This window comes from Pollicipes pollicipes, unplaced genomic scaffold (assembly GCF_011947565.3).
Source record: "Pollicipes pollicipes isolate AB1234 unplaced genomic scaffold, Ppol_2.1 Scaffold_4881;HRSCAF=5763_pilon_pilon_pilon, whole genome shotgun sequence".
Lineage (NCBI taxonomy): Eukaryota > Metazoa > Arthropoda > Thecostraca > Pollicipedomorpha > Pollicipedidae > Pollicipes > Pollicipes pollicipes.
In genome coordinates this window covers 28,946,413-28,999,242 of record NW_023596576.1, presented here as the reverse complement: position 1 = coordinate 28,999,242, position 52,830 = coordinate 28,946,413, and the positions used below count along the sequence as shown (strand labels likewise).

At 49.2% G+C, this 52,830-nt stretch overlaps 3 protein-coding genes across 11 annotated transcripts; 1 reads left to right on the top strand and 2 right to left on the bottom strand.

Moving 5' to 3' along the window:
• Positions 1-19,424: 19,424 nt before the first annotated feature.
• On the bottom strand, positions 19,425-30,833 carry LOC119101612 (hrp65 protein). Its single transcript, XM_037224993.1, has 9 exons — positions 30,732-30,833; positions 24,646-24,867; positions 24,202-24,372; positions 23,700-23,830; positions 23,195-23,303; positions 22,396-22,773; positions 21,404-21,539; positions 21,075-21,133; positions 19,425-20,225 (listed from the first exon to the last, which is right to left on the bottom strand). Exons 1-9 carry the CDS (start codon positions 30,753-30,755, stop codon positions 20,046-20,048), a joined length of 1,410 nt encoding a protein of 469 aa, XP_037080888.1. The 5' UTR covers positions 30,756-30,833; the 3' UTR covers positions 19,425-20,045.
• A 3,119-nt stretch (positions 30,834-33,952) lies between these two features.
• Positions 33,953-40,646, top strand: LOC119101610 (nucleoside diphosphate-linked moiety X motif 17). Of its 9 annotated transcripts, XM_037224986.1 has the most exons (9): positions 34,068-34,194; positions 34,804-34,951; positions 35,611-35,717; positions 35,983-36,174; positions 36,772-36,824; positions 37,208-37,403; positions 38,251-38,468; positions 38,706-38,838; positions 39,397-40,646. In XM_037224986.1, the coding sequence occupies exons 4-9, from the start codon at positions 36,003-36,005 to the stop codon at positions 39,564-39,566; spliced, it is 942 nt and encodes a 313-aa protein (XP_037080881.1). In that variant the 5' UTR covers positions 34,068-34,194; positions 34,804-34,951; positions 35,611-35,717; positions 35,983-36,002; the 3' UTR covers positions 39,567-40,646. The 9 variants fall into 9 exon arrangements, with proteins under 9 accessions (XP_037080878.1, XP_037080884.1, XP_037080881.1 ...); XM_037224988.1 differs by lacking the exon at positions 34,068-34,194 and having other exon boundaries at positions 34,206-34,951; positions 35,611-35,653; XM_037224984.1 differs by lacking the exon at positions 34,068-34,194 and having other exon boundaries at positions 34,206-34,951.
• Positions 40,647-46,069: 5,423 nt separating this feature from the next.
• On the bottom strand, positions 46,070-47,411 carry LOC119100224 (uncharacterized). Its single transcript, XM_037223333.1, has 2 exons — positions 47,286-47,411; positions 46,070-46,792 (listed from the first exon to the last, which is right to left on the bottom strand). Exons 1-2 carry the CDS (start codon positions 47,409-47,411, stop codon positions 46,166-46,168), a joined length of 753 nt encoding a protein of 250 aa, XP_037079228.1. The 3' UTR covers positions 46,070-46,165.
• Positions 47,412-52,830: the final 5,419 nt, after the last annotated feature.

Here is a 52,830-nt window from a genome sequence, read left to right as displayed (position 1 = left end):
CAGCTGTAGAAAATTAAACAGCTGATCTTTAGGTATAACAATCGAAATGCTGATCTTTTTGTAAAGTGCAACCTCTGCAGATCAGTGACCAAAAGCAGGCCAAAATCTGGTCATGAATGTCAGCGAAGTCATTTCATCGAGAATCGTTTAAGCTGAGGCGATGAGGGGGTGTTGGATGATGCCAATTAAAGGGGAAAAGTGCTTTAGACGCAGTTTTTTGCCGCTCATGTTGAACTCGGTGGCCACAAGGATGTTACCAAACTTTTTCCTTTGACTCCATGAAGAGCAGGGGAGATCAGTGACCTAAAATGACCTCGAGTATCCTTTTACTTTGCGGAACATGCCGTGTAGGGAATTCCTTGATGCTGGTTTCAGCTTCAAATAGCAAAATATTATGCAAGGTTTTCGGTCATTTTTTACATATAAAGATCAACTAAGGAAGCTGATCTGATATGCTCGAGTGACATTTTACTTACAAAAGGATATTGGAACACGAGGAGACCTTTACGGTGGGCACCCGCCATGAATTATCTTCACATCACCTTCTGTCCTGATCGACAGCAGCCCGCTAATGACATGGTAGTTAGTAACGCAGACGTCTTGAATAGCTGCATGCGATACTTGCTGAAAATGTAGCACTATATGAACACCGGCTGACGCAGGATCAGAAGGATCCGACGCGTTGTTGATCACATCCAAACTCACATTTTCGAAAAGGCTATTTTTCCTAAGCTTTTATAGGTTACAGAGGACTTTGCAGATAACGCAAAACGTTTAATGTTACATCATTCATGTCCCTGGGAAATTTATGCAAGGCAGTATATACGGATCCGGTAAAAAGTAGTCCCCTGAAGCGTCTGTTACGCCGTGCCCACAGCTCCCTGAAAACAGCGCGCGACATCGGGCCTCGCAAGTACCGTTCTCACGCCTCTTTACTTGTAATGGGTCGATACGTGTGAAGTCCCCTTTGACTTCGGGAGGCCCGAAATCTTGCTGAGGCATCATTAAAATGCATTTTCCGATACACCGATAAGCACGAGGCGTTTCACTTGCTGAGCCACGCGACCAAGTACCTGACTTAGACAACCTGCATTTTTCTCAGGACCGGACGTGCCAATACAAAACGACGAGAATAGGCGCGCCATCACTGGAGCCGGAGGAGCCCGACCTCCGGCGGCTTCGAGCAGAATGGACTGGTTTTGTGTTCTGACTTGGCCATATTGAAGGCACGTTTGCGTCCACGCTTATATCCTCGACGACTTACATCAACAACTCGCTCCGTATCTCAGCTTAGATCGCGCAGCTGCTGGTCACGCAGATGTCACTGTTTACATTCCGCCCGCTTCCCGCTGTAAACACGCAGCTCCAAATTTACCTGAACGGCCGGAAGCAGTTTGCGTCGCCGCTTGACGCCTCTCCCTAACGCCGAATCAGTAATCAACAAAAATGATGGCCAGTACCACGGTTCAAGTCATGCAATGTCTCACCATGGGTTTGAGACAGCAGAGATCCCCAATGCCCACTCACAGACGAACAGCAGCGCTGAAACGCACCTGCCACCGCCATCAAGGACGAACCGCGCCAACGACGCCCTGCTGTGGTCGCGCCCTCCGTCTCCTCAAGATGCCAGCTGTCACGCCAAACCCCCGAGTTTCACAACCGAACGCGTTCCTGCCGCGAGCCTGACGACGGTCGTAACGCCACGTGACGCACTCACACTAGATACGCATGGGCGCTGCCCCGCCCCGCCGCACCGCCCGCGCTACTGCGCTGGAAGCGCAAGCGGCCGTCATACCCGCAGTGGCGGCGAGGCAGAACTCAAGGTCACTCTCCCGGGCAGACCGGGGAGAGGGATGGGGGTCTCGTGGCGCAGGCATAGGGGCGGGATGCCACATCACGTGCACGGTCCGGGGCCGGATGCCGGCTGCCGGACGCTCCAGGAACACGCAGTGTTGCGTTGTCACACTGAAGCTCCAGTGGTTAATCTAGGATGCCTACAAGCGTGTAATGAATCCGACGACACTTGCGCAGATGTCCTGTGTTTTTTGCCATTCTCGTTATTGAAGGGGCCTGCGGACAGGGTCGCAAGAAGTGCGGGAAAACTCGGTCACAAAAAACGGTGCAAAACAGCGATAGCATTTGCATTATGAGATGTGCTGTACTTGCGGTATACTGATCCCTCGCTTGGAACCACGGAGCGGTTTTCCTTGCAGTATACTAGCCCCATACTTGGGAACAAAGAGCGGGCTTGTCTGCTCAGCCTTCGCTGGAAGTGAGTTCGGAGAGAGGGACAAAAAACCGAAAATTACTGAAAGGAAGCACAGCTTCTAGAACGCAATTGTGTTTCTCTTCAGTGCGGAAGCTTTAATTTGACGCTGAATTCGTCTGAACCCGGGGCTTCCCGACGGAGCAGTGGGTGCACACAGAGTATAAGAAAAATTAATTTGGGTCCGTGTGTGGGCTGATTGAAAGTTTAAACGTGCTTGTTCACATTGCTCGTATACACCGGTCTCCATCTCCTTAGTCAGGGGGGGGGGGGGGGGCGCAACAGGTTTTTTGCAGCATGTGAAGATCGGCACAACGGTGAGCCTTCATTGTAAAGTGGCTTCCTCTGGAGAAGGATTCAAAACACATCGCAGAGTTGTCTATGCCTGCAGCTGTTTTGTAAAACAGTGTTTACTTCCGCCCGCATCGTGCCCTGGAAACATTGATAGTGGCCATAGTTATGGCATTAGTTTTTTATGATCATCAGGGACGCTTCAAATACCACGACTTCTGTGCAATGCATTACACACAGTTCCATGACGTCACCTACCGCATCTGGGTCACTGATTCCTGTATTACTGGGACCTCTCCTCGAACATGACAAGAATCTCTTATCAGCATCGACAGCGCCCCACTCCTTTTCCCGAAAGGGACCTATCCATAGTCCAAAGGACTCCTGCCTTACCGGGCAATGGACAAATCCGTCAAATCACGGGCTTCCTGATGTACCGCGGCCCTCAAGCATCCAGGGCGTCGACACAACAGGCAGGGTGCCTCCCCTCGATTGCGACGGGGAAATATTGTCCTATCTTGCCCCTCCGTCACACAGAATCCTCACATTGGCGACATCTCCGCTTGTTCGTGACATGAACTTCATTTGGGGATCAACAGGACTTCTGAATCGGGACAGACGCTTCGTGGCGTACCGCGCCTTGAGGCCATCCAGCGCATCTGTGTGACCATACCGTCTACTTATATGAGTTCCTCCTTCGGTCATGACGAGGGCTTCCTGATGTATCTGGGCTCTCAATCATTTAAGATCGTTGCATTATTGCGAACAGCACGTATCCGTGACAGGAGTTCCTGCAGCACGCTCACCCCCGATCTGCGCGATCCCTTCCCAGCCGGTGTCTCCTCTCAGCCACCAGGTCATCACACCATGCTGCGGGCGGTGCCAGTCAGTGTGGCGCCGCTCCTGGTCTGAGGAGCAAGCTCGTGTTCATTCGCCTTTATTATGATGCAAGCGTCAACGAACGTCAGCAACTCGGCGCATCACGCGTCGTGCGTTCAGAAGGTCACTCGAGATCGGTTCGCAGATTCCCCACGAAATCGAATCTGATGGGTTGAGAAGTTTTCAACAAATCGTTCCTGGCACTGTTCAGTTTGGCTGCCAAGCCGGTCCGATTACAGCCAACGCTAATTCAATCCTCTCTCTGACCTGTGCGGAAGGGCGACGCTCAATGTCAAGCACGTGGCTCAGGTGTAGGCCTGGATCAACACGCCAATAATCAATGTTTGCCCGCTTGCCGCTCTCCAGTTTTCTTCTGTTGTGTTCCTGCTCGCCACTGGACAGAAACGCATAGCGTATAGTGCGCAGCGCAGCAATGTGCGCCCGGGCCAGGCTGCACACCGGAGCGCCACGAAACAACAAGGACACTGGGCGAACGGCGCACTGGTCCAATGTCCTCGTGTGCAACTGGCGTAAGCACACAGTTCGTAGGGTCTACTGCTGGCATTGGCCTTCGAGTGTGATACTGACAGATCTTAAAAATTGTTGATAGCATGTTTCATACGGTGTTATCAACCGATGCATCATTTCAGGTGCGAGTCTATTTCCTATCGTCCTCCCCCCCCCCCCCCCACATCCTCCCACCTCCCCTATCTCCCTCCAATAGTCATGGGTTTAAGCCCTTCCGGGCGGGGAGCACCACAATTCTTGAATGGATACCTTATTTGTATGCACACGGCCAGATAGTAGCAATGGTGGGTGTAGGATGCTGTGAGATCACGTGCTGCTCTGCTAGTGTTGCACGCCGACGTTACCGCGTTAATTAATGTATCACGGTGTCATGAGGCTAATGAGGTATTACGCCGACACTAGCAGCTCACCATAAACGGCTCCTTGCACCTGGGGTCAGTAAGACGGGCAGTCTGCAGGAAAGTCATGTCCAACAGCGCTGTCGGCACGTTTTATCAATCTGGTACACACTGGACCTGCCGGTGCATACGGGCCCAGCGCTGGAAAGGGGCGCTGGGCACGATGTTTTTCTATTATGGATAATAAGCAGTATAACGTTGGAGCAATTCTTCGTAGGGTAAAGTTTGCCAGGCTGATGTTTTTGTCAGGGAAGGAGCTGAAGCCAATTAAATGTAGCACCAGTCATGACCATCACGAACAAAAGGCCGTTGGAGCTGTTTCACGCAGCGTAAAACAGCTCCAACGGCAAAGCAAGCGTGTAAAACACGCTCGGATTTGCCTGGACATCAGTCTTTTGCAAGCGCACCCTGCCGTGGGCCATCCCGTTCCCATAAGCAGGTCACGAAGGAGCTTAGCATGGCCATCTGCTCGCACAAATTGCACGGCAGCCACGAGGGAACGATTCTACACTACGGGTGTTTGGACGTGGACTTACCACCGGATTGGCGAGGTCAGATGTACGTGCCCGACGCACGAGACAGTCGGCACCATCCCGTGACGTTGCAAAGGCAGCAGGCCAAAAAGGTCGAGTTTGAATGCCGACCGAAACGTATTCATTTCAGCAGAGACACAGGCATGCGACGGCGGCGCACAGGCCCGTGCTTCGCCCTCAGTCCGCCAGGTACAGCAGGAAACTTGATTTCATGTCGTTGTCTAATCCGCCACGGCTTAAGATCAGCAGTACCCGTGAGCGGGCAAGAAAAGCATCATCTTGGTACTGAAGATGATTCAGTTGTGGAAACCCCCTGATCGACTTTGCCCGTACCTCCAAGAGGCCAGGCAAAGGTCCAAGCATCTGTACGTCCCAGGTCACATATAATCACACTATCGCGCACCGTGCAGCCGCGGACGTTTAGGTTTCATGACACTTCATCTTTAATCCCCCAGAGGCGTGCCGATAGGACGCAAAAATTCGTCTTTGGAAGACTGCCTCTGTTCGGCCGGAAAAGTGACGCGACTGCGCTACTCTCCTGCTCACGCCAAGAGAGGGATCAGCGTCCTGTTGCCACGACTGCGCTACTCTCCTGCTCACGCCAAGGGAGGGCTCAGCGTCCTGTTGCCACGACTGTGCTAATCTCCTGCTCACGCCAAGAGAGGGCTCAGCGTCCTGTTGCCACGACTGCGCTACTCTCCTGCTCACGCCAAGAGAGGGCTCAGCGTCCTGTTGCCACGCCCTCGGCGCGACCCAAGGACACGGGACGCGCGTGACTCATACGCACGTGCGTGCTGAGTCACAGCGCAATAACAGCACGGTGGTCCACATCGGGGACCTGTTATGCGCGCCGCCAGACGCTCGGCGTAGGTTATGCTCTGCAGGGGCGCAGCTAAGGGAGGCAGGATCCGCCCCGCCCCCCCCCCCCCCACCATTTAGAAAATTTTGGCTAAGTTGCTGATGTTTTGCACTCATTGGCAACCAGAACTTGATATTTGTGTGGCGGTAACTGTAGGTGGCGTATCCATCGTGCGGTAAAAGCGGATTCGCATTAGTGTTACAGCAGGGAGAAGGCACCTTAGTGTTACAGCAGGTAGAAGGCACATAAGTGTTGCAGCAGGTAGAAGGCACATTTTTTCAGCACCCACATCTGCATGATCCTACAAATCGTAAACACGTGTATGCGCATGCTGACCTACATCAAACGAGTACCACGTGAGGCCGATGCATTATTCACCAATAAAGCGTCCAACCCAAAATTATGCATGGAGGAACGAATCCCATCCAGCTTTTCTCTCCCCGTCCCTGGAACCAACAAGTATGAGTCAGCGCAGCTCAAAATGTAAAATTTCGGCAGTACAGTCGTTGCAACATCGCGTCATGTAACCAGTTCCTTCTGGGATACTGAAGGTCGCTAACTGGGCGTAAAAGCTTTAAACTCATATTCGCAATTGCCGTTAGCAACTTTTCCTCGACGAACTTTCCTTTTGTTACAAAATAGTCAGGCTGATGACTGATAATGCACGGACTACTGCAACGGTGAACGAGTGGACCAAGGATGAGAAACGGACTTATGCCTTTTCCAATTAAGTTAGAGTGCTGTTTCGTCGCTGCAACGTAATGTGACGATGCGGGTCAGTGAATGTTGCTGATTTTGTTACGACGTGCTCTCGGTATTCGGACGGGAGCCATCAAAACATTCTCATGTAGGATATGGGTCATTCGTGGGAGCGAGATGTTCTGTATCATTCAACCGCGCTGCCTCTCGTGTACGCGGCCTGTTATGTGCAGTATCACCTAGCCTTACGCTACTTCGCCATTTGTCGGACGTAAGTGGTGTATCTACTGCTTGGTAGCATAATCGCCAACATCGTCTAGCCGAGGGATTTCACCTCATGGTTTTGATATTTTTTGCCCCATTTCGTGCGGCGTTCTCAAGGTGCGCAACATTACCTGAAGGGCGTCAGAGAGGGGCCCACTAATCGCAAGACGATGCATTTTCTCATCGCGCATTTCAACAATCCGTTATCATTGTACTTTTGTTCCCACGTTAAGTGATGCTCGACCTACATAAGCAAGGTTTCGAATTAGCCTTTAAACGTAGTATGACATTGTCCGGGCTCAGATCGGGCTTCAAGGGACCTTAACACTGTTTGTTCAATTACAGAATAGGTTGCTGCGTATTTGCTTGCCTAAAAGTTCGTAGCTGGCGGCGCTCCTTTTGCCAGCAGCTTACTTACCACGCTATGATTGTTCTGCAAGGGCATGTAAATATGAGCCTTAAGGAACGCGAGTTCGCGATATGTTACATATATGGCAGTGTTTTGGCCTATAACGTAAGTACCGGACACAACGCGTAGATGGACGGCATTTCAGCTGTTCGGGATGTTGGGGTCGAAAAGCGTCTGTGAATGGCCTTTCTCCTTGTATCACAAAGAAAAGTCGAGAGCTGTTCAACGCGCGTAATGCCTTTAAGCATTTTTTTTTTCAAATCTGCAGGATTGGAAACTTTTGACGGCCCTTAGGGAGATGGCAAGTTGGAATCGTCTGTGGTCCTCGGGGGGAGGGGGACTTCGGTGACAACAGCGCATCTCGGGGGGAGGGGGACTTCGATGACGGCAGCACATCTCAGGAGTCTGTGGTCCTCGGGGGGGGGGGGAGGGGGACTTCAGTGACGACGGCACATCTCAGGAGTCTGTGGTCCTCGGGGGGAGGGGGACTTCGGTGACGACAGCACATCTCAGGAGTCTGTGGTCCTCGGGGGGAGGGGGACTTCGGTGACGACAGCACATCTCGGGGGGGGGACTTCGGTGACGACAGCACATCTCGGGGGGGGGGGACTTCGGTGACGACAGCACATCTCGGGGGGGGGGACTTCGGTGACGACAGCACATCTCGGGGGGGGGGACTTCGGTGACGACAGCACATCTCGGGGGGGGGACTTCGGTGACGACAGCACATCTCGGGGGGGGACTTCGGTGACGACAGCACATCTCGGGGGGAGGGGGACTTCGGTGACGACAGCGCATCTCGGGGGGGGGGGGCTTCGGTGACGACAGCACATCTCGGGGGGAGGGGAACTTCGGTGACGACAGCGCATCTCGGGAGTCTATGGTCCTCGGGGGGAGGGGGACTTCGGTGACGACAGCACATCTCGGGACGTATTGCAATATCTCCTCCGCTCGCTGACGATCAATGACCACGCTGGGATTTCAGTGTAGACGCTTAATTTCTCGGCACTCTTGTCATGCGTCATCTTTTATTGCGTTCTGTCCATATTCATCCCTCTGTGTTGGTGCCAGCATCTGTGCATGAACCATGCCCATTGCCTACAATATGAATTCTGTCAACAAAAATTAGTGCAAAGCTTAGAGTTCAGCCGATCGCATTTCCAAGTGCTGTGACGCTAGGATATCATGCTGGTGAATTCCGAAGTAATATGTATCACAGACAACCTGATTTCCTACAGTTCATCTGGTATGACAAGACCCCAGGCCCGAACCGTTGCATTGTATGCATCACCTGTGTGACGAATGGACCATCAACCCACAACAATCATCCTCAACCCCCTCAGACCTTGGTTCCCGTCGCACGCAGGGTGGATCCAGTCGTTCAGGTTTAATGGGGGGGGGGGGGGGCACAGAATTAGACCGGCTCCCAAAATGGGTCGCTCAAAGCAACAGTTAGTAGACCCAATCTAGCTAACAACAAACTTGAGCTCCATCATCGTGCACCACCCATCAACCAGTGGGCACCGTTGACGAGTGATCAGCAAAGTGGAGTTAGCGGCTTAAGATTAAAGCGTGGTCGGACATAAATTCAACAAATTTGATGCAAACAATTCGCTAGAGCCTGGGGACATTACTCTGTTCACATGCCATCTCAGGGAGAACAACGGCCCTTTCGCCCTCCCCCTCCCCCACCACACACATCCTGGGTCCGCCCTTGGTCGCACGTGCGCGCCGACACCGAAATGTCGCCTCTGGGAGACCGCGAGGATTGGACGCTGTCTATGCGTGGGACGAATAGCCCCAATAAAACCATTTACGAGCTGGGACATAAACGCTGCAACGGACGGCACTCGCCGGAGCTCCATCAAGCTCCGATCACTTCAAGAAAGCGCTCTGCCGAACAGCCTCGCTGGCAAAAGTAGCCATAACATGCGATCGATGCAAGGTAATTGCCGAAGCAAACCGACACGTGACCTGCTATGCCACAGTCAAGCATTCCGGCTACCATGCTGCACACTCGCGCTCAACACTGTCGATTCCATGATAAAGGCCGCGAGTATGTACATTCCGATCGGTGCCGCACGGCCACTTCTTATCACGTAAAGGTTTCCACGCAGTGCTCCATTGACGGCACATAAATGCAGCAAAGCTGTGCAGATCTGCGATGTGGGTGATGCCGTTCTTGTCAGGTATGTCACGAAGTGGGTCACAGTTTACTTCAGGATTCCAGCACTTTTCGGTAAAAATTAGCCGTTTTCATTGATGCAAGATTCTTTTGATGGATTTTGATTGTTTTGTCTCGAAAGACCACAGTGATGACCGGGTATTTCGTCCTAATAACTTGAGGAACAGACCGCTTGTTCCATTATGGGTCAAATAGCCTGCACGGTACCCTTGCATAGCTTTCCTGACCCGATCTTTGCCGGGTCAGCTCACGGCAAACTGCATTCGAGCCAAAATTGCATTGCAAACGACGGCATTGGTCACTTCCCGGTCGTTTACCGGCCTCGATATGGGTTGGGTACTGCTGAGCATCTGCAAGTGGTACATCCGCTTAAATCGCGTGGTTGGTTTTACGCCGTTGTTTTAGTGGCGACATCTGGCATCAGTTACTGACAACGGCACGAGTGATTAGCTGCACATCAACCTACACTTTTAGGACTATGACTGCCCTCACTCTCCCCGCCAGGCGGTGTGGTCCTCGCGTCCCTGTCAACGTGGTCCGAAATTTGGGACCGATTATGGGCCATGCCGTACAGCTTTTTCGTTAAAATATGAGTATGCGTTTCCCGCATAATTCAGACGGTGCACGCTGTGCTTTGATGGCATACCTTTGAAGAAATTGAGTTTAGTAACCATTGTCAACGTGGGTGCAAGCCCGCGGCAATGTTCGTGATTATATTAATTTTTTCTGGCAAGCGGGATCGTCGGGAGCGGTCGAGTCGTTCGAGATGCAACTTGTCGCGTAGTATAAATGTTTCTAGCTCTATTTCTATCGCACTCGGCCTGTAGCCCAGTTCCTGCTTAACGGGACGCCACGGTCGGTCTTGCTCTCACTTATGGTGCCGCTAGAAACTCAAACACGTCTTAGTTCTACCGACCTTTGTCGGCATCGCCTCTCAGTTGCGGTGCTGCATACGAACATCGCATGTCATCCAGCCAATATGAGCTGCGGAGCGCACGGCTGCTGAGAAACACATGGCGCACGGCGCTGGGTGGAGAGTGCGCGCTGCGTCTGTCACTGCACCCGTGCTGTCGGCGGCGGGCGGCCGTTCAGCTGTCGCTGAGGGAGGCGCTAGTCTGGTCGTGTACGAGTTTCCGAGGGCGCTGACCGCAGTTGTCAAACAGAAGGATACCGACGAGGAGACTTGTAAAATTGAAAAGGACTGTGTTGGCACAGTGAATTACATACATCCCGTGCAATGTACAGAACGGGGCACAAGGCGTTTCATGTTATACAGGGACGTAGCTCCACAAAATTAGCTGGGGGGTGTCGGGGGGGGGGGGGGGGGCGAGGTGGAGCTGGGCGGTGGAGAATTGCCCAACCTACCTTAGCTTCGCCAGCAAACGGACTGCTCTTCAGCTTTAACCAACCTTTTTTTTCTAAAAACGACACCCCTGATGCGTAAAGCCGCATGAGAAGCTCAGCCTTCGTTCTGCTCTGCCTGCTTCTGCTGCGGGTTACCAATGGCTGGCAATGGTTGATATTTTACTTAAGTTCATGAATGCGATCCACGAACTATGATGAATCATGCAATGTGTCACGGTCTGCAACCATATAATGGCAAACACAATGTGGAAATAAAAGCAATCCGGTACCGCCCCCTCCCCCGGTCATAACGCGCTTAAAGCGTAAACATGGTGCAATATATATATATATATATATATATATATATATATATATATATGTACATGCATATTTTTGTGTTAGTGTGTTCAAACTGTATTGCCTTCTATCACACCTCAGTGTGCGCGCATGCTCTATTCCTGGATTGATCGGCGTGATTCATAGCGTCTTGCAGAAACGGATGAGCAAAGCTGTATAAACGCAAAACTGAGCGATGCACTCCATTGGATGGAGAACAAACGGATTTGCTCCATCAGTTTTGGCCAAGATTTATGGAAACTTGGAGATACGTTTGTACTCATCTTAACAAGCCAGACCATTTCATATCTTGCGATAAACCCTGTCGATGCATGCATGACTTCCTGCACGTCCAACTCTACATGCAATTTACAGCAACAAGTGTCAGCCTAAAACCGCCTGAAACACAAAAGTTGAAATGGCATAGATTGCTGTATTTCGTCGATTTCTGTTATTCAATTACTCCTTGCTTGCGTTTTGATCGATGGGTTGGATAGCCATATGTAGCGGCTGCAACGATGACACCGGTGTTTCATTTTGAGCTACCTCGTAGAGACTAGGAACACCGGCGTATACCAGCAACTAGCGAGAGCTCTTTGAAGTAGCTTACCAATGTGTTGTTTGTATACCAATGTATGTTTCATGGTCCCCCTAAAAGCAGTTGCCGAACGCTACGCCTCCAAAAATCGTCCGGGAGCATGCCACTACGCCTTTCGAGTCTCCGCGTTTGCTGCAAGAGAGGACATTTGTCACATATGGCACGGTGCCAACTGTCATTTACTGAGATGAAAGACATCACCGCTGCACAAGCCCTCGAGTCAAGCGAAATATTTGGCTGGTCCGGTCCCGAAGGTCACGGTAACGCCCTAATCCATAGAGCTGACTGAGTGGGCTCACTTACACCGGGCTTCGGAAGCCATACATGATACACTTCGACTTGCCGAAAGCATGCCGATGCTTTTTGTCTTGCTGCGAATGCAGAACATTCAGCCCACGATAGTTCGAATGGAGAGCGAGTACGGTCTTAACAGTGAAGGTGCAGGGAAGATTTATCAAGTACCAGGAAGGGGAAACCATATTGCTCCCCTTCTCTCTCGCTCCCACGCTTCTGTCAGCAATGGTCGGCTTGATGTCAGCCCAGCGTTCTGTGAGTTACGATCTGGCATGTGACCCGCGGCGGAATCAATCGATCCCGTTTTGGCGACTTGTACACACGGCACGAATGGTTGAACCAACGGAAGCAGTGGCAAGCGGCCACACACAAAGCAGAGTGTCGAACTGACCTGCTCAACAGCGGAGCTCCTTCGCGCGCTCCCGCCGACGCTGGTGCCTGAACACGCTGCGGTGACCGAGCATGCGGCGTCCCTCTTAGACTGTACCGGTCGGCCCGAGCGGCCACCCTGCGCCGACGGACCGGCCGCCGTCCACGACCCCGCCGCCCACAACCGACGGACGGCGGCACTGCGCCCCCTCTTCGCTTCGCTGCTCGCGCACTCCGCTCGCTGCCCCCACACTCCCTCCGCGACCGAACTCTGCAATCGCTCTCTGACCGAACTCGTCGCTCCGCACGCGTCCGCGCTGCTCGTCGCCGGCGTCTGCGGACCAGCTGCCCCGGCTGGCGGCGGCCGCTCGGTGCCGCTGGCGCCGGTCGGACTGCTCCGTATGGCCGACAGCGGGTCAGCTGGCGCGCAGATCGATACGGGCGGCGGCAGCGAGGCGGGCCGTCGCCACACCCCCGACTGGCACCGGCCGAACCGGCCAGCGGCCGCAGGTCAGACGGCCGGTCAGGATCACGGCGCAACGGGGGGGGGGGGGGGGGGGCAGGGGGGCAAGACGGAGCTTGGTAGTGTACCTCAGTGTGGTTCACAGCATGCCTCCAACCGGTGACCAAGCTTCCGAGCTGGATAGTGCGACGTCGGATGGTGAAAATGGAGAGCGGAGAGGGCAAGGAAGAATTTGGCCGTTGGAGTTGTCGTAATTGTGTCGGGTTCGGTGTCCTGGGCGTGTCAACACATGGAGTGTTATGCAATCAATACATCGGCAGAGAGGAAAGGGAGTATAATGAAGGAGAGGACGATGCGAATCTTCTTGGTCAGAATGTACTGTTCCATTTGTCTTTGCTATGCCCATTGTTTAGCCAGAACCAGCCAACCAAGCTGCAGCTCATCTCCGCTGTTCTTATCAGAATCAGCTCAATGCGTCGGGGGTCGGACCTTAAGTTGGAAACACGCTGAGTACTTCCAATTTGGTTTGATATCCACGTTCGAGATAGCGGTTGTATGCTGCCGTGACAAAGCGAGGCATCCCATATTTCTTTTACGCTTTCTTCGCAAGCCTGTACAGTTCACATTGGACCATTTTGGTAAGGTGCACGAGCACGTTGTTGTAACGCTAGCTCAGCTCATCAGTTGATCACCGGATACATTAGTATACGAACATCACGTGCCCGACGTCATGCTCTCAGTGGCAGATGTGTGGGTGTCAGCCACAAGGTGATGCCGTGTGAGCCGAGCGTGACCCCCAATGTCCCGTGCGTGAGGGGAAGGTCTAAGCTGGGAAGCGCGCCGGGTCGTCCATCGGCGCTGCCACCGGCTGCTGCAGCGTGACCCACCACCGAGGCTCCGAGCGGCGGCTCGCCGCTCAGGTGTTGGGCTCGGTGCGGCCCAGCCTCTCTGCTGTGTTGCTGCTGCATTTTCCAATCTAGTTTCGCCCCAGAGTAGCGAAAGATACACATAAGCTCAGCACCACATAGTTAAAATGGAGTGATATAATCAGACAGAATTAGCTGGTCGAAGACGCAGACAACATGGTTGGTGAAGACCACTGGTACGTAAATTTTCATGCATTTTATGCATTGGAGTGAGATCGCCGCTGCCTACGCAGCCGTAGCCCGATGCCTTATTACATAGATGTATCATTAGCTATGGGTTTACTTGTCGGAAGGCCCATCTTGTCTTAGTTTGCAGAATATCACATATGTGTGTCAATATATGTGACGCATACAAAGACAGACAAATAAATCGCATAGGCTATGAGTTTGTTCATGGTGTGTGTTGTTTTCGCCTTGACCCAAAAAAATGAGCATAGGTAAACAAACAGCCGGGATCATGGAATTCAAGTTATTGAGCGTGAAGCAAGATTAGGAGGAAAGCAAGGATAGTATTTGCGCCTCTGGATGTGCGTTAGTTTCTTGTTTTTGCAAACCCTGGCAATTGCTTTCAGGCTCTGCCAATACTGCGGTGAGAAAACGTCCCGCGCTGGAGTCCCGTTGCAGCGTTGTCACCACACAAATGAGTCAATTGGGTCTGTTTACATCGGGCCGGCAGACACAGGCTTGCATTCAGCCCGGCACGCCAGGCTAGCCGGGTCATGACCCAGCTGGGCTGGCGTGTGAGAGCGCGGCTGTTTGGGACTCGGCTTCTGACTGGCACACTCGCTCGCGCGCACGCAACTGGCATGACTACCTCACACAGCACTCCATGTTGCGGTAGGCGTGAAAATGCCAGCGTTTCCGGCAGCGGCAGCGGAGAAAAACTTTGTACAAGCTCGTAAGAGGGCTTCATGATGGATTGAATAGTGGGATGAAGTTTGCGTTTGAATTTGTGTCCTTAAGTTCATCAGGATAAAGTACATGGTGCATCAAGTTCGTAACGTAGAAATCCCGGCCTAAAGTTCGCAAAGATAAACGTTCGTTGATAAAACACTGGTGACGAAGCTGTTCGTGAGCGCAAGTCACAAAAACTGTAATACATAATCATTTTTTGTTGATGTTTGAACGCAAATGATCATCAGGGATAAAGTTCGTTAGGCAAAAGTACCTATGTAATTGCTCGTATCCAGATGCTTAGGGTGAATTCGAATGCAGATCTCCATCTTTGGTGCCGGACGTCGGCTAAATTGACGCTATGGAGTCAATCGCATCCCGTCAACTGATTAAGACCTCTCGACAAATGGAAGCCTCGTAAGTGGTCGAAACACCGCCAGAATACGCAGCCAGAATGTTTGTTGACATGGGCGTTTCCCTGTAGCCTGTAAGGTCACAGGGTCGTTCGGCCCCGTGGCTGGGATATGTCCCACGTCAAGACAGGAGAGGACTTAACATTCGAGCGCATTTGTTTAGGACCTTGCTGAAGACTGGCCACACTCCTCTTTGCTGTTGTTTAAGCTTTTGTTCGCTACCCAGCGTGATGGAGCACATGCTGTTCCGTGGCACGAGATACCTGCCTCGTTTACGACCCAGCGAGCCCTTCCGTTGTATGTGTGGAGTACAGAAGCACTCATTGTATACTCACACGGGCTGCGGTTGTCATACAGCGAGAGGTACAAGAACGTGTGCTAAACGTTACATGCTACGATCGCTGTTTATTGATTTCGCCGTATTTTGATTTAATTGCTGTTTACCAAATTATGTATCGAAAGGTGAGTGGTGGACATGCGTCAGAAATCCTCAAAGTCAGGTACACAAATATTTGTTGCTGTCCTCGTTGCGAATGTGCTGACCAAATCAAATCAGCAATGAATATATCCACCCTGCAATACTCGGCCCGTTGCGAAATGCGGGTGTAATCGATGGTAGGTTTCGACATTATCTCACATGCCATCTATGGAGGGATGCTGCAGTAGCGGGTCATTTTCAGTCGAGACAATTTATCCATATAGTTGTGTAGGCGGCAGCATGGTCCTGAAATTTCATAGCCGAAACTAGCACAAGAACTTCCTGTAAGATACATTCAGAAAGGAAAGGTTGATAATTTCCTTCTGAACATTTTTTTCACCCTAGGCTCAATCACGTACCATGAACTGCACGAAGTTCGGCCATTATACGTCGTACAATGCCGCTGCTGATATCTGAAGAGAAGACAAACTTTAAGAGCGTTTTCAAGTGTAGGTGTTTCACGTGTCAACAGGAAAATTATTGTTTTACGGAAAAAGGCGTAATGAACATGGTGAAGGCAGCAGTGTAAAATGGAGATGGGGACGGGGCTGGGGACGGGGGCGCGCAAAGGGACGGCGAGGATATCGGGGCAAGGACAAAGACGGGAGCGGGACAAAGAAAGGAGGAAGTTTCCCTGTGAAGCGAACGAGTGTCATAGTTGGCTAGATTGGAAACATCGGATCTGACTGTTACAAGCCCCCAAACATCCCCAAAATCGCACCTGGAGAATGATAGCTCATGTGCCAGCACGTCTATTGCTTTGAAAGAAAGCTGAGCATTCCGCATGAACATACATCAAAGAATAGATGCAAATTCCCAAGCATAATGATGGACAAGCGGGAAAAAATAAGAGGGAAGACCTTGAGACCACAGCAGAGCTCGGAGGTGCTACGCATTGCTGCGGCGGGTGGTCGTGGAAGCCGGCCGAAGACGGATATTGGGAAGTGACAGGAGGCCGGTGAGAAGACATGGGTGGGGAAGTGTATGACACAGAACAGGGCGCGGAACGGGTGAACGGATGCGTGCGACGACAGAGATAAAGACTGAGGACTAAAACGGAAACGGATTTTATACCATATACTGTACCACTATACATTATACCATATGCATATATATATATATATATATATATATATATATATATATATATATATATATGCATTCATATGAAGATTGATCATATAAAAGAAGATCATATCATTAAGATTGACTCGGTGTGCTGCTTAAACGGCTCGCCCCCTGCCTCGCCCTCCAGCACGGAGCGTGCCAGGTGGCGTCCCCAATAGTCCGTGCACGCGCCTTATTGTGTCGTGTGGCCGGGCGGGGGCGTGCCCCACACCTGTGTGGGGTCGGGCCGCTCGCTCTCTGAGTGCTCGGGCCGCACTCAGCTGCTGCCGGGATGACAGCACGGACCGGGCCGTCATAACGCAGGGGGCAAGGGTCTAGATGCAGTGCTGGGGCACCGCATGTCTGACACGCGATGCACATGTTTTATGCGACGAGCACGTGCTTGTGCGCGCAGACATGTGTGTGCTACGAATTTCGGGGTCCGAAGTCACACAGTTTCCCCACTGTGTGATCCAGATGTCTGTGCATTCTGAAACCCTCGTCACCGCCATTAACCATGCGAAACGTAATAGTGGATGGTGTGCAAAACTTTGAAACCCCGGCACCTTCGTGCATTGGGGTATGCAGGGTATATCCGCATGAATTTGCACGTGCACACGCGTATGTTCGGCTGACGTCAATTGGTGGGCGAGCCAGGAGCTGCTTCAGCCGACGCGGCTCCCGTCGGTTCCGCGCCGCCGCCTGAGGGAAATACACAGCAGCAGTCGGAACACGACCTGGCGCCGACCACTGACGGAGGCACTCAGGCTCAGCCGTCGTCTGGGGCGTCACGGACCTCCTCCACGCGCCGCCCCACGAGGAGACAACCTTCGTGGCGAGGGTTGTTCTAAGAGGCGGGCAAGACACAGATCGAGAAGGTGGGATACGTCGTTGGAGGTCCAGTGAATCAGGGATGGTTTTTGTTTGTGACTTACAGATACTTCAGTCGTAACTGGCTCACAACGTTGGGGCTTTGTTACGGATAATCAGCAATTGTATTGTAATTATGAGCGATCCTATAACGAATAATCCTTATTTTGTGGTTGTCTTCTTATCAGATCTTGCTGATGAGATAAGGGTTATCTAATGCGCAACATCATCTTGCGTCTTAAGATCCCTATTCTATTGTCACCAACTGGGCGGGCTTCTTTGCCTTCGAAGCGTGTTGGCAGCGAAGCTTTTTGCGAAAGCTCAAGAGAGGAAACGCAACTTCCGGCGAGGACGCTGTGCAAGTCACCCGGCCTGATCAAACGCATCAGGGCAGCGAATCCGCCGCGAGAGCAGCGTCGACTTGCCTTAAAATTTTGAAGGTGAATTTGTTGATAGATAAGACAGCAGTATTGGCCTCATTCCGCCGAGAAAAATCAGAAGAATGGAGATATAGTTGGGTTATTTCGATAAAAGCATGTTTCCGAAATATCAACCCAGCTAGATCTTCATTCTCCTGGTTCTTCTCAGAGGGATAAGGCTAATGCTACTCTCATATCTATGTGAATAATGTTCCTCGCCAATGCACTGAACAACCCACGTAATTGTGAATTTGGTTATTGCTGAGGGACAATTATTATTAAAATGAGCCTGCGAAGTGAGAGCACGGAGAGTAGTAGACGCGAATAGCTCGGACCGCGCTCGTCACTAGATTAGCCCTGTTGCTTTGGCTATTTCTTGTGAGGTTTGCTAATGTGGGATTACAAATTGGGTTCAGTCATTTTGCGCATGCATTCGCCCAGCTTTTTAACATCTGGGAAATGCATGTGGCATATGGCGAGCTAAAGCTTCCAAATTATTTTTGCCCATTTAGTTCCACTTCAAATGAAGGTGAGGATTAAGGTTTAAAGAGAGTCTTCCACATGTGTTTGGCGTTTTGAGCTGAAATGGTCATCTTAAAGATCATTCGGCGCAGTGCACACCCTTGAGGGTTTATACCTTCTTAATGTATAAACCCTCAAGATGCTGAGCTGAACGCCCGCAAATCTGCGCAACTTTTTCGGGGACGTTATTTCAAGGTCACTAAGGCACCTATCACACCATAATAGCGCCATTCAAATCCTGTCATTCCATTGGTCATTCGGCGATCAAGGCCAATAAAAATATGATGATCGAGTCGTTCCCACCTGGCGCTCGTGGGAACCATCTACAGATACAACGGCCGTCAACAGGCTCTCAATCAATGTTGCACAGGGTACGAGGACGTAATCAATGACGTGCTGAGAAGCACATCTACTACACAGAGAATCTGTGTTGTATAGAGCAGCCTTTTCCGCTCAAAAGTATACCAATAGCCATAAGTGAGCTCATTTCAACATATTTGATGCCTGCTCCAATATCTTCAAATGCACACCGTCGCCACCTACGCCCGTACTGCCCTGCGCAAACATATTTAATGACTAATTTTCAAGCATAAGTTATGAATCCCTTTCGAACATTGGCGGATACTTCCCTGTATAGCAAAGCTACAACCACACCCCGTGCCAAATAAAAAACGGCGATTGCTTACCACCCATTGATTTTCCACCAAATGTGATTGATCATAAAAAAGTGCAACCCACCGTTCGTCAACGATATGACGCAAAGTGAAATCGCGATGCGTTGAGCCCTCTGCTCCTTGACGCTATTCATTGTCATTCCAACCCACACTCTAAAATGATTCGCATGCCGCTTTGCAATTAGGGAGCTCCTTTCGGCATAAATGCCCGCTAATGGAACGGATTCAGGGGCCGAGGGACCAGTTGTTAGCGAAATCATTACATCCGCGCCATAGAGCGCTAACGCCGGACCGTTTTCGTGAAAAGGAACAGGCATTGAAATCTCACGCGCCCGAAATTCGCACCTGCGTTCTGACCGCATGCCAGTGTTCGATATGCATGTATTAAGAAAGTGAACAGCGCTAGTGAGTTTCAAATGATATATTTTTGGAATGAGGCCGGAGAAAATGGACAAGCGGTAGCGACATTCGTCCTTCTGAAGAACTACGACAAACATTACATGAACAGTCACACAGTGAAACTGGAGCTCCTTTCAGCCATGTGGCACACGCTGACAAAATATTTCATATCAAATGTTTCGTATGAGTTTAATGTCCGAGTAGATGAACGAAAAACGATGAATGGCCTATGATTTCTACGCTTTTCTCAATGAATTGGATGAACGCGTGCGCAGGAAACCGATCTAAAACCCACCCACACGGACAGACAACACAGAATCACGCATACCGACACGCGCACGCACGCACACGATCTGGTGTTCAAAGAGGCTTGCGAATATGACGAAGATCGAACATGCCACGACAAATCTAACCCACCGCGGTCACGGCAGCGCTCACTCACGCTATTTCGCACGCCGTTTGATCTTTTGAACACTGCTTTCACACACCCGCGCATGCCTGAGCTCCCACGCAACCACGCCCGATCTCCAGTCTCTCTCCCCCTCCGCGCGCCCGCCGCTGTACACCGCCGGCCTCTCCCCACCAGCCGGTCACTCTCCCTATCGGCAGTCGTAGCTGCCGTCGCCGCCTAAAAGACGCGTGGGCGCTTGCTGGGGAACTCCATGCCGTCGTCCATGGGGCGACCGGGGCGGCCAGGGCCGCCGCCGCCGCGCGGAGTGCCGCGGAAGCCGCCGCGGCCGCCACGGTAGCCAGGTGGCGGCACGCCGCGACCGCGCGGGCTGAACCCGCCCATGTCCATGCCGGCCACCTGCGGACGGGGGCGCCGTCAGTGGTGAGTGGATGCACGCGCCGCCGGCCGAGCGCGCAGGACAACGGCCTCCTCCTGGTCACTGGGTTTTGACGACGCAACAGCAGCGCATACAATTATGCATCCAGCCGACAAGGTTGTGGACATACTAAGACATTAGGCTAGGGCCATAACAATTCGAACAATCATCCCATTCGTACCGCCAGCAGTGCTGTTTTGGAATGATCGCTTTGCCGGAGTTTCCACCCTACAAACATTTTTGACAACACTGAGTCATTTCTCAGGAGACAATACAACCTAAACAACGGAAAACGCACCAAAAGCTGACCTTTCCTATAGTAAACCGATACATAATCGCGTGGATGGACACCTAACTCACGACATATACGCGCAAACAGGGCGTGCGAACAACTAAGCCCATTCCAACCACACACACAATACTGATAGCCCGACCTCTGGGACATCTGGTTAGCATGTGCAGCCGAGCTGGCCAGACCCATCGAGAGTGGCGACAGCGTAGTGGTTAAGCTGCACGTCTGGGAAACCAGATGTACGGGGTTCGATTCCCGCCACGTCCGCCCTTCCAATCAGGGTGACAGGCAGGCGACAACACACAGCCTCAGCGGCAGAGCGCACCGTAAATCTCCAATGACACCCGGACTAGATTCAGTGGCCGTGATAGCTTGCTTCATTGGTTAATAAGCCCTAATGAAGACTGAATAACTGCATTGGCTACAAAACTGAAGTCAGTACCAGCTGCATCCTCTGCTCCTTCCGCCTGTTGTTGCTTTATGGTGTTTTAGGGCGCGTCGACTGCAATGGCCATTTGCTGTTTACACAGAGCCTCACCTGTGCCGCGCCGCGTCCACCACGACCCCCACGACCGCCCATGCCCGGAGGTGGCACGCCTGTCGGCAGGCGAATACGATTCAGCTTGAGCAAGCGACCGGCAGGGTGGCGTCGCGATGGCGCGGCGCCTGACAGCGCGCCATGGCAGGAGGGTCCGAGTGGGCGCATGTGACCGACGCAGCTGCCACACGGCACCGGAAGGGACCAACACACAATGTCACGTTCGCCGGCCAATGACGGGTCATATCACAGGCACCGCGCGCGCCGCGGCGCGCCACGCTGGATGCCCCGGGGCACAGCCGTGCAGCGCACCTCGGCGTCGGACCCACCGTGCGGGCTGAAGCCGGCGTCTTGGCCACCCCAGACATCACCGTAGCCGGTATCTGGCACGGCCGGCGGCGCCGCGCTGCCGTCATCCCAGATCGCCTGCTCCTGCTGGTCCAGCAGACTGCTCAGCTCGTTGGCCTGCAACAGCCAATACCAACATCAGGATCCGAAGAGGGAGACAGAAAGCTACCCCCTCATCCATGAAGCACTTCTGAGATGCCTTTGCGACATTATTCAGCCCGCCCCAGCATGTAAATGGCAGACAGGCGAATCAGAAATATTTAGGGGGGGGGGGTAGAGGAAGAAACCATAAATGCCAACAAATGAGTGACCCACATGGAATAGCACTAACTCACACCCGAATTGCGTTACGGCTCACGGTCGCCTGCTGGCAGCACTGCACTGGGACTTAAGACGCACTAAGCTGCTGAGGTCATATGGCGTCGCCTGCTTCTCTCCCTGGTTGAAGTGAAAGGGCGGACACCGCCGGGAATCAAACTCCATACCTCTTGGTTTCCCATTCAGTGGTTAACCCAGACCCACCCACCACTGCGCTATCGGCACCTTGCGATGGCAACAATGCATCGCAAAACACATTTATCCAGCACTGTGCTGGAGAGGTTGAAAAACATCAGCGAAAAGGCGCGCACGCCACAAACGCATGCACACAAGTAAAACCAAAAGTGACCCTCATCCGTGCTTATCGTTCAGCGAGAACAGGGTTGCCACACTGAACACAATAAACTTAAAGTCAGCTGGCGTCCTATGCACATATGGATGACCTGGCATAAAATTCCCACCCATTACCCAGTCTGCAGAAATGCCTTCAATTCCACATTAGCAGCACAACACACTCAAAGGAGACAAGCACACAGTCAATCAACACCAAGCTGTCGTTTTGAGTCGCCCGGCTTACAGCGTTGATGTCAGTGATCGACAGTGAGAACGACACCGAGCCCGACCTGGCCTCCGACCAGCACCGCCCGATGCTCACCTGCATGAACAGTTGGTTCTCTTGCTGGCGTCGCTTCAGATCCTCCTCCGACTGGCGCATACGCGACTGCATGGTCTCCTGGCGGCGCTGCATTTCCTCCTCGAGGCGACGACGCTCCTCCTCACGTTGCTGCTGACGCACGTCCCAGTCGCCCTTGGAGCGCTCCTGCTCCATCTCACGGCGCCGCAGCTGCTCGCGCAGCATCTCCGTCTCGTGCTCGCGGCGCGCGAACTCCATCTGGTCGCGCAGCTTATCCATCTCCATCTTGATCTCCTGCTCCAGCTGCTCGCGACGCTGCTTCTCCATCTCGTACAGCTGCTTCCAGCGGTTGCCGTACTCCATCTCGAACGAGCCGGGCATGGCCAGCCGGGGGCCGTTCTGGAGCAGGAGGATACGGCGGGGAATGACAGGATTCTGTTGTGCCGGGACGCTACTTCGTGGCGATCCGCAGGTGGCGGAAATGCTACGTGAGGATCGTCACGGAGTAATGCCATTTCACTAAGTAGTGCTGAGCTGTTACCACTGCTTTGTAAAGGGGAGTGCTTAAAGGCAAAGATGATTTTGTATCGATACAGGCGACACGACTCTAGACAAATGACAATCTGATCAATTCACACACAGCTGTCCCCAGATACCTGAACAACACTTGCACATGAAAGCACTATGGAATTTCTTGGGGCACCAAAGCATCCCATTTTTCTAGAAAGTACACCTGCCTCCGGCCGAGCCGGGGTCACGTCGCGATTGTTATGATGACAATGGAACACTGACCAGCATGCCAGGGGCTGCCACCACTCACCGAACGTTCGCGCATGTACTCGTGGTGTTTCTTGGGCAGCACATTCTCGCACAGTCCCTCCTCGACGTCGTCCTCATTCAGAGGCTCCACCTCCACTGGGCACAGAGACCTAAGGTAGACCGACATATCATTACAAACAGACACTAGACCCGGCCTGCTACGCTATACTATGAATCAATAGCAAATCACATCCTGACGGACAAGTGAAATGCTTGGGACTAGGCACACTATCACCTGTAAATTACAACTCTCCATGCACTGTGCACTGTGCTCTGTGCTCAGGCCTCTGTGCCCCAAGGATGTAAAGCCTCCACCGGGCACAGAGACCTGAGGTAGACCGACATATCACTACAAACAAGTACCAGACCCGGCCTGCTGCACTCCACTATGGATCAATAATGAATCAAATCCTGACAGACAAGTAAAATGTTCGGGACTAGGGTATATATTTTGACAGAACAAACATCAGTTTAGAGCCAACAGTCAACCTCAACCAGAAACTCACTCAGTCAAGAAAAAGCTACTCTCTGCACACTTCTTGAGACAGTAGAGTGCACACGGCTTCTTGGCAAACTCCACAATGCCATTGCCCGTAGATTTTCCGCGCTCGTCCACCACCACTGTTGCTCTCTCCAGCTGGAACACGATCTCAAATCAACAACCTAACAGCAGGTTTCAACACATAAAAGGTAGCCACTATACATAGTTATTTACTGCTAACCCCATCTGCACATGGCTGCAACAGGGAAGGACTAAAGTCAACAATCATTGAAAAGGTGGGATGTTTATTCTGATTTCAGAACTTTTCGTCTCATGGCTACAATTAACATGTCCTGTAGAATCCACAAAAAGCCCACAGACCAAGCATGAGTTGTCAATACATTACCTTTTACGCATATCTTTGAGGATTGGAGAAACTCAAACAAAGTAGACTTGAACCCCTTACCAGCAGTCGGACCAATTACCACGCGCGTGACGACAGGCAGCGACGTCAGGGATGGGCTCACCTCGCCGAACACGGAGAAGGCCAGCTCGAGCAGCTCGTTGCTGACCCAGGGCGAAAGCCGCTTCACCTTGAGGCTGCAGCCCATGGCCGAGAAGCGCACCTTCAGCATGCGGCCATTACGCATCGTGCCGTTCAGCGCCTGGCGCGCCTTCTCCGCGTTTTCCCTGTAGTCCTGCGACGCATCGGCAGCACGGTGTGCACGCTGGACGCTATCATCCCACAGTCACTTACCAGCAAGCTATGATGATCCCCAGAACACATAACTGTGCCAAATAATGTGGAGTCAATTGTTTGACAAAATGACACAAACAATAACATTTCTCAGAACAGTCACCAAGCACAAACAGATTAAATTTTAGTTTAATTTCTTTTACTTGGTTCCAAATTTCAGTCATATTCAGTGTAGAAATTGCCCTGCCATACATCATTAAATGGTAATTCTTACCAGTTTGACAAACCCAAATGCCTTCTCCAGGTTGATATATGGCTCGGCAATCTCGCCAAACACAGAGAACATTTCCTGAAACTCTTCCATAGTAGTGTCATCTGTGAGGTTACCGACGAACAAGCGGCACTTGTTTGTGAACTTCTTGGGTTCCTTGTTGTCATTTACAGGAAGATCAAAGCTGGGTCCAGCAATCATCTGAAGTTTGTCATTCAGGCGATCCTGAAAGACAACATAGTTATAAACCAGGCCCCACTGTAAGTACACACATTCTGTTCAGACTACTCTGACCTCAGAGTGCAAAATTATAATCCCATACATACATACATACATATATATATATATATATATATATATATATATATATATATATATATATATATACATATATACACATATATATCACATCAACAAAGCAAACAAATCTTCACACCCATTTTCTTGGCATAACAATTCTGCCGCACTTGCAAAGACACATTTTAACTAATGGTCCTGGTGAACATATTTTGCTATAATTATGACACCAAAGGACAAATGTGGTTAAGCAAGGCAGTTCTCTTATTTACATTTATCCTAGATTGTACACCCCAATAACAAACCAAGTAATGGAACCTATGAGAAGACCACTGCTTGGTAACTACATGGAGACATGCTGCATTCTTTCATGGTTCAGTGGCATCTTTCTTTGATCAGACCTCTCTATGTGTGACTGGGGTTCCATGACACACTCAACTATTGAGGCCATATAGTGGCTCATTTTCACGTGATGCTGGTTATGCAAAGAATTGGACCTAGTATGGAGCTAGGAGTGATGAACAAAAAGCATAGCACAGCATTTTGTTTGCTCTGGGCTTTATGAATGTGAGGTACTGATGAGCACATAGCACCTTTTCCTTGTTTTAGGAGACAGAACTAGTGATCAGAACTAGTGATCAGTCATCAGCCCAATGGAATAAAGGGCCACTTCCAGATATCCTGGTCTCATGGCCCAAAGCCCCTGGATCCCCACACCTTTTCTAGCTAATTTCAGTTAGGCATGACTTGTTTTACCATTTACCTCTTCACCTGCATCAACAATGCTTGTCACCTTAGCATGGCAATGCTCCTGAAGTTGTCAGCATCTGACAAACAAAACTAAGCTTGCTGCATTAGTGGAAACATCTCTGGACACCTACCATGACACACTGCAAGAGATTTTGCTAACATGTCATGTCCAAAGACCTCTAGTACCACTCATACAAGTCTCCAGCCCCTCTTTTCAACTGATTTCCTCCTGCAACCCTTAGAATGTGGATACCAGAAGATTACTCATGTAGTAAGTACTAACACTAATACACTGATGGTCCAGCATCTATCATGCATAGCTCCCAAAATAACCACTCACCTACATCTTTGAATGGTACCCTCAGTGTGCATGGCAGTAAATGACAACTGAGAATGTCATGCAATAACTGATGCTTGCTGTTCTGTGATATTACAGTCTCATGGTGGTGATAATGGTCACTGCACTCTATAGCCCCATGCACTTAAGATGCGGTAGGAAATGTGAGTGAAGAAAAAAAGTTATGGGCAATACATCCTGCAGATGACAAAACATCAATCCTAAGCTGAACATGTCCAGGGTAGGGCATAATACTGCCATTATTATTTCACAATATGCACACAACAAATCTATGAACCAAGTTTTGAACACAGTTACCACCAATTTCAGTACATAGGCAATGCTGAAGGAATTATGATTGCTAAGATAATGACCAGCAAAAATGATCACCAAATGTGCTTTCAGTTGGATAAAAGAACTGCCCAACTTTGAAATCATACAACCCAAATGACATCTTTAGCATGAAAAAATGAGGGGGCACAATTATCATCACTGATTTCATGGTTTTGGCCATTGCTGCTCACGATGCTGTTATGATAGATTGTTTGTCACTCACAAAACTACCATGCGACACTGTTATTATTTCCGCAAGAAGCCAGCAGTTTCATGTATGACATACCGATGGCAGAGGATTAATAAGATGTACTAAAATGGCGAAATAATCATCATGTCCCGGATATGCAAGCACCCTAGAAAAATCGTAATTTTTCACATTTATGCTCACATTTTCTGCTGGTGCAGTTAACTTTCGTACGTATCATAATCCTGATAATTTTGTTGATATATCTGATAACTTACGGTCAATCGCACACCGATCAGAAAGGCGCGTCCCCATTTACCGTATTATTGCTCTTCTTGCACCTCCTATATCATTTCAAGTTGTGGCACTTGAATTCACATTTCCAATGGACAACACATGTAAAGAACCAACAATGTTGCTTGACATAAAGCACTTCCAGAAATCCCAAGGAACTGGACCGAGCCCCGCAAACCGAAAACTGAAGCAAAGCCCACGTTTTCGGTACGTTACATACACGTCAATTGGCGCAGTGCACCTCATACACGAGTCCAGATAATGTGACTCACACTTGTAAGACATAAACACATCGTGCCGACAATGTCGCTTGAGCTACAAAACTTTGGTTCAATGATCATGACTCATCATTGCCGTGAGATGTTGCCATCAAGCCGTGAGGACTAACTGCAGTAACACCCTTTTAGTAGTGCACCTTACGTACAATTTCCGTTGGCGTGAGCTGAAAACCGCTCTGACATCCAACGACATACTCTGCCGTGATAAGATGCCCACAGAGATCTTAAGGAAATAAGCCAAGCCCCGGAAACCAAAGACCGAAGCAGAGCCCACGTTTTCGGTACGGTACATACACGTTTATTGGCGCGGTGCACCTGATGCACGAGTCCGGATAATGTGATTCAAACTTACTAATGTGGGCTTTGCTTCTATCTTTGGTTTCCGGGACTTGGCTCATTTCCTTGGGATTAATGTTGGCATATTATCTCGGCAGTGTATGTCTTTGAAAGTCAGAGCGGTTTCCAAGTCTCACCAGTGTTGGAGAACTTGACGTTTCCTGGTATAATGTATACTGGGATATTTTGTACTTCACGATTGTGACCAGGTAAAATGAAATATTTTGTACTCCATCATGATCTAACAAGAACAACTTTTGGAAAAAACTCATTTTACACCTTTGTGTCAGGACAAAATAATACCAGAAGGTGCAACAGCTTCAGACTTGCTGCTTTCGTCAGCAGCCATGTATTTATATCCACGAGAGCACAAATCTTGCACCCACCAGACTAAGATGGCCAATAGCAAGCAGCCTGTGTTGCCACCTAGATATGTGATAAACCACGCATGGAAATGTAAAAAATAAAGGATGTGAATATTGAATGGAATCGCCTTTGGACAATGTCGGGACGGGACGAGTATAAGCGAGTACCAGAATCACACCAGTCTGTAGATTAACAAAGCTCTCACTTTCTATGCCCTACGCAGATCAACTCAAACTTGAACATGACTTAACCTACCATTGACGACGAACCGCATTAATTGCCAAGGATGCAACGAACATTCGTAGAAACCCGCACACCCGATCGCCTACCGCAGACGGCCGCCTACCCACGCGCCACCACTGTGTCATGACAATGTGTCATGACAAAGAAGAGAATCACTCGCAATTCAGCGTCGGAAACGTCTCAGCTATTCAGCGGCTTGCGCCCGCCTCCCAGCTCAGGTTGGAGGTTGAACATAGCAAAACTCTCCAACTGGTTTCAATGATTCGCCTACTCATGGCTGATTTGTCAAGAGCATAAACCTTCTGCTCGCGCTCATGCCTTGAACAGATTCGTAAACATTTGCAGGGGAGCTGTATAGAGATGGGCATCACGATTATGAAGGACTTATTTGTACTTATCCAGAACTGCCATATGGTTGGATTTTGGCCACCTGGTATCTGGAGTACAAAAATGTTATGGCAGTTGTGGATTTAAACCAACTTAAATTTGTCACTTACAGGTTTAACTTTAAAGCTGGTAATTCGGGCTTTACAAAAATACCCCTTTCAGTCAAAAAACATCACCATAAATAGCCAAAAAACTGTTCACAGACAGCCATCTCACTCTGGCAAAAACATCAGGACACCAGAGTAGCATGAACCCATAACTTTGGCCAGACATATTAAGGAAAAGGCTTTAGTAGAACAAACACATCCAATAATTGCAACATAAATTATCATATTTTGCAATATCGGTTAAAGCGCTTCAAAATCAATTAATACCTTGCATTATCTGCGGGAGTCAGCAGAATGACTGACTAGGATCCTTTTTGGCCGGCCTGCACAGGTCTGCCTGGCATTGCACTTGTGCTGGCTCGGCAAATCGGTTAAGTGCTGTGTGTCCTTATTGTTCAGGAGGGATGTGCAGGGCCTCCTGTTGACTGGGAGTATGAAGGTGGAGGGCACAAATGTTTAGATGTTTTTAAAACCAGTTAGCTGGTGGAGCCTGAGTAGCGTGATCATGGCGGAGTATGAGTAGGTGGCCATCTGTGGCATGTTCATTTGCTTTTTTGTGTAGCCTTTTTGTCTGGCTGTGAGCATTGTACCAACTCTCCATTTCGGAGGGTGTATAAGCTCAGTGTGTAGCCACCCTCTATTTTGGAGTGTTATAAGCCCAATGTGTAATTATCCTCTGTTTTGGAGGGTGTACACACAGAGCCTTTCATAAATTGCAAACCAATGTATATGCACATGTGTTTTACAGTACAGAGTATAAGACTGTGTTATTTCAGTGTGCCATGTTTAATACTGATGCTTCCTTTCACTTAAAGTGCTTTCACATGAATTGCTGTATATGTAAAGTGGCACTTTTGTTTAGTGCCACCCACTGTACTATTAGCTCTCAAAGATACCCTAAATAAAGCTGTAAAGCCCCACTATAGAAAATTTGTACTCCGCTACCAGGGAAACTTTCTGGAATTTCCAACACTGGGTCTCACCAATTGAAATTAAACATCAGGTGTACTACTTTAAGAGGATGCTACTAAAGTCAGCCTGCACAACATGATGGCAACATCTCATGGCAATGCACCAGTCATAATCATTGAACTTAAGTTTTGTAGCCCAACCAACATTGTTTGCATGGCGTGTTTATGTCTTACGAGTGTGAATCACATTATGGGGACTCCTGCATGAGGAGCACTGTGCCAATAACCCCATATGTGCATACTGAAAACACTGGCTTTGCCTGTCTTCAGCTTCCAGGGCTTGGTCCATTTCCTTAGGATTGCTAGAAGTGCTTTAGCTCAACCAGCATTGCTGACTCTTTGCATGCATTGTCCATTTGGAAATGTCAATTCAAGTTCCACAACTTGAAATAATACAGGTGCAGAAAGTGCAATAATATGGTATGCCTTTCCAGTCACGGGGCAATTAGCCGTAGATTATCAAATATACAAACAAAATGATCAAAATTATGGTATGAAAGAAAATTAGGGTCACCAGCAGAAAACTTGAGCATGAATGTGAAAACCATGATCTTTTTCTAGGTTCCTCATGTATCTGTGATTTGGTAATTATTTTGGCTTTTTTAAACATCTTATTAGCTCTCTGCCATCTGCATGATAAAAATGAAATTGCTGGCCTCTTGCCAGAATCATAATATTATTGCATGATAATTTTGTGAGTGATAAGCAATCTATTGTAACAGCATTGTGAGCAGCAATGGCCAAAACCATAAAATCAATGATGATAAGCATGCCCCTCATCAATCTTGGTATCAAGGATGTCATTTGGGTTGTATGACTTCAAAGCTGGGCAATTCTGCTAACATGATGTGCTGCATGTGAAATGCTCTCAGTGGAGATTTCTCTTCTTTTAAAAAAGTGAGCTACTTCCAGGGTACCAAAAATGATTCAGGTTAATTTAAGCTTGAAAACATTTTGGTCCTCAAAAATTAGCTTTCATTGGTAATTCTTTCTTGACATCATCATTTCTTGCATTAATATAGAAACCTCATCATAAAGGTTCTTTATATCTTGTTGGTTTATGGTGTGCATCCTTGGCAACTGACAGCAATGTTAAGACCACATAATGACAGACTACCCCATACACTTTCCTCACTTCATTCAGGTGTTAACAGCATAGAGCACTAAATCTTCTACACAATAATCTTGCCCTTGGTGGCTTACCTCCGGATTTCTGGAAGATCCCATGCCTCCACGACCACCGCGGAATCCTCCGCGGCCCCGAAACTCTCCGCCCCCGCGTCCCCTGTGCTCTCCTCCACCTCGGCCCCTATACTCACCCCCTCCCCCACCCCGGCCTCTGTATTCCCCTCCACCCCCACGACCTCTGAATCCACCACGACCCCTGAAGTCAGGGCCGCCGCCACGACCCCGGCCCTCATATCCTCCGCGACCATAGCCCCTTCCCCTGAACCCTCCGTGATTTGGGCTGCCAGAAGAACCATTGTCACCTCCCATGAGTGGAGGAGGGACTCCATTCGGAGCAGGCGGCGCACCCTCTGCCATTTCTAGTTTGTCCACACAGGATGCCCGAATCCCCGAATTCCCACTGCCAGGCCACCACCGCAACCGCCCGCGACACAGAAATGGACGCCGGTTCGCCCGGAAGCCGAAGACCACGCGATTCGTTTACCGCCGGCTTCAGCGGATCGATGACCGAAGATATTTCAAAATGGCAACACAAAATGTGGTCATAAAATAGTTTTCTGCAACAACTCCGTTTGCACTGCATAAAATGAAATATTTTCTAGTGCATTATGGCTGATAAATATTTTGACACTTCCCTAGCCGATCAGTTTTATGCTTTTTGTAGTACTTATCCAATAATTTGGCTCACGCCTTTATCCCCAGTGTAAGCATCTTGGTCAAGTCAAAACATTGTTACTTATCATTGAAAGTAGTTGATGTAATAATGATTTACTTTAAGTGGCAACATCTAATTATTTTTATAAAAAGCTGTCGAATTTATTCCAAAAACGTACAGTGACGTCAACACACTTACAAAGTGCTTTTGATGTGATATGTGTCAAGCACCACATCCTTGACATACAATAGTGCTTTATGCTTTCAATAGCGTTGAATAAAACGCAATTCATAAATTTCGTGCATAAATGATCAAAAAATCATAATTCTAAGGACTGTTGTTTTCATAAAGAGTGAAAGAATAAATCATGATTGATTTCAGTGATCAAGCATGTGCATGCGCCGTGCAAATGAAAAAAAGAAGGTGAAGGAGTCAGACCAGTGATGTTTAAAAATAATAATATCTAGGAATAATTTTTTTATAAGCATCTGTACCCCTTTCTAAATGTAAAATGATAAACTTTTGTGATGAATACTGTATATATCAATGTGAAATTGCGTTTGTAGCGCAACTGTTACATACTATGACGCCAATTTGCAGACAGGTAACCGAAACTTGATGTTATTCAAAATGAATGCATTAGAATTGCTACTGGAGCCTTTAGAACTTCGCCCATTTTACCACTGATGGTTAAAGCAGACATGCTTCCCTTGAGACTGAGGAGATGCGACTTGTCTCTCCGTTATTCCCTGAAGATACTAAGTCGAGAGGATCATCCATGCAAAAAGCTTATGGCCAATGAGGCTGCGTTACATGAGGTAGAGACTGGATATATGTAAAGGATTTCTGGTTTCCCGCTATATGAGAGAATACTTGATATGTGCCATGAAACGGGATTCGATTTCCCAGAAGAGGTGACCTTAAAACGCAGCGTCGTTCCGCCATGGAGATTACGTAAATGTACGTTGATAAAGTTGACTAACAGGAGCAAGAGAATGCTAGATGAAGTGCAAATTCAATGTGAGTTTAATGATTTGAGAAGCATGTATACAGAATACGAGTTCATATTTACCGATGGAGCAAAAAGTGCAGACTGAGTTGGATGTGCTTTTGTCCACGGTGAAAGACGTCAAAAATTTAAACTTCCTGGACTTTGTTCGATATTTATAGCTGAAGGATTCGCAGTATTACAGGCTCTGAATTATACACATACAAATCGCATCCTCAAATGTGTAATATGCACAGACTCCTTGTCCATTATAACAGCCCTGGGAAATCCGACATCTGAAAACCCGATCGTGATCCATTTACTAGAGACGGTCAATCAGCTTATTGAAATGGGCAGCATAATCATTGTCCTCTGGATCCCAAGCCATAGTAATATACGTGGAAACGAGACAGCGGATGCACAAGCAAAGATGGCTGTAAGATTGAATGACGTGTGTTATTTTCAAATGGGTCCTAAAAATTATATTCCTAAAGTGCGTCGAAGTATTCGTGAATTATTCGACAAATATTGGACAGATTACAAACCTAGGACCAATTTAAAACGCATCAAAGAAGGGGTAGGAGACTGGGTCTCCTGTAAGCGAGCAGTCCGACGCGAAGAGATAGTGCTGTGCCGGCTGAGACTTGGGCATGCTTGTTATACCCACTCATACATGATAGATGGAAACCTCCAGCCTGAATGTGAACGATGTCAGTGTCCATTAACAGTGTATCACATTCTTCTCGAATGTCCCGTATATTTTCACGAAAGACGATCATTGGTAACACTATGTCAACGGTCCGGAGCACAATTTTGTGTGAGGTCGCTGGTAGGAAATCAATTCCCGGACATCATTGATGGAGTGATGAAATATTTGCGACACTGCGACCTACTGAAACAATTGTGAAGTGCTGCCTTTGCGTGCGGGACATGTGCAATTTTTGCTTTGCTGTCATTGATTGCTGCCATGTTGTTTATACTATATTGTAATTGTTTGAAATGAGTTGTTTATTCTATGTATAATTTAAGCTTGCGCGCATATCCGTGTACGATGTCTGACTGGATGCTTGAGAAATGTGAGAAGCAAGGAAGTGGTATAGGAATTATGTGTAGCAAATATGTGTATATGTGTGATACGTGGGCGTGTGCGTAAGCAGAGGAGATTGCATGAATGAGGTTTGAACGAGCATGGTGAAGACAGATGAATGTGCGTGCATGCGTTAGAGTACACGGCATGGCGGATATGTGAAATTTCCATCTGGTAAATGCTTTGGTAAACGGCAATGTTGTGACTGCCGACGACTGACTGATGACTAACCTGCAACGTCTATCATGTGGGGAAGCTGCGGTTAAAAGAAAATGATAAAAAAGAGCCTGGCAAAAAAACCGGACTTTTTGTTCTCTTGTTTTAGTTCACTTATCAGTTTATGTATCTGAACATTTAACACCGAGTTTTCTAGAAACTAACACCGTTTACTGTACCTCCTTGCTACACCACTGTCCTGCACGAAAATTCCTGACCAGTGCGACACATTCCTTCTATCCTCTGTCGCGCTTAGTTACCACCTGTGCTACCAAACTTCTAAGACAACACATCGACGATGGACGCCTGGGCCCAGGAGGCTATGCGCCCTAAACCAACAACAACAAGTAACCGAAACTTATCAAGGGGGCGGAGTTTTTACGATGTGGGTCGAGTGTGGTTGCGGGTGATGCCAAAATCTTTGAAATAAGTTCTCTAGCCTTAAAGCGGAATATAGAAGGTTTCATTGTGATAAGGAACATATAGGTGGCTTATGTTTAAATCTCTAGCTCAGTTACTGAGCAAGGACTCGGTATGTTTATGAGGGTGTTTTTCAACTACCATTTTACTGTTGCTTAGTATTGATGATCTAAACAGAAGTTATGAGTAGACAAAAGCTAATTAAGATGATTTGATGTCTAAAAAGTTACGAACAGCTACGGCGCGAGCCAGAAACTCTTGAAATTGTCCCGCATATCATCTGGCATTTCCCCATCATTCACAAAGGTGATGCAATGTTGTATTTACAGCATGTGTTTAGGGAAAAATTTGTATTGAATCAAAGAAAAACCAGTGGGGTGCATTTAAGTGAAATAAGTTTCATTCCTGGGTGTGTGTTTAGTGTACATCAGTATTTTTTTTTGTTAAAGTTCTTCCACTCATTTGCAGTTATTCTCTGATAATTATTGATGTTATATTCTGTATAAGTTTCATGCTTCATGGGTAATAGATCCCTAAGGTGTTTCTGGAATAATTTGTGAGCACATGTTCCATACTTAGGATACTCAAGTTTACATCTTTTATATCTGTTGTGACACATTTGAAACACCAGACTGTGATGTTTCAAATGTATGGTCTGATTTGTGAAGTCTTTGAAGTGAAATTGTGCTCAAAAGTGATAATTAACAGTCTTTGTTATCAGGAAATGCACCCACAGCAGGTTTTTTGGTCTGTACTTTTTGTCTACATAAACTGTGTGTTGCTAATGCATTAGTGGCTTTTGAAGGCCAGATCATTCAAGATCAAGCTGGCCAAGCCCATTTTTTGTGGACAGGTTTGGTACTTGAAAGGTCAGTACTGTGTACCTTACAGCTTTGGAAGACTTCTCTAACCTCCAGAAATGCAACTTAATTAATTCTTCATATTGCCTAATAAGCCAGTGCAACAAGCACCTTTCACTTTTTGGACCTGATGTGATATACTACTGGGTACATGTATCAGTATTGACTTGTACCAATTTAAAGTGCCAGTACCACTAGTGCCTATTGCCTATTTCAAGAGCTAATCAATAACATTTTCCACACCTGTAACTTGTGCAGTGCTTGACATAACAAGACCAGTCTGTGAATTGCCAATTAGATGCCTTTGATTTTCCCTTGGTTGTGGTTTAATTGTCTGATGCCATCCCTCTGATGAGGTGAAGGTGAAGCAAAGTCACACAGGTCTAATGTTTATTATGTACCTTACCTTTTTACACATGTGTGAACAACTCAAATCTTCAGCACAATATTCAGAGCATGTTTCTACTCCATCCTCCTCAAAGTTTGTATGCAAACCACATCTTATAGCAGGGTCAGCAGTCACAACAAATTTGGCTCAGAGTACTTGACACAATCTTCAAAGTTATCACATTTGTACTGTGTTTCCTATTTTACATCTGCAGAGCTTTCCCTCATAACTGGCAGCAGGCATGGCCCTTGTATGTAATTGTATGTGTCTTACCTGGCAGGGACACTAGCTATGACTGGTGTAGGGGAGCAGCACCCCTTCAGGTAGCAGCTCTGGTAGCAGGTAGAAGGAGGAAGCTGTTCACTTGAGGGCCTAGCGAGTCTGCCAGTATGTGAGATCTACTCCACTTGCACTTTATGGGCAACCACACTTTTTGCATGCTTGGCACAGACAGCAATTTTCATTTTTCACAAATGTATACCTTGGTAGCTACTTGTATACCTTGGTAGCCACTTAACTGTTATGGTGTCATGGTGTTATGGTGCAAAATAACCTTAGCAGCCAGCATGCATCAAAACCCTGATCATAATCATCAACTGTGTGTATGTGGAGCTGTATAAATAATATTTTAATGTTGTGTCATCATTTTTAGCTGCCTTCAAGATACCTACCATGAATTACAGCTACAGAGCAATATTGGTGCACCTGTTCCAGCAAAATACAACTTCTTTGGCTGCCTTTGGTGACTGCCTGCTAGACATATTTGGATACAAAGATATAAATGGATTGGTTGCAATCAAACAAGATATTGAGAATGATGCACTTCTTATCAGGAAGGCTCACTGTAAGTATGGATGTTTAGTTACATGAACCATAATTGCATCTGTGGGTACAAAACGATCACTACAGTTGCTGTACTGTAGAAGGCTGATATTTTTTGGAATTCAGTTGGGATTACAGGTCCTCTATATTTTTATCACAAACTTATTTGTCTTTTGCAAACAGTGCTCAAAAGTAATATATGTTGTCTTTAATATAGGCAAAAAAGGCCAGGAGTTCTTGCCTTTTCAGCATTATGAGTTCAGATGGTTGATGTTGACAGATATCCACCTGCAATGTACCAGAAGGTGCTGGTTAATTGATGCTATCAAGTAAACATTCTGTTTTACCATTCTGTTAAAAAATGTTCTGTTTTGCCTACCCTTGATACAAAGTATTGTTCCATTATGGGATTGACGCTATCACCCACTTATACTTCATAATGCCATTCCACCAGTGCCTCTTTTAATGTTGATATGCATTGCAATTTTATCTCCAAAACTCACAGATTTTAATCTCATTTTTATATCAACTAAGTAAACCTGTATTCACAGGCAATAACATTTAACTAACCACCATCTGTTGCCATTGCTGGCAATCATTAGGTGACTCCATTTCACAGCAGATGCTGGCATAGAACTGAAAAAGGATGGCTGGACAGCTTCTATTCTTCAAGTGAGTGAATGTGTTCTCAGCTGACCTTTGGAGGTTTAGTCTGTTGGATGAAATCCAATGCCTAATGTAATTCTGGATCTATGACATGTGTTATGGAAAGAAAGTAATGAGCTATTTAAGAGATGCAATATATATATATATATATATATATATATATGTGCACATATATGCATATATATGTATGTATATATATATATATATATATATATATATATATATACACATATATGCATATATATATATTATATATGTAATCTATACATACATATGAAGAAAGTCCCTTTATATAACAAATAAAATATAACAAAGAAAGTCTCTGCTCTCCTATTGTAATGCAGCCAATGCTTCCTGGCACCATACTGATGCGACGTCTCCCTCTGCAGCACAACACATGCTGTCCTGTGCTGTACATGACGCCGCGCGTGCGCAGCTCGCTGCCGCCGGATGTGGCCGGCCGCGGCGTCAACGTCGGCATCTGCGTGATAGTCGAGAGCGCCGACCAAGCCGTGCTGCTGTCGTGCCGCGCTGCGCACATGCGCACGTTCGCCGGCGCCTGGGTCCCGCCCGGCGGGCACATCGGTCGGTGACGCCCGTCGCCGGGCTGGCTGGGGTATCGAGAGAAGGTCTCTGCCATATGTTATAGTGGGTGTGGGGGGATGTAGGGTGTAGATCGCGCTTGTGGTTTTATACTTGGGGCTTAGCAGATGTAAAGGTTTACGTACGTTATTACCGAAGCCTATTACGAACTTTTGATAGTCGCTCACATTTTGTGGCCAAGTAAGCCGTTTTCGACGGCTGTTGCCTTTTGTTAATGGCCGATATTGCATTGTGTGCAATATGTTGCTAATATCTTGCCGCTGACGCTGTGTGCAACGTCTTGTGCGAATTTGTTGTTGTTGAACTTGTGTGTAATATCTTGTTGATACTTATGGTTTGTTTCCGGCTCCCCGTCTGATTTCACCGACCGCTCGTTATTACCATCTCTGACACTGACCATTAGCCGTAGGTACCGGCCCAAACCGGGGACTGACGACATTGACCGTTCGCTAGTAGCTTTTCGCATTAGACGCGCGGGTACTAGCCGCCTTTTACCACTCCCTAGTCACCGAGCATCAATCTGATCTGACCTATGTCACGATGTGCTAAAATGCCGGCGTCATTATCGCCACAGTCTCTGACACCAATTGTAGTGGGTCACCGAGACCCAGCTGGCGGTAAGCATCAAACCAGCAGCCCGCTGTTGGAAGGCTGGCGTTTTACCACTGAGCAGCGATGAGCCCTGCCCTGGCCATTGACCTGACCATTGGGATGGCTGTTGACCCGGCCGCCGGCGTGACCGATGACCCGATCGCTACCCAGCCCGACCCCTGACTCCTGACCCGACATGAACTGTCGCGACTTAACCGTCTGTCACGTCTGCCGTCAGAGGCGGGCGAGACGATCACGGCCGCTGGCCTGCGCGAGCTGTTCGAAGAGACGGGCCTGGACCTGCGCAACTCTCACCTGGTCGTGGACACTCTCGGCCTCTGGGAGTCGGTGTACCCGCACCTGCTGAGCGCCGGTGACCCGCGCCGCCACCACCTCGTCGTCTATCTGCACGTGGTGGTGCCCCAGCCGGCCGCCCAAATTCTCACACGTCTCAAGGTAAGCAAAATGTGAGGTAGCGGCCTGATACAACTGGCTGTTGCACATTGAATGCAGGTTTCGTGGCAATTCCATTACTGTGGCCCGGTCCTAGTACCTTGTGTGTGTCAAGCTGCAAATTAAATATATTAACGCTTATATTAACGGCATACAAAGCCAGAGGTAGGGTGGGGAAACTCAAATGCTCGGAATGCGCGATGCTTTGTGATAGGGTTTGATGTCCGGGTCTCACTGCAGCTGGATTCGGAGGAGGTGCAGGCCGCCATGTTCTTGACCAAGGAGTTCGTTTCAAACGTCGTCTCCAGCGACTCGACGCTGCAGCAGGGTCCACCCGAGTCGTATGAAGTACTGGTGGTGGACGAAGAGCAAGGTGGGTGAAATGCTCACTCGTCGTCTCCCAGTGCGGCGCTGTCTTAGCAGCTGCGCTGCACTGTCAGGCACGTGTGTTGTGTCGCTGCTCTAGTTCGCCCTGGCAGCGTGGAAATAGCATGTCGTAACTTGGTCAAAATTTTGTGTAGGTACTGTCAGAAAAAGGCATAATCAGTCTACGAGAAAGGAAAGGTCAATAACAAACAATGGCCATCACTTGGTGCTCATGATTCCATGCAATTTCTGAGGAAACCTCAGTTGCAATTTGTGCTGGTTAGTGGCTTCATTAGATCTCAGCCACCGCCGACTGGTACTGGCGTGTACGTGCGTTCCTGAGATGCTCCGTTTGGTACGACGGAAGACGCTTTGCAAACTTTTGGCATCATATGCGTGCACCATCAACCGAGCATCCATTGGCGAGATCTCATGGTCACTTCTTCGCCAAATGTTTACACACCCTCTCACGATGCGCCACTGACTTGCTCGCCGCTCCTGGTCGCTTGAGATGAGGTAGAGGTATTTCGTTGAGCTCTGACGCCTGCTTGGCCTGCCCGAGCAGAGTCGGGTCAGAGCCTTATGACGATCGACGCCACGTCTGTGTATCAGCGCGCCACCGTCTGCCGTCGCGACGTGGCGTTCAAGTCGGAGCGCGTCACTTTCGGCACCCACTTCGCGCTCGAGCGCTGGCTGGACAAGGCGCGCCGGCGCGCCGGCCTCTCCCAATTGTGACGCCCAGCACTGTGACGTCACACCAGCCGTGGGGGTGGCCGCGGTTGTCCCGCCGTGGGGTCGCTCACTTCCGCGTGGGTGCCGCGCATGTCGTTCACTGGGCGTCACCTGTTGTTATCGTTTATGGTTATCCGTCATGGCTCGTGGCTGGTTAGCCATTGTGGGCATCACAGGCATCTGCCACTAGTGGTATTGTGCATCATGTGTGGCGTGTTACCAACTGTAGGTGTCATCTATGGCTGTTCACCTCGTGCTCTGAACATGCCGGTGATTTTTGTCTTTGACAACACCGTTTGAACTCCGTCTTTTATATCATTAGATGACGCAGCGTTTTGGATGGAAATGATCCATTTCTGAAGGTCGTTGTGGATCGATCGGTTTCGCCAATGTACAACCATTTATCGGGCCTGCTTATCATTGTGCATCATATGGATAATTCATTGAATCATGCTGTGAGTATCCTTAATGGTGGATGTGGTGATCGACCATATTATGGTGCACTGGTTATTGTGTATTAAAAGCGGCATACGTTGTCGTATTATATGGGTTGAACATCACCCCATCAGACCGTAACGTGAGCATTTACGGCCTGCCGCTATCTCATGCGTATAACATATTCCAATTTTAAATGTGCCCTCTGCCAGTAATGTCAATCTCACCTTCTCCCATGTTTTGGGGTTTGTGCATAGGCCACTTTTGTCGCACAGAGGCCACTCTTATCGATCATTAGTCTATGACACTGGCGTTCAGTACAAGCACCTCACCATGGTGGTTTGTGGTGGTGCCGTGGGTATGCCTCCTGCACTGTCGTGGTTGAGTGCCTTTGTCAGCTGCCTGGCTCCCCACCTACTTAGGCGTGCGTCGGCTCGCACCAGGGATCATACGAGGGGAGCACGCCAACCTGGACATGTATTGCGGCTAATTTAGACGGGCGTGCGTGCCCCACCCGTGTGGTCGTGTTTGTTGAAGTACTGTTCAGTTTGTCTGGTAGCCTGGGTTAGCACGCTGAATATGCAGTTCGTGGGCTGCGCCCAGCTGTTTGAATTTTCAGGTAATACATTGGCTGTGATGCCAACCACACGCCACTGGTTTTGCATTATCAAGGCGTCTTTACGTACAGATCCATTTGGTGTAAATCATGCTTTTTTTGCGATGTCTGATACAATATTCTGCATTGCATCACTGGGTTGGATACTCATTACATTGACCACGAATTAAACTTGACCAGTATGTACGCCAAGGCAGCCGTAATAGCCCTCGCAGAAACCTCGGGAGAATTCAGATGCAAATGCGTTGATATTTCGGCACAATGCATTCATGGAAACGCTTCTATTGTTTAGACAAAGGCGTGTTGCTGAAATATAAACGCATCTTTATCTCCTTTGTTTTTTTTTCTCTCCGAGGAATAGGGCTATTACCACTGCCTTATCTATGCGAAGCATATGCGCTCTCGGCATTAATTAAACGTATATGCAAAATTCCTCTGGTTAGAGGTGTAATCCGGCGACAGTTTAAAAAATAAGAGTTTCCCGTGTTCTGAACCAGCCAATGGGACAAACGAGTCCACATCCAAAGTGAATGCGGTATTTGAGGGCACCGGAAGCCTATCGACCTCCGCAGAAGATGACACCAGCCATCCCGACCGATGTGGTAAAACGGCATCCCTGAACATGAGTTAAACAGGATTTTACGATGGCGCTTGATGATATTACTTCGATTTGATTTAATTCAATTTTCTAATTTTACGATTGCGTACGCCCCTGCCCCTGGGTAGGCGGGATGCGCACAGAGAGCATTACCAGGCTCTGAGGCCGTGAACTCAGGCCGCCACAGGCCAGTCGTGAATTTTCATGGTTGTGCATCTCACCCCACACGCCTATGGCGGGACGAAAAGTGCACCCCAAAGCAGGGAACGAATCCGTAAACCGCGGGCTGCTGGCAGTGCGCGCCCCTGAGCTATGGCGGATCTAGGGACTGGACGGGCTACGCCTCCACATTCAAGATGGCCAAAGCTGGACGAAAAGCACATACTTGTACTGTGAAAAGAAAACCTAAGCGATTTCTGTTCCGGTACTTTAGTCATTAAATGCTCCTTACCAGCATTGCTTGGGTAACATGAAGCGAAATTGATGAGCTTTTCAGGGAGGACATTTGAAATAGCCCCTCCCCCCAAAAAACGGTGTCCCCAGGACGGCATCGTGAGTCCACCCTTGCCCCGGCATACATGCATTTTGCATCTCGAGTAACCTCCAAACCTCGAACTGACACGGGCAGAATACAGGAACCCCGCGCAACCAAACCGACCCCACCCTGAGATTGACCACGGCCCTAGAACAGAGAGACCAAGGCCATGTAGTAAGGTATGATCACCCGGGGATTTTTCCGGTACTTTTCCTTCACCATTACAGTGATGTCATAGAGTCGCAGCGTGGCATTACCGCGCCGCCTGCAGTACCTTCGCGTCTGCTACACCGGTGCACCTACTAACGAATGCATCTGGTGATCGTCACAGGGGACTTCAAAAAGTACTATGAGACTTGAAAGGGGATTTTTGTCACACCTGTTGTAGAACAGCGAACATAGGCCTAGGGACCATGAACCCATGTGCCATGCCACTCCCATTTGCTGAGGATGCCAAACATTGAGTCTGGCGATGCATTGAAGTTGGCCAGCCTACAGATGCTTAAACGCAAGTTAGCAAATCTGCCCAAGGTCCAGCCACTGCCAAAGGAAGAACTGAGCGGCAGCAGGATCATCATCCCACCTGTCGCGTTGAACCTCAGCACTATACATAATGACGCGTTGGGTGGCACTAGTGTGCGATTGAGGCAATTTGAGACGACGGAAGTGGTATGCTGCCTGGTAGAACATAGGACATTGTAGACATTGCTCGTTCCGTCAACTATGCCGCGAAGCCTCCGAAGGTCGTGGTGCATGGCGTTAATTAAGATTATATCCATCACGCCATGCAGCCAATTTATCGAACACACGTATGACCCATGATTCGCCGTATTTTACTAAAGCGATTCTTGCGCCCAGCATACACTTCATTGTGCACACCTGGCGAGGACTCAAAATAAACAGGGGGGGGGGGGGGGGGGCGTAGGACACAGCTATAGATTTTTCAGCATACACCGGGAGTTATGCGACATGACACCCATTCTGAAACAACCCAAACGTTTATGTGCGAAATAACCGTCTATGCCTCAGACAGACGCACAAGCATGCAAGACAAAGAAGAAGGCACAACGACGCTCATTTAAGCTCACTTTCGTATGTTCGCATAAGCGTAACGATGTTCACTTCGCGCTCTCCACCTGATGTCGCACCTGTTAAGCTGCGCGCCTGGCAGGAGCTCGCTTAGCCCCAGCCTGATTAAGCCATATGATGTGCAGATGGATGCGCGTCTTCACCAGCTTCCGAGTAATCCGCTTGTCCAGCGCAAAACCTTCTCAGCAGGAGCTTTGTGGGGTGGTCCACGATGCAAATGGCTCGGTTCATGCCTCAGTCCATCACTAGTTGGAACACGATCTCGAAAGCCTCGACAACGCTCGTCCAGGCCGGCAACGGCACCATCATGCCACCCTGTCCAATCATGTATATCCACCTGTCTTGCACACAGCTGGGTGGTGCCTCTCGGGTCGACAGTTCCATACTTGGATCGAGTTGTTTGCACTTGACCGCCACGAAGCCCGCAAGGAAAGCCAGCGCCTCGTGCTCGATGTGTGTCCTCGTCCATCTCGTCGCCGCAGCGGGGGCCATTTTCGGTCCTCTCGCTGTCACCGCCATGGAGCTTGCCTTTGACCGGCTCGTTAAACCCGCCGTTCGCGTCCACTCTGTTCAGGACGGGCATTGGAGACATCGCGGCTGCTTGCTGGTAGGCGGCCCCCACGTCGTCCGTATGCGCTGCCGGTTCCACCACAGGTGGATCTTGGATCTGCGACGCAACGAGACAGTCATTTCCGTGTACCTATGATGCGCATTAGCGCATTAATCAGACCATTTTACAAATCACCAGTTTTGTTTTTCATTACGACAGCAAAACGTCTTGGACCCGGACATGCCCATTCTTTCGTTATCGTATGCTTGTTTTTATGCACAACCACCTTTTGTGGTCCAACGGGACATAATCCGAGCGGGTAGGAGGGACGGTCAACGGCCGACGAGTACTGCAGTGCGTACACCACTCTAATATCTCCCGCTCCTGGCCATAACTACAGATCTGTCTGGATGGACCCGTTTCATGGTCCCATTTCATTGCATCGGCTGCCCCAGGGTGCTGGCGCCGCCATTACTGTTTTTCGACGCAAAAATACACAAGAACAGCACGGTACTCCGGGGCTCGACCCCCCCCCCCCCCCCCGCCTTCATTCGTCTCTGACCGTGAGGTTCAAGGCATATGGTTCAGGCACAGCAGCAGTTTTTCACCACGATATTACCGTATGTGATCCCGGAGTTTGGTGACCTGGCAAATAACCTTTATTTGAAATCTCAGACACTACTATGCACAGTTACACGAAGAGCCCAAAAGTGTTTCAGAGGTAACAAGACTCGCGCAAAGTCGAGTGAACATGTACGGTACGCAGCTGAAATAACTGTTTAAGGCACCAGGGCAAACCAATATTAAAAGCTCATTGATGCGCTAGGTACTGTGCCTATTAACGGTTATGGGGTTTGTTGGTCAGTTCACAGTACGTAGATGTACTGTCAATGGGGCTGGGACTCGCCCGTGGAAACTTACCCTCCCCCCGTTGCAAACCCTGGCTACGTCCCTGACCCTCACCCCCTACGACCGTGCAGCATGGGTGGCTGTGCCACTTGTGTCATGTGTGGTAGTCAGGTCCCACTTTGTTAACAAGATTATGGCCGGAAAATCTCTCTTGAGTCTCGTATTGTAGCCTACAAACTGCACAGAGCGGCATGGATCATACATGCATTAGTGACTGTGAATCGGGTTCCAAGACTTCTGCATAAAACACGGTAATTTTCCTTTTAAGCACACGCATACTCACTTTGGCGTGCCGGCGATGTCCAGTCGCATAGAAGAAACTGTACTTGGTCGAGAGCATGGTTAAACATTAGGTATGAGACTGGTCTTAACCATATGGCCAGGATCATAGTCATAATCTTGAAAATGATCAGACCAGATTTCCGCATTCTCCCCATTTATAGTCTTAGTCCAAGAGCGATGGTGCACTCATATTTTCAGGACAGTTGGATCGTTTTTTGGAAAAGTTAAAAAAACAAAGCGTATTTATTGTGCCGTTTCACACTCTTGCAAGATGCCACCTCGCAGGATGGCATCTTGCTGCCAAAAAACTGACTGATGCTCACTTTTGCCCCACGCCCACGTACGACCTCAAAATTCTCCCATCCGCAATAAAGTGGCAAGCACTGAGGCCACACAACGATACAAACTTGATGCTACACTGCATGATAATCACGATATTACATTTGCTACCTTACATTGGCATTACACGGCCTTGACGAAAATAGACAAGGCCAAGGCCGTGTTATAAGGTATGGTCATCCGGGGATCTTTCACGCACTTTTTCCTCACCATTACAGTGACGTCACAAAGTCGCAGCCTAGCTAGCATCGCCGCCCCACCTCCATTACCTTCGCGTCTGTCACACCGGTATACCTACGACCAAATGCATCTGGTGATTGCCGCAGGGCACTTCAAGAAGTGCGATGAGGAAATATGGAAGAGGGATTTGTTGCTGGTTTATACGACGCTGGGTTTATAACAGCGAACATAGGCCTAGGAACCGGGAGCCCATGTACCATGCCACTCCCACTTGCTGGGGATACCTAACATTGAGTCTATGGCAATGCATTGAAATCGGCCAGCCCACAGCTGCTCAAATCCGGGCTGGCGAACCTGCTCAAGGTCCAGCCACTGCCAAAGGAGGAACTATGCGGCACCAGGATCATCATCCGAACTGTCGCGTTGAACCTTAGCACTATACATAATGACGCGCCGGGTTGCGCGTCTTTGTGACTTTGTGACGCACGCGGTAGTGTGCGATGGAGGCAGTTTGAGACGACGGAAGTGGTATGCTGTCTGGTAGAACATAGGACATTGTGGACATTGCATATTGCGTCAACTGTACTACGAAGCCTTCGAAGGTCGAGGCGCGTAGCGTTTATCAATATCACATCAGCCACACCACCTTGCCAACGCATCGTACACCCCTATGACTTTATACTACGAAGCCTCGGAAGGTCGAGGCGCGTGGCATTCATCAATATCAGATCAGTCACGCCACACTGCCAATTCGTCGTACACACGTATGACTCCTAATTAACCGTCCCTTATTTGAAGCAATTCTTGCGCACAACATGCACTCCACTGTGCACACTTGGCGAATACATAAAGCAAACAGGGGGGCGGATGGAGGGCGGAGAACACAACAATAAACTTTCAGCTTAACTCTAAAAATACGCGACAAGATAACCCGCCCAAAACAACCCAAATGGTTTTCTGCGAAAGAGCCGTCTATGTCTCGGACACACAAGCATACAAACCAAAAAAAGAAGGCACAACGATGCTCATTCAAACTCACCAACGTATGTTCACGTAAGCACAACGATGCTCACATCGTGCTGTCCACGTGCTGTCGCACTTGTTTGGCTGCGCGCCTGGCAGCTGCCCGCTCAGCCCTAGCTTGATTGAGCCATCTGAGGCGGAGATGGATGCGCGTCGTCACCAGCTTCCGTGCGATCCGCTTGTCCAACGCAGAAAACTTTTTCAGCAGAAGCTTAGTGAGACGATCGACAATACCAATGTCTCGGCCCATCACTAGCTGGAAAACGACCTCGAAAGCCTCGACAACGTTCATCCAGGCCGGCGACGGTACCACCAGGCCACCCCGACTAATCGTGCGTATCCAGCTGTCTGGCACACAGCTGGGTGGTGTTTCTCGGGTCGACAATCCCATGCTTGGATCGAGGTGCTTGCACTTGGCTGCCACGAGGCCAGCAACGAATTCCAGCGCCTCGTGCTCGATGTTGACCTCGTCCGTGTCGGCGCCGCAGCGGTGGCCATTTTCGGTTCTTTCCCCGTCACCGCAATGGAGCTTGTGTTCGCCCGACTCGTTGACCCTGTCGTCCTCTTCGAATTCCTCCAGGACGGGCACTGGGGGAATCGCAGCTGCTTGTTGGTAGGCGGCCTCCACGTCGTCCGCATGCGCTGCCGCTTCCACCACAGCTGGATCTTGGATCTGCGACGCAACGAAACGCAGTCATTTCGAAGTACCTGACAGGTGCATTAATCAGACCATATTACATGTCAGTAGTTTTGTTTGCCATTGCGACAACGAAGCGCCTTGGACCCAGACATGTCCATTCTTTTGTTATCGCATCCTTGTTTTTATACACCAACATTTTTGTGTGGACCAGCGTGACATAATCCGAGCACATAAGAGGGACGGTCAACGGCCGACGAGCGCTGCGCTGCGTGCACCGTATCGATATCTACGGCTTATGTTTTGTACGTGACGTTTAAACGTGCGATCAAACAGGGCCAATTGAGGGATGAGGCACAAATAATCATACCGAAATATTGTATGCGGATCCACTCAGCGTTCCGACAGACTCTCCGTGTTCTATGTAGTGAGCTCCGTTCCTTTGCAATAGTACTACTGGAATTCAGTGATATTTTTATCATTATCGGAAACAATGGTAATGCATCCAGATAATGGTCAGCAATGCTACCGGGATCTGGAGATCCTGCAGAGTTTCGTTTGTCAGGTTGTCTGGTTGGTCCAGACGCTGGCCTGTGCTAAAAGCTGTGCCTGGCTCCAGTCGAACGGCGCGGCCTTGCTTGTTGGCAACTACCATTGGAGATGGCGCCATCAGCAGCACTCGTATCCTCCATCGCGCCTCCACCGCGTCAGGTGCCGTGTTGGTGCCGCCAAGAGCACGGGTCTGTGAAAAGCAATTCTCTAAGCAATCCTGATTAAGATGTGATGTCAGGATGTACTCCAAAGCGGGAGTTGTTCGCTGGAGCTCTTCGTACCGGCCGCGGAGCGACGTTATACTCGGCAGTATGCCCTTTTGGAAGGGGAGTAGCGCCACGCGGCCGTCAGGATACATTGGTGTAAACTTTCGCATCCCATACACCAGGTTCTCCATCTCCGCCAGGGCCCCGTCCTGCGCCACGTTTGCTGCCAGCGTGATGCCGTAGCCGCAGCGCTCCGGCTTCGCGTCCTAAGGCGTGCGGCTGTTGTTGGTATCGAACCACCGGGCGATGGTGAGTACTGCCTCGGCCTGCGCCCCACGGCGAGGAAGATAGGTGGCGATGCCGGTCCCCACAGACTGGGAGAACAGCTGCGTCGCCAGGCGTACTCTCTGGGCGCTTTGTCCGGAAGCCTGGGAAGGGCAGTAAATCACTGTCACCGTGCAGCACCGCGAGCCGTGCAGGCGAGCTTCTCGCCCATGGCTGCGACCTCTGTTGCTTCGATATGAAAGAACCAGATACTGGAGGCCATTTTCTTTATGCAGAATTTGTACACTCCCTGGCTCAAAAAATGTGACCGGTAATATTAGGAGTTAGGCTCTCTCGGGTCACGGCTCGCTGCACCGTGACCCAAATGCCGTCGCATGGAGGCATGACATGTTTCGATAAAGGCATGCTGCCGAAATAATAACAGATCTATGTCTCCACTTTCCTACTTTTCTCCGAGGAATAAAGCTATTATTACTGCCTTATCTATGTAAATATGCTCTTCGCACATGCACTGAGCAACTTATGTGATTTCCTTTTTCAGTTCCAATGTGAAAAAATTACTTGTGATCGCAAAAGATACACACCCCGATAATATTCTGTGGATCATTATTGTGGTACCACTCTAAGAACGTGTCAATGGCTTAGGTACGTAAGAAAGCGTCTCGGGTCATATCTCGTGACCCATAAATCAGGGAAAATCAATCTTGTGCCACATGAGTTCTACGCATCAGATAACCCCTATTACCTATTACTAATTTTCAGTGGAATCCGAGATACGATCGTTCCGGTCGTTCTGCGGTTGGTGGGTGACCACGCCGAACTGTGCTTGTGCTCAAAAGCAAAATTCGACATGCATTTTCTGATCTCACCTCACCCGACCGACCTGACCACGGCAGAGCACGCAGATAGTTCAGCTGTGGCTTCTCACCTCAAGGTGGAAGCTTGTCAGCTTCGGACAAATCCTCAGCTCGCCTCCGTCAATAGCCAGCAGCTCGCTGAATGTGGCCCGGTTGAGCAGGGCGTTGCTACCACGTCCGTATGGAGCCAGTAGCCCCCCATCTTCCGCGACGGCATGGCGCCTCATAAGCTTGACAAGGTGAGGGATGTCAGCGAACACCCACACCTTCCTGGAGGAATACATGATAACATTAACGTTGAGCCTGACGCTATAGGTGCGTGGCCACAGCAGGTCTAGCGATTCGAGTACATTCGTACATGTGATTAGATATGGGATCCCTGATATTTCAGCAAAGACCAAACCGGTAATCCTGAGTAATCCGACGACCCCGAGGCAATGCACAGCACTTCGCTTCTTAGATATCAAATTAACATGCTCATAAACAAAACATGTTCCACATTACAGATACGACGAAGGCAAAATGACTTAACACTATCCGCGTTTGTATGAGCTGTCGAGCAATGCGCTGACTGCCTTGGGTGTGTCATAGATGTTGTACAAGATGTGCAGACTACTGACAATTTAGGTGATGTATTTTACTCTAATTTTAAGTGTCAGCCTTGCGGTCAACATATAAGTAAACAGACTGATAGACACACAATGTAAAAAAAAAACAATACGTAAGGTTCCGGGAAAAATTCTCACCGTCCTGGGTCAGCGGGGTTAGTAATTCACGTCTTGTTAGCCGTCACGCCTGCTTTACGCCACATGAGTTCGTTCGGAGTCCCCATGTCGGATACAGCGGCGACCACGTGGAGGCCGAGCGTCTCCAGCACGTTGATGACATCCGTCAGTGTTTCTTGTCATCGGTTCATCGAAACCGTAATACAACGGCCGCTTCCATGACCCACAGAGGGACCGAACCATGACCAGCTGCAGTTTCGAAGCTGACAGCAGCTGGTCGGCAGGGGAGTCGTAGCAGACTCGTCCGTCCAGCGCCATTTCGTCGAACGAAATGACGCAGAGACGCTCGATGTCACTCATGCCCTGGGCGGCCGCCTTCAGAACCGTAACGGCTGCCTCCATCACCCCTGGCGTAACGCGAAAGCGACACGTCCTCCGGGACAGGGTGGGCGAGGGTGGGAGCGGCAGGTGCAGGACGGACTTGACGTATTCGTAGGCTTTGCGGCTCCTGCATCGCAGGCCTGATGCACGAGACAAGTCCCGATTTGTCCACTGCACTCGACGAGAGGTCGTCACACTGGGGAGTTGCTTGCTTGTCAGCACTCCAAGCTTCACCAACCTGTCCAGCGTCGACGTCTTCCCCTCAGCGACCCTCGGACGCCTTTTCATGGAGGGCATTACTCGCCGCCACTTGCGTCTCTTTCGGTCCAGCGTCGCCTGCAGGTGACGAGCCCGGGCTTCCACTGCCTGAAACTTGGTATGTGAGACGACCGCGTCATTGTCAGGCAGTGGGTGGCGAGAAGCCGGGACCACCTCAGTTCCCCAAGTGCTGCCAGAACAGCCAGCTGTGCTGCAAACGGAAGGGATATGTTAGCCTCGTTGAAAAATGGTGCAAGCATATCTTCATTGACACCAGCGCAGTAAACCGACCATTTTACGTGAGGTCGAGGCAAACCCACATTATTAGGTCGAGGCGCAATGCATGACAATGAGCCGAATATTCCTTTTCACAAATATTCCGAAATGTTGGCAACGGTTTTTTGTCGATGACATCAAAAATTGGAGTCTGAGCCGGCTACTCTTTCGTGAGAAAGTTTTAATTTCGAGCGTATTCAGATAAGCTACACTTAAGCTACTTGCTTAAGTAAGCTACTTGCTAGTTACACCCGTTTCGACGGCAAGTAACTGGGAAAATGTCTTTAGGCGCATGCAAGTAGTTTGCACGTATTTTAGGCATCGCCCAGCGTTTGAGGGTTTAATGCATTCAGATATCAATTCGGACGTTTCCAGAACATGACATATATTTATCAGCATAATTTCGGCAGGGGACAGCCCTAATATACGTGTATAGCGATTTTAGGCTAAAACTGAGGTCCATAACTACGCAAGCCCACGATGCATGGTGTAAGATGGCGGAAATACCCACCACCGAGGACACAAACACAATTTAGGCACCCCTAGAACGGTCATGGCCACCAAAGGTTGCCTTTGTTCGTATGACATAAATTGGGCGTGACCAGCACGGTGACACTCGGCAACTGATGTTTTGAAGCTTTACAGAGAGGCTTGTTTACCTATTTCACCATCTACTCACATGCAGCCCCTTGCACTTAACAGCATTCACGCATGCCACACGTGTCCCAGTCGGTCAACAATCAACAGCCACACGCGCTGTGTGCCGCTCATGCGTTCTGACCTGAATGGCACACGTTCAGGGATGTTCTCCTTCCGCGAGCCGAGGACTGAGCGAACCAGCGCCTGCTTGGCTCGATGGCTAAGTCGTTCACTTCTTTTTTCTTGCCTGTTGGATGGGGTACGAATCAGTCAATTTACACAGGGATGAACAAACGATATTAGAGTGCGCCCTAACGCCATAATTTAATGTTTCCATCGGCACCATTTCTGCCGGTTGGCGAGGGTGCCAGTTCCTATAGGCGCCAAAATACACTTTTAGGGTTTCAAGGTAACTCTATGGGGTTGTGGGGTGACTTTTAAGCTTTGACGGTGTGGCATGCCTTCGAGACTAACGGCCTAGAAAACAAAGTAAAGACGGCCGCCCCGACACCCCCCCCCCCCCTGGCTCCACCCCTACTCTTATGTTTGTAGTTCATTTTTTTGTTATAAATGACCACTGCATTCCAAGGGCCCCTTAAACCCATACATCAACACTCTTTTCGGGAGGGGAGGGGGGGCATGACATTCAGACACTGGCGCTATCTTTCAATTGGAACTGGTAGCAGGCAGATGCACACTTTACTGGGCTGATGAACAGTGGACCAAAACCGTGGTCAGTTACATCGCAACCGTTTCTCAGTGGCGGCACTTGCACTGAGGCACTCATGGCACTGACTAATCAAATTTGAAATCCCACCACATAACCATTTAAACGTTTTTCATTACTGCAAACCTATCGCCATAAAAGCTCGTTTCTTACAACGTATTTCAGCACATTTAGTCCCTACCCTCAACTTATTTAGATTGTGTTATTCATGCAACCGTCGAAATGCGTTCCAACTTTTTCATGATTACCATGTATGTTTGTCAGGCCCGTAGCCATACCAAAGTACGAGAAAGTGCACGAGCGCCTCAGTATTAGACGGACTTATATCAATCATGATCCATTTGTTCCAAGCTGGCACAATTATACTTTCCAATTATTTTTCAAATCGTTAACGACCACAGCACAAGGAGGGGGCTACATGTATTCTCACTGACAACCCCATGCCTAAGCATAGGAGTTAAAAGCAGCGACGCTGGTCGTGTACCCCAGATCTCACGGGATGCAAGGCACCAAGTGCATCCGCCTATCTATGGGTTCGATATCTGGCAATGATACTTAAGGAGCAAAGAAGCATAGCTATCTGCTTCTGCCCATCAGAGCATGGGCATTTTGGGCATGGGCATTCGTTGGCCATTTTGGGGGTAGGTTTCGTCACCATAATTTTGTATGGGGAAGGACACGTCGGTGCGTGTGTGTGTGTGTGTGTGTGTGTGTGTGTGTGTGTGTGTGTGTGGTGTGTGTGGGTGTGTGTGTGTGTGTGTGTGTGTGTGTGTGTGTGTGTGTGTGTGTGGTGTGTGTGTGTGGTGTGTTGTGTGTGTGTGTGTGTGTGTGTGTGTGTGTGGTGTGTGTGTGTGTGTGTGTGTGTGTGTGTGGTGTGTGTGTGTGTGTGTGTGTGTGTGTGTGTGTGTGTGTGTGTGTGTGTGTGTGTGTGTGTGTGGTGTGTGTGTGTGTGTGTGTGTGTTGTGTGTGTGTGTGTGTGTGTTGTGTGTGTGTGTGTGTGGGTGTGTGGTGTGTGTGTGTGTGTGTGTGTGTGGTGAGAGAGAGAGAGAGAGAGAGAGAGAGAGAGAGAGAGAGAGAGAGAGAGGAGAGAGAGAGAGAGAGAGAGAGAGAGAGAGAGAGAGAGAGAGAGAGAGAGAGAGAGAGAGAGAGAGAGAGAGAGAGAGAGAGA

Excerpts from the sequence above, each read along its gene's own strand:
- LOC119101612 (XM_037224993.1), bottom strand. The coding sequence starts at position 30,755 with ATGGGATCTTCCAGAAATCCGGAG. Across the intron at positions 24,868-30,731 it reads GATCTTCCAGAAATCCGGAG|GATCGCCTGAATGACAAACT; the intron begins GTAAGCCACCAA and ends GTTGTCTTTCAG. Across the intron at positions 23,304-23,699 it reads AGTAGCTTTTTCTTGACTGA|GTCTCTGTGCCCAGTGGAGG; the intron begins GTGAGTTTCTGG and ends GGTCTACCTTAG.
- LOC119101610 (XM_037224983.1), top strand. The coding sequence starts at position 33,961 with ATGGACGCCTGGGCCCAGGAGGCTATGCGCCCTAAACCAACAACAACA. Across the intron at positions 34,010-35,982 it reads CCCTAAACCAACAACAACAA|CTGCCTTCAAGATACCTACC; the intron begins GTAACCGAAACT and ends CATCATTTTTAG. Across the intron at positions 37,404-38,250 it reads CCCGCCCGGCGGGCACATCG|AGGCGGGCGAGACGATCACG; the intron begins GTCGGTGACGCC and ends GTCTGCCGTCAG.
- LOC119100224 (XM_037223333.1), bottom strand. The coding sequence starts at position 47,411 with ATGGTAGTTGCCAACAAGCAAGGCCGCGCCGTTCGACTGGAGCCAGGC. Across the intron at positions 46,793-47,285 it reads TGCAGGATCTCCAGATCCCG|ATCCAAGATCCAGCTGTGGT; the intron begins GTAGCATTGCTG and ends GTTGCGTCGCAG.